This window comes from Papaver somniferum, chromosome 3 (assembly GCF_003573695.1).
Source record: "Papaver somniferum cultivar HN1 chromosome 3, ASM357369v1, whole genome shotgun sequence".
Taxonomy (NCBI): domain Eukaryota; kingdom Viridiplantae; phylum Streptophyta; class Magnoliopsida; order Ranunculales; family Papaveraceae; genus Papaver; species Papaver somniferum.
The window spans coordinates 547064-619152 of NC_039360.1; the positions used below are offsets into that span (position 1 = coordinate 547064).

The following is a 72089-nucleotide window of genomic DNA, read 5'->3' on the forward strand; positions in this document are numbered from 1 at the left end:
CTTCTAATAATGTTGTTCATTGTGAAGATTCTGGTCGGAGACTGGTCGACATGTTCAGTGACCTACAGCGATGTATTGACCTCGATAATGATATGGAAGAGTGTTCCAATGATGTTAATCAAGAGAGTGGTGCTAATGTTGAAGGTGATCAAGGTGCTGATATAAATTACAAGAAGAGGATTGAAGATTCGATGCAACCCCTATATCCTTCTTGTGATGGGCAACATACGAAGTTGTCTGCAACAATTGAATTGCTAAGTATGAAAGCAAGACATAATTGTTCTGATGGATTCTTGACTGAGTTGTTGCAATTTATGAAGACGATTCTACCTGCTGGGAATACATTACCGGCAACAGCCAATAAAGCGAAGGCTATGATTGAACCTTTTCGATTGAAGTGTGAAATTATACATGCTTGCCCGAATGATTGCATTCTTTACCGGAAGGAATATGCTGACATGGATGAACGTCCTAATTGTAAAGCAAGTATATGGAAACTAGTTGATACGAAGAAACCACATGCCAAAAGAGTTCCAATGAAAAAACTAAGATATTTCTCAGTTGCTGAAAGGTTGCAGCGCATGTTTAGTATACCATGGATAGCAGAGCTGTTGAATTGCCATGGTAATATAGAGGAAAGCAGCACACACATGCGGCATCCCGTGGACTCTCCTTGTTGGAAGTTTATAGATAGCAAGTGGCCTGAGTTTTCTGCAGAGAAGAGAAATGTGCGTTTAGGACTGGCAACCGATGGATTTAACCCTTTCGGAATGAACTATCCCCATAGTTGTTGGCCCGTTATGCTTGTACCGTTGAACCTGCCCCCATCACACTGCATGGCTAAAGAATTTACAATGTTGATACTACTGATTCCTGGTCCAACTGAACCAGGCCATAACATCGATGTTTATTTGCAGCCGTTAGTCGACGAGTTGAAAGAGTTATGGTCTGTTGGAAAGTTGACATATGATGCTCATACAAAGAGTAAATTTACGTTGAAAGCAATCTTAATGTGGTGTGTGCATGACTTTCCGGCCTATGGACATGTTTCTGGTTGTAGAACATCGGGAAGATTTGGTTGTCCTGTATGTGGTGAAAAGACATATGCAATCCGGCTAAAGAATGGACGTAAATTCAGCTACATGGGTCATAGAAGATTCTTACCAGCTGACCATCCCTTCAGAAATGCAAAAGCAAAATTTGATGGAACCGAAGAACATGGAGATGCTCCATCCCGTTTGACCGGAGCCCAATTGTTGACGAAGATGAATAGTGTGCGAACAGAATTTGGGAAGTTCACAAGTAGAATGGAAAAAACATCAAATTCTATTGGGAAAAGGCGTTTGACGGGTGTACAACTGTTGAAAACTATGAGTCGTGTACGCACTGAATCTTGTCGAGCAACAGGTAAGAGGAAACGGACGGTTGATACAAGTATTCCGCCAAATATGAAGAAGCGATCAGTTGATACAAGCACTCCGTGGTCAAAAAGATCAATCTTATTTGATTTTCCTTACTGGGAGGTAACTAATTTAACAGTCTTATTATTTAATGTTCCTACTTTGTATATTATTGCGGCACAATACACATGCTTTTTGAACTGGCATACGAACCATTCACCTTTGATATTTTTTAAGTTACTTCTTTTGATTTTGTTTTGGTGTCATTTTTTTTCTTCCAACTATTGATATATGTATGTTGTTACTAACTGTCCTAGTTTATCTAGGATCTGCTGGTTCGACACAATTTGGATGTAATGCACATTGACAAAAATTTTGCTGAGATTTTTTTTGGAACTATAATGGACAATAAGGATAAGACTAAGGATGGGATTTCGGCACGCAAGGATCTGCAAATCCTTAAGATAAAGAGGAATTTATGGTTGAAGGAGAGAGGACCCGGCAAGCCTCCAGAAATGACGCCAGCACCTTATCGTTTGTATATAGAAGAGAGGAAACTAGTGTGCATGTCTCTTAGTAACCTGAAGGTTCCTATTGGTTACTGCGGGAACTGGAAAGGAAAAGTATGTTTGCGTGACTTTCAGCTAAAAAGCGTGAAGTCTCATGACTACCACATCCTAATGCAGGGTTTGCTACCTGTTTTTCTGATGTATCATTTCAAAGGGCATCATCCATTGATTGAGGCCATTCGACAGGTGTCATTGTTTTTTAAAGTTGTTTATTCTAAGGTTATTGATATTGCTGAGCTTCGCATCATGCACCAACGTCTCGTGGATTCTATATGTGTTTTTGAAATGTATTTCCCGCCGGATTTTTTTGTTTCAATGATACATGTCGTCGTACATTTGGCAGAAGAGGCAGAAACATTGGGTCCTGTTACAACTCGATGGATGTATCCTTTTGAAAGGTAATTCAGTTGATTGAGTAATTTTTTTGGTTTAGTTTTTCATGGAGGTAAATTGACTTATTATTGTTGTTGTGATTACACTACAGGATGATAAGAACATTCAAAGTTTTTGGTCGCAACAAAAACTATATAGAGGGATCTATTACAGAACAATATGTATTAGATGACGCATTGAGACATTGTATGGAGTACATTCTGAATGGTAGGGAGAAGTGCTACAAGAAAAAGGGAAGGATATCTAATGACGATGACATTCAGGAAGGTCCATACCCGCCAAATATGTCTGAAGGAAAAAGATATCATATACCTAACCCACAGTACGAACAAGCACGCATATGGGTTTTGATGCATTCTCAAGAAAATACTGAATGGGAAAAGTAAGTAGTACTTTCAGACTTTCTTATGATTTCTTAGTAAAGTAACTTACTTCCTTGTTGAGACTTGAACTAGTTAGGGTTGAATGAACAAACAAATTTGTAGAGTATGGTGGTAATCGTATATGTTGATTACAGGAAGTATGACAAATTACATGTTAGAGGAAGAAGGAATTCAAGGAACCCTGATGAATACATGAAATGGCTAACGCAACAATTTCAGGGAAAAGACATGAAAGATTTTAAGCGGCTCGTTGATGGTCCATCTAGATATGCAGTATCACATAATGCGTATGCAGTAAATGGATATATCTTTTATACAGCTGATTGATGTATTTTCAAATGTTGTTGTAGACAGTGGTAAAAACTAGGTTCTTTCGAACTTGTGAAGGTAACTTTTTTTTAGATTTAATTAAATTGTAAAGAAAATAACAAAGTGATTGAAATATTTTTGGAGGAAACTGGGGCTAAGGATTTCACTTTTCTACCATTTAAATTGATATTTCTAATATTTATTATGTAAATTTCTCCTTTAAAATAATTTTAATTATTGCTAAAACTGATTTTTTTAAATAATAACTGTAAGTTAAAAGCATGGAATATCAAAAACTCTAAGTCAAGCATAATCCATCAATCAAGATAACAATTATTTAATAAAAATCTTTGGAAAAATCCTATAACTCAAGGCAAATAATTAAATAAATTTAATTGCATAAATAATAAAAATAGAAATTACCAATTTTTTATTGGTGGAATTGCTTCCTCCGTCGCCCCAGAGAATAAGTTAGCTCATCATGGTGTAATACATCTCAAAAGATTTTATTAATGCTCACAAGTTGATTACAAATGATGAAAGAACAAGAAAATCAATTTATGACCGTCCTTTGCAACACACAAGAAACGTCTGAAAAGAACGGCATATGAGAAGTGCAGTTGACGCTGTTGTGAAATCACGGGAAAGGAATAGGGAATTGTCGCAGTTCAGCGATACTCCTCTACGACTTTCCTGGTTGGTCTTTGTTCTTCGTGTTCTTAGCTGAGCAGCAGCAGAACTCTTCTTGCTGTCGACCCTTTCCTTCGATTCCCTCGGCTCTAACTCTCTCCCTATGACTTGCTAACCCTTCCAAACTCTTTTGCCTTGTATTTATAGTGTTTTAGGACCAAAATATCCGACCATTACTTGCGTATATTCTCCATTTAATCCGTCATTGCTCGCTTCCCTTAGTTAACGATAATTTCCAATTATAACTTTGTCACACGTAAACTTTGATCCTGCACGCTCTAGTAAGCCTTATACATGCCATATAAGTCATCCAACTCCTCCAAAACACTTCCATGCACAACCAAAACACACACAACACCGTGTACAGGCCGTGTTCACTCCGTGTAGCTCTGTTTTGAGCTCGAGAATCAAATCGATATTTCCAGACAATTCCGATCAAATTCGACACCCAAACTATCTTCCTTAGGCTAAATCACATCTTTCTACCAAAATTCAGCCATTGAATCGACCTACCACTACTTCATTTCTTCGATCGAAAATTCTCCTGTGTGTGAACATTTTTCCCGCCAATTTTGAGAATTTGAATTGTTGAAGAAGGTGCCCCTTATCCTGGACTGGGGTGCGAATAGAAGATGCCTTGGGGTGACCTGGGGGTGCCCCTTAGTAATTAGGTTACCCCTTATCCAAACTTGGGAGTCCGAATAACACGTGCCCTCCGGGTGCCAAAATCAACTTTTCGAGCCGAATTTTCTTAAAATATTTATTTCCAAAAAATACCTACAAATACATAAAATAACAAAATTAGTACAAAATCGAGTGCCAACAATATATAGTATTGAGATCAAATTAGACACAAAAATGTGTCTATCAAATACCCCCAAACTTATTATTTGCTAGTCCTCGAGCAAAATTTATTCTTGAAAAGTGACCGAGTTAATCTCGGGTGGGTTTATCAGAGGTGTACCCACAAAAACCAATACTCCAGATCCTATCTATCTACGCAGAACCTTGGAAAGCACTAAAGAACCTCCTTGGTTGGCATACAATTATTGATTCTAAGAGGAAGAACCCTGATGCGAAATTCCAATTGTTGTACACGAGTTTGCACTCAAGCATACTAAAATTCATATAAGTGACAGAGCTCTACTAAGATAGTTTCACGATGGACATCATACTCGGAGTCAGACTAATCACATGAAAAGATTAAGAAGATGGAAAAAGAAAAATGTAGATGGTTGAAAAGTGAACGGTGTTTCCCATATCTGTCTGAAGGCCTCTGCCAAGATGAACCTAACCTAAATGACTGAGATACCGGTCTGACTAATATTAACACACTGGCATATACAAGGGAACCAGTGGTCAATTACTTAAATCTAGATCAACAAACTGGCAAATACAAGGGAACCAGCAGTTGACTACACATAACCATTTTTTTTTTTTTTTTTAACTTAACGGCATGAATAGATCTTTTTGATCCAAGCGCATGCTTCTTGTCAGCAGATTACACGATAGTTCCCACGGGTCCTGCATTCCACGCTTGCTTAGGCGACGGAAACAGGGAGAACACACGCATATTGCTATCCAAGTGTTAATACTTATTCCGATTGGTCTAACTGGTCCGGTCTTTTTTTTTTTTTTTTTTTTTTTTTAAAGTAACTCAGTCACTCTATTTCACCCTAGCAAAGGTAACAATTTGAATCGTGTGCCCCACCAAATCACTTGAAACAAAAGAAAACTAAAAATAGAAAGTGAAAAGGACTCGACAAGATATGGCGAAACTATCATGTTATTTCTAACACCTGAGCTCTGTGCTTTTATGAATAGACTCTATAGATGTTTCCATCTAGTCAGATTGGTTCCTCAACTCCTAAAACAAAAATGTTTCCATCCACTTAGATTGGTTAGTGTTATCCTTAATAGGCGTAAATTTCTAGGCTCTGGAGTTTATTTATTGCAACTTAAAACTAACAAAAAATTTCTTCCCCACCCCCAAACTTAAATCTAACATTGTCCTCAATGTTTTAATGAAAAAGCAGTACCAAAAGTAACAAAACACGAGGAGAAGTTGGAAAGATAGTACCTGGGTGAAGAAAATCAAAAACTAAAATACAACATACAATCCGCCTCGATGGTCAATCAAGGGTAAACAGGGTCCTCCAGAGGGACCTCCTCAACATCACCTGTAGGAAAGGGCTCTAAAAAGGGTTTCAATCTCTGACCGTTAACCTTCGAAGAACTACTACCATCCGGTGACTTAATTTCAACAGCTCCATGAGGAAAACAGTGCGAACAAAAGGACCCGTCCACCGAGAACGCAACTTCCCAGGGAAAAGATGTAAGCGGGTATCATACAGAAGAACTTTTTGACCTGGAGAAAATGTCTTTCTTAGAATATTCCTATCATGCACAAGTTTCATTTTGTTCTTATACTCCTTCGCACTATCATACGCATCTCTACGAATCTCTTCCAACTCATTGAGCTGGAGTTTCCTATGGGCTCCTACCTTGTCGAGTGAAAAATTTAGCTGCTTAACAGCCCAATAAGCTCTATGTTCTAACTCAACAGGTAAATGACATGCCTTGCCATAAACAAGCCGATAAGGCGACATTCCAATAGGGGTCTTAAACGCAGTACGGTAAGCCCATAAGGCATCAGTAAGCCTAGACGACCAGTCTTTCCGATTAGGATTAACTGTTTTCTCTAATATACGTTTTATCTCCCTATTAGAAACCTCAACTTGACCACTAGTCTGTGGATGATACGGGGTAGCTACCTTATGTGTAATACCATATTTCTTCATTAAAAGCCTAAAAGGTCCATTACAAAAGTGCGACCCTCCATCACTAATTATAGCTCGCGGTGTACCAAAACGTGTAAGTATATTTTCTTTCAAGAACTCTATCACAACCCTATGGTCATTGGTTTTACACGCAACCGCTTCAATCCACTTAGAGACATAGTCTACAGCGACAAGGATGTATAGGTTACCAAAAGAATTAGGGAACGGACCCATAAAGTCAATACCCCACACATCAAAGACCTCAACAATCAAAATCGGGTTCAAGGGCATCATGTTCCTACGGGAAATGGTTCCTAATTTCTGGCAACGTTCACAAGTAACACAGTAACTATGGGAGTCTTTAAACAACGAAGGCCAATAGAATCCACACTGCAATATCTTAGCAGCAGTCTTCTTAGCACTAAAGTGACCCCCACAAGCATGATCATGACAAAAGGAAATAATACTAGACTGGTCACTCTCAGGTATACATCTCCTAATAATCTGGTCTGGACAATACTTAAACAAATAAGGATCATCCCAAAAGAAGTGCTTAACCTCGGCTAAAAATCTAGAACGATCTTGTTTACCCCAATGTTGGGGCATTCGACCAGTAACAAGATAGTTCACTATATTCGCATACCAAGGTAATTGGGTAACAAAGAACAATTGTTCATCAGGAAAGCTATCCCTTATAGGAAGGGAATCATCTGGGGAACTAACAACTAGCCTAGACAAGTGATCTGCTACAACATTTTCGGCACCCTTTTTGTCTCTAATGTCTGGAGAAAACTCTTGCAACAACAGAATCCACCTAATCAATCTAGGTTTAGTATCCTTCTTAGACAAAAGATATTTTAAAGCAGCATGATCAGTATATATGATGATCTTAGAACCTAAGAGATAGGGTCTAAACTTGTCTAAGGCAAACACAATGGCTAATAGTTCCTTCTCGGTAGTGGTATAGTTCAACTGGGCATCATTCAGAGTTTTGCTAGCATAGTAAATCACATGAAGTAACTTATTTTCTCGCTGACCTAGCACAACACCAATAGCATAATCTGAAGCATCACACATGATCTCAAAGGGTAGGTTCCAGTTGGGTGCCTGGACTATGGGGGCGGTAGTGAGTAATGACTTAAGCTTCTCAAAAGCCTCTAAACAAGCATCATCAAAGACAAACTTAACATCTTTTGCAAGCAAATTGCAAAGAGGTCTAGACATCAAGCTAAAATCCTTAATGAAACGACGATAAAAACCAGCATGCCCTAAGAATGACCTAATATCTCTTACGGTTTTTGGGACCGGTAAAGTTTTAATAAGATCAACTTTGGCTCTATCTACCTCTATACCCTTTGAAGATACAATATGCCCTAGAACAATTCCTGAACGAACCATAAAGTGACATTTCTCCCAATTAAGCACTAAATTCTTTTCCTTACACCTAGTCAAAACTAATGACAAATGATGCAAGCACTCATCGAAAGATGAACCAAACACTGAAAAATCATCCATAAAGACCTCTAAGAACCGTTCTACCATGTCAGAAAATATGCTCATCATGCAAGCTGAAAAGTCGCAGGGGCATTACATAGCCCGAAAGGCATGCGTCTATACGCAAAGGTACCAAAGGGACAGGTAAAAGTGGTTTTCTCCTGGTCTTCTGGGGCAATAACGATCTGATTATATCCAGAGTAGCCATCTAAAAAAGCAGTAGTGTGATGTCCAGCTAATCTCTCTAGCATTGGTCGATGAAGGGAAGGGGAAAGTGGTCCTTCCTAGTGACCTTGTTCAATTTCCTATAGTCAATACAAACACGCCAACCCGTGGTCACTCGGGTCGGGATTAACTCATTGTTATCATTCTGGACTACAGTAATACCAGATTTCTTGGGAACAACCTGAACGGGGCTGACCCACTTACTGTCTGAAATAGGGTAGATAATGCCTGCATCTAATAGCTTAAGAACCTCAGTTCGAACTACTTCTTTCATATTGGGGTTTAGTCGACGTTGCATCTCCCTAGAAGGTTTGGTGTCTTCCTCTAAATAGATCTGATGCATACAAACAGTGGGACTTATACCCTTAATGTCTGCTATGGTCCACCCTAAAGCTTCCTTGTTGTTTTGAAGGACGGTTACTAGCCTACTTTCCTGATCTGTATCAAGTCGGAAGAAACAATCACAGGTAAAGTCTCAGACGGGCCTAAAAACACATACTTCAGGGTATCTGGCAATGGTTTTAGGTCCAACTTAGGAGGCTCTTCTAAAGAAGGAACTAGGGTAGACTTAGAAACTGGTAGTGGTTCGAACTTAGGTTTCCATCCATTACTAGTATCTAACAAAGGGGTTGAATCTAACAAAGCATTCACCTCATTAATCACATTATCATCATCAAAATCAATCCCAAAGTGAGCTAGGCATTTCTCTAATGGATCTTCTAACAAAGTGTTTGGTAATGACTCCTCGACTAATGTTCCTATCATGTTCACCTCTTCTATATTCGAGTCATCTAGTTCAGAGGGTAGCTTACTAATATTAAAAATGTTCAGCTCAATAGTCATATTACCAAAAGACAAATTCATAATACCATTTCGACAGTTAATGATCGCATTGGATGTAGCTAAAAACGGGCGACCTAAAATCACTGGTATTTGGTTCTCTGGGTCAGGGACAGGTTGGGTATCTAGGATAACAAAATCCACCGGATATATAAACTTGTACCTCTATGAGAACATCCTCGATCACACCACGAGGAATTTTAATGGACCTATCAGCTAACTGAAGTGTCATCTGGGTAGGTTTCATCTCACCAAGTCCTAGCTTAAGGTACACATGTATGGCAGTAAGTTCACACTGGCTCCTAAGTCAAGCAAGCAATGCTTTCTCAACACGGTACTTACCTATTGTACAAGCAATGGTAGGGGACCCTGGGTCTTTATACTTAGGAGTAGTGGTATTCTGAATAATAGAACTCACGTGACTAGCTATGAAGGCTTTCTTCTGGACACTGAGCTTACGCTTTCGCGTACACAAGTCCTTAAGGAACTTGGCATAAGAGGGAATCTGCCTAATTGCATCTAATAATGGAAGGTTGATATTAACCTGCTTAAAAACCTCCAATATATCATTAAAGTTGGACTCCCTCTTAGTCGGAACTAGCAGCTGGGGAACGGGGCTCTGGGAACAAAGCCGGGCTCATCAGGACCCTCATTGGTCTCTTTGGAGACTCTATCAGTCTCTCATTTTCTGGCTCATAAGGGTGAACTACAGCATGTTCACTATCAGGCATGGCAACCTTGTTGTCTACTTTCTTTCCACTCCTAAGGGTTGTGACAGTTCACATGATGTACGATTTCTCCCTTTGGGATTAGGCTCAGTATGACTAGGGAACTTTCCATCTTCTCTCTCACTTATAAACTTAGCTATTTGTCCTACTTGAAGTTTTAATTCGGCAAGACTTTGGGAAGTATTCTTCAATTCTTGCCTAGTTTCTTGTTGAAAGCTCATGTGGTTCTTTGATAGCATTATGAGATTTTCCTCTAAGGCAGAGATGTTTTTCTCGGAAGTGTTCTGAAACTGAGTTTGACCTGAAGAGTTCTTAAAACCAAATCCTGGGGGAGGCTGAGAATTACTAGACTGTCCTTGATTCTGACCCTTAGACCAAGAAAAATTAGGATGGTTTCTCCAACCAGGATTGTAGGTTCTGAGTATGGGTCAATCTTCTGACGGTTCTCAAACCTAGCATTGTTATAGACAGCATGAGCTTGCTCTTCACTAACCTGACCTTCCCAAAATGAATTATCGGGCTCTATTCCACAACTAGAGACTTGAGAGGCTCTATTAGGTTCAACAAGGGACCTATTTTTAGACTGACCCATTTCCAAAGCTTCTAACCTTCTAGACAAAGCAGCAAACTTAGCATCAGACGCAAAACTCGTATCTACCACATTGGTGCTACTTCTATTGACCAAGAGTCTTTTAGGGGGTTCAACACAAGATTCCCACTGTTGGGATTTTTCAGCGATAACTTCTAAGAAGGTAAAAGCATCATCAGCACTTTTACTAGTGAACTCACCAGCGCACATAGACTCAACCATGGCTTTGGTCGAATAGTCTAAACCATCATAAATAATTTGTACGAGTTTCATCTTATCAAATCCATGGTGAGGACACTGAGATAGGAGATCATTGAATCTCTCTAAAAATCTATAAAGAGACTCTCCCTCTTGTTGCACACTAGCACTAATTGTCTGCCTAACAGCTGCAGTTTTATGCTTAGGGTAGAATTTCATATAGAAAGCGGCAATAAGTTCCTGCCATGTTTCAATGGATTCAGATGGTAGGTTGTTCAGCCAGGTCTTGGCTTTATCTCTCAAGGAAAAGGGAAACATCTTAAGTTTCAAGACTTCATCAGTAAGGTCTTTTATTCTAATTGTCCCACAAATTTCCTCAAAGTCCCTAATATGGAAATAAGGGTTCTCATCATCTTTCCTAAGAATATAGGGATCATTGAGAATACTAGGTTTTATCTCGAAATTAGCCGTAGTGGCTGGCAATTTAATGCACGAAGCTCGGTTGGTCCTAGTTGGGAACATGTAATCTTTCAAAGTTGCCATCGCTGGCACAACAGAAGTACTAGGGGTATTTTCACGAAGAGACAGATTCTCAAAACTGAAGTTTCCAAAAACAGGGCTCTCAAAAGAACAATCTTCGAGCTCCCTGCTTAAATCAGAAGAACTACTAGGTTTTTCGCTAATCAATCGACCTAGAGTATCTCTTTTCCAAGCCCTATTAACAAAATCGGGCATACACTAAAAAAATCAAAAAGAAAAAAAAAAATCCTAACAGGAAGGTTCTAGCAATCACACAGCAGGCTGACTCGACTTTACCACAGCAAACCTAGAGATTTCTAGCAAACAACAAGCATGATGGCTCACTTAGATTGTTTCTAGACCAGCTTCTATCTCTCGAAGGGGAATTCGTTACAATTTAAGCAAACCCCTCTGGAATCAATCCGAGTCAAAGTAAGTTGAATCGAGGCGAGGGAAGCTTAGTGGAGCTTTGATACCCAAGGCCTCACCGCAGTACAAGGCGGCGCAGTCACGCATTCAACTCACAGAAACCGTCATGAACTTCGAAGTATGCTAAAAGAATAACCAATATCCTTCGAAAAATTTTCCTAACAAGCTCGATACCCTATAGGTCTCTTTCTAATCAGATTTTAAAGCTTGGGTTCGCGTTAGGTTTTGTTCTCCTAAAGCGGGCAAGAAGGGAGCGGTGATGAAATCCGAACCCTTATCTTGTTTAGGCCAGGCCTTGCCCTTTACTAGGAAAATAAAGACAGTCCAAATTCGTCCTCAATCAATATCACCTTAAGGATACAGTAACTCGCTTGCAGGGGATTCGCGAGTGTTTCGATTGGACTTACCTCCCGTACCAGACGGGGGATGAACCGTTGTCGTCGACTCGGGCCACGACTCCTATGCCGTGTGCGAACCCGAGGGGCCGAGGTGATATTGTAATCACCGTCCTTCCCTGCACACAGTTTGTATTTAACTACCCTTCCGTAGGGTTTAAAAAATAATAATAATAAAGTCCAAGAGTCCAGTCCAAAGTCCAAATAAAGTAAAGTGCAAAAGAAAAAGAAAAATAACCTAAAAAAAATATTAAAAAAAATCTCTCTTTTTTTTCTCTTCTATATATAAAACAAAAAAAAAAAAATTCCTCTTTCGCTCCTTCCGCTTTAAGCTTTTCCTTCCAAGGTCCTTAGTACTCCACTTCGAACCTGCAAATCAAAGACAAAAAGAAACGTAAAAAGGAAAAAAAAATAATAAACCTAAAAAAAAATTCTACCTAAGCACAGGTCCGCGTCGGCGGCGCCAAAAACTTGATGTATTTTCAAATGTTGTTGTAGACAGTGGTAAAAACTAGGTTCTTTCGAACTTGTGAAGGTAACTTTTTTTTAGATTTAATTAAATTGTAAAGAAAATAACAAAGTGATTGAAATATTTTTGGAGGAAACTGGGGCTAAGGATTTCACTTTTCTACCATTTAAATTGATATTTCTAATATTTATTATGCAAATTTTTCCTTTAAAATAATTTTAATTATTGCTAAAACTGATTTTTTTAAATAATAAATGTAAGTTAAAAGCATGGAATATCAAAAACTCTAAGTCAAGCATAATCCATCAATCAAGATAACAATTATTTAATAAAAATCTTTGGAAAAATCCTATAACTCAAGGCAAATAATTAAATAAATTTAATTGCATAAATAATAAAAATAGAAATTACCAATTTTTTATTGGTGGAATTGCTTCCTCCGTCGCCCCAGAGAATAAGTTAGCTCATCATGGTGTAATACATCTCAAAAGATTTTATTAATGCTCACAAGTTGATTACAAATGATGAAAGAACAAGAAAATCAATTTATGACCGTCCTTTGCAACACACAAGAAACGTCTGAAAAGAACGGCATATGAGAAGTGCAGTTGACGCTGTTGTGAAATCACGGGAAAGGAATAGGGAATTGTCGCAGTTCAGCGACACTCCTATACGACTTTCCTGGTTGGTCTTTGTTCTTCGTGTTCTTAGCTGAGCAGCAGCAGAACTCTTCTTGCTGTCGACCCTTTCCTTCGATTCTCTCGGCTCTAACTCTCTCCCTATGACTTGCTAACCCTTCCAAACTCTTTTGCCTTGTATTTATAGTGTTTTAGGACCAAAATATCCGACCATTACTTGCGTATATTCTCCATTTAATCCGTCATTGCTCGCTTCCCTTAGTTAACGATAATTTCCAATTATAACTTTGTCACACGTAAACTTTGATCCTGCACGCTCTAGTAAGCCTTATACATGCCATATAAGTCATCCAACTCCTCCAAAACACTTCCATGCACAACCAAAACACACACAACACCGTGTACAGGCCGTGTTCACTCCGTGTAGCTCTGTTTTGAGCTCGAGAATCAAATCGATATTTCCAGACAATTCCGATCAAATTCGACACCCAAACTATCTTCCTTAGGCTAAATCACATCTTTCTACCAAAATTCAGCCATTGAATCGACCTACCACTACTTCATTTCTTCGATCGAAAATTCTCCTGTGTGTGAACATTTTTCCCGCCAATTTTGAGAATTTGAATTGTTGAAGAAGGTGCCCCTTATCCTGGACTGGGGTGCGAATAGCAGATGCCTTGGGGTGACCTGGGGGTGCCCCTTAGTAATTAGGTTACCCCTTATCCAAACTTGGGAGTCCGAATAACACGTGCCCTCCGGGTGCCAAAATCAACTTTTCGAGCCGAATTTTCTTAAAATATTTATTTCCAAAAAATACCTACAAATACATAAAATAACAAAATTAGTACAAAATCGAGTGCCAACAATATATAGTATTGAGATCAAATTAGACACAAAAATGTGTCTATCACTGATGCAGAAAAAGGTATGTCCACCCAGAATAGTGGAGTGTCAATGAATGCCACAACCACATTCAGAGCAAGTGCCAGAGATCAGAACACGGTGGACGAAGAAGTTCCATATTTCGGAATTGTTAAATAAATTCTAGAACTGGATTAATCCACCTTTAAGCAAACTGTTTTTTATTGTGATTGGGTTCGTGTCCAAGACAAGGTTAATGGATGGTATGTGGATCCGGTTAGAAGAAAGATTTATGTAAACTTCGAAAGGTTTATGGAAAACACAAAAGACACCGATGAGCCATTTATTCATTCTTCTCAAGCTACTTCTGTTTTTTATTGCAAGGATGAGAGTAGGCCTGATAGGAAGTGGCATATTGTTTTAGAATCTCCAAAACGACGAGGTCCTTATGTGAATGCTTTTGAGGATCCTTTTGTATTTACTGGCGTAGCTAAAGAATCTTCCCTAACGACAACAAACTTACATGACAACAGTAATTCGGAAGATGCATTTGTAAGTTTAAGTTTTTTGAATTAAACTGTTGCTTTATTTTATCGATTTGTCGTACTGATTATTAATTATGATGTTACAGGAAAATTAGGGGAGGCGAAAGTTAAACACCAGTAAGCGTCCCAACAATGGCTCGCGATAAAATTTGTCAGTACTGGATTTTGAGTGGATTTTTTCATTATGATAAAATTGTTACTTTGAATTTTGTTTGTAATGTACTTCTTGATTTTTTTACCTTGGGTCTAAGTTGAAATTAATTCTTTAGGTATTCAATCAATTATGATAAAAATATTGAGTTTAATCCTTTTTATTTGTTATATTTATTTATTATATTCAAAAAATACATATTATATCTAAATTGCAATTAATAAAGGGGTTTTTATTACAATTACACAATTCTCATGCAAATTTTCAACTCGGTCAAATTTTTAATCGAATTTTCGATTCTTGATTATGTAACTAAGTTTTGACGCAAATCTTCTGAATTCGAAATAATGAAGTTTCGATTTCTTCGGTTTTGCTCGAACTCGTTCCAACTCGGTCAAATTTTCAACCGAATTGTCGATTCTTTATTATATAACTAAGTTTTGACGCAAATCTTCTGAATTGGAAATGCTGAAGTTTCGGTTTCTTCGGTTTTGCTCAAACTCGTTCCAACTCGGTCAAATTTTCAACCGAATTGTCGATTCTTGATTATGTAACTAAGTTTTGACACAAATCTACTCAATTCGAAGGGATGAAGTTTCGATTCCTTCGGTTTTGCTCGAACTCGTTCCAACTCGGTCAAATTTTCAACCGAATTGTCGATTCTTGATTATGTAACTAAGTTTTGACGCAAATATTCTGAATTCTAAATGATGAAGTTCCGGTTTCTTCAGTGTTGCTCGAACTCGTTCTAGTACGGTCAAATTTTTAACCAAATTATCGATTCTTGATTATGTAACCAAATATTGACGCAGATCGCCTCAATTTGAAAGGATGAAGTTCTAGTTTCTTCTGTTTTGCTCGAACTCGTTCAACTCGGTCAAATTCTCAACCGAATTGTCGAGTCTTGATTATGTAACTATATTTTGACGCAAATCTACTCAATTCGAAAGGATGAAGTTCCGGTTTCTTCATTTTTGCTCGAACTCGGTCCGACTCGATTGTCAATTTTTTTTTTCCATTTTACTCAAGATTGTTACAATTGAAGTGTCGAAATTGAATAATGTTAATTAATCTTGGGTTTATCTGTCGTCATAAGTTATTTCTTCTTAGAACTGTTGATTTTCCTCGAATTCGCCAAGTTTATAATTATTATTTTTTAGTATAATTACACAACTCTGATGCAAACCGCCTCAACTCGAAACCGTCTCAATTCGGAAGGATGATGTTCCAATTTCTTCAATTTTACTTGAACTCGTCCAACGCGATCCAATTTTCTTCAAAAGATAGATATATTGTTTCCGATGTATTATGATTTACGTGTCGAATTTTGATTGTTTAATGGATTCTGATGCAAATATGCTCAGAATGTTATTGCTGGTCTAACTGGTGACGTTTAAATGATTTTAAATATTTGATGTGGATAGATTTTTTTAACTTTGATAAATAGTGAAATTTAGATTATTCTTCATCAATTTTTATTCAAATTTGCTCCATCTTGATCAACTTTTGATCAAAAATATTGAAATAATTAAATAAAAATATTGAAAAAATTTATTAAATTTAAGTAATAAGTTTTAATTATAATCATGTAATACGAGATAAATTTCAATGATAATATGTGCGAAGCTCCGCAATTATTCAACGATTGAAAAATATCATGTAATTAAAAGTCATGAGCGAGACCGAAAATTATCCCAGTGACTGAAAATATTTATGCAATTTTAATATATAATTTTAATCAATTTCATGTTGTATTATAATTTTGATATGCTTCATAATTAATTTAATAATTTTTTTGTTTTGTATTGGTAAAAGTCAACCCTAGTCAAGGATCACTAATCAAAAATAAAAGACCAAAGTCTTTACTCGTGCCGTTGACACCCAACTAAAAGTATGCCCAACTGAAAAATAAGAGAAAAAAGAAACAGACGTGTGATATTCTAAACTTAGTTTTCTCCTCCAGAGAAGAAAACATATCTAGCATATTTCATTCCCATCTCTGTCTGTACCAAAGATTTCTACTCATCTGATATTTTGGCTAAAAATTAGGGTTTATTCATTGCAGTTTTGTTCTATAATTTTGGAAATATTTCTGCATCGCCGTAGGATGATGGTGTTGATTATATTGAGAAGTAATGGAAGAAGAATATCAAGCGGTAATAATCTCGGTCAAAAAACTTTCGATTTGAGCCCAAACAATTTTTGAGCGGGATGAAAATCAAAACAAAATTCTTTTGGGCGGGGATTATTCCCGCTTGGTGTTTTTTTGGGATGGCTATAAATCTCAACCCTAAAATCAATTAAGAGATGTTCAGAGATATATCTTTTTTGGGGAATTATCAGAGATCAAAAACAGCAAGGTATATCTTTTTTATAGCTAAATAATTTTTTATTTTTTTGATTTGGAAGATGCATGAGTTCATATTAGACTCTTTGATTGAATCTGAAATTGGGGTTACATAAGATTCATCTAGTTTTGTACAATACAATCTTACTAAATTACCATGTTTGAAAAGACTCATGGGTTACATATTAGATTATCTTTGATTAAATCTGAACCTAGGTTATAGGATTGTTATAGTTTAATAATAATAATGTAATCTTATGCTTGTCTCTAGCTTAATAACTTTTGACTTTTGATTGAAAAGATTCAGAACAACTTTGATTGAATCTGAGCCTGGGTTACACAGGATTGTTATAGATTTGTAACCTTTGGATCCAAAGAATAAATCAGTATATTGGATGTTTGTGTGTTTGTAACCTTTGGGTATACTGGATTGTTATAGTGGTATTTGGATTTGATTATCGTAAATACTGGATGTTTGCGTGTTTGTAACCTTTGGGTCCAAAGAATAAATCAGTTCACTAGAACTATTACACTGTTGGTAGAGTAGTTGTTTATTTATGAATATGAAAGAGTAGTCATCCTCTGAACAAATAAAAAATCAGTCCATTATCTAACCAACTTATGAGAGTTTCATATTAGGCCAACTTTGATTGAATCAAGTGGTATTTAGTCTGTGGTGTGCAATATATCTTACGGATCTGAAGATCAGAATTTCGTGTATGTTGATCTGATTTTGGGTGTTTGTGTGTTTAAAATCTTTGGGTCCAAATGAAAAATTATTATGATATAAAGATTTAAGCTATAAACTTTGGTTTAAACTATAAACTGACTGCTACTATTCCACTAGATTGTCATGTGTTATGTTACATTCTGTTGTTCCAGCTGACTAAAATATCATCTCTTGCCAATTCAGTCTCCTTTTTATTTTCTTTTATTTCTTTGTTTTCATATAGCTCTGTCTGCCTATTCAATAGGTTTGTTGATGTTTCAGATGACTGGAGGAAGTATGACCACTCTTTATTCGGGGGAAAGCAGCCCCGCATTTAACTGGTCTCCTGATTCTTATAGACGCAACCCCATATTGTCTTCATCAAGTCATGATGAACCGCAAGAAACTGACTATGCTCTTACTTCTCAAGATAATGAAATTGAGAACATTCCCGAAAACTCTAATGGTAATGCCGGATATCTTTTCATTGATTTCCTTACTTTTTAAGTTATATCAACTACAAATTGAAAATATTCCTGAAAACTTTAAGGTTAATGTTAGATATATTTTCTTTGATGTCCCTAGTTTTGTTCCTTGAATACATTTTTTTCTAAATCACTGATGGTTTATTACTTACGGTAATTTTGGTTTTTCCAACCTAGATGAGCGTTTGCCAGTATTCTTCAATGAGCACGGGCAATGGAATGGGTCAGGACAATTTGCATCTTGGATCGGAGATATTACCAGGTCACGTATAAAATTAGGGTATAAGAACTGGAAAGAGATTCCTTATGAGTACAAAGAAGACATTTGGAACTCTGTTAAAGTGAGTCCAGTTGGCTTTATTTGTCCCAAGCTTATGTTCATATGTCATTCTATATTTTCATGGCTTTCTATAACCTTACCTAGTTCTGAAGAAGGCTTGCACTGCATTTTTTCGATATCATAGTTCTAACTGAGTGTATCCTCTTTTTTTTCAATTACAGTGTACATACCAGGTAACCGATATTCATAAGAAATATGTGTTAACCAAAGCAAACAGTGCTTGGAGAACTGAAAAATCAAATCAATGGCGAAAGGTCAATGGTGCTACAACTATTCAAGAAAAGAAAAGGAAGGTGCCAACTTACTATAACAAAGAATATTGGGAGAAGTTCATTGACAACAACACTTCGGAAAAATTTCAGGAAAAATCTGAACAAGGAGCCAAAGCACGGTCACAAGTGAAGGCTCAATATACAGGTGGTAGGAAAGGTGTAGCTAGCAGGTGGCTTGAAATGGTAAATTCTTAACACTATATTTCATTTTAAGCTATTGTTCTTATTTTATTTCATTAATTGGGATAGCATAAGAAGTTTTTTATATGCCAAAAGTCCTTGTTTTTGCTAGTTCCGTTGGGTCTTGTTCATTCCGTGCATTTTTGCTTCTTACTGAAAGGGTCACTTACTAGTTTTAATTCATTTGGTTTTTAAAGTGCATTAACTGAAGAAACCCAGCTGGTTAGATTGTAAGACGTGATGTTATAGAATAATTACTTATCTAAGCAGCTAATGGAATTTTGATGCACTTATCTTGTCAGTAAATCTCATCTTTATTATGTCTTGTAGATGTCGTCTTTTGATGCAAAATTGTGCAAGTATTTGATGAATTGTGTTGTCACAGGAAAAAGAAAGTCCTACTGGTGAGATATATAGGCCAGACGTGTTTCTGAAGACACATAAAGTCACCCCAGATGATAATCCCTCATCTTCTAAATCACTGGCAATTGCAAAATTAGTAAGTTCTCATGTTTTTGTCTAATATTATTTATTGATATTTATGATATCAGTTGACTTTAGTTGGCTTATGTTGATGTGTAGGCATTGGTGCAGGAGGAATATGATAAAGATCCTCAGCACAAAAGTGTTTGGGAACCGACGCTGTTACCAAGGTTAGTGGTGATAGTGGTTAAGTTGCTCTCTTACAGTAATGCTTACTGATTTTGTTTGCAATTGTTTTCAATCTCTTACAATCACATTGCCATACTGTAATACTGTTGCATCCGTAGAACTTGTAGAACTTTCTTATTTTATGTTTTAATAGTAATTGCTGCTTCAAGTGGCCGGCCCCAACTCCATTATGCAGATTTCATTATTTTTTATATGTTTGAAGACATAAGTGCTAGACTGTATATGAAAAATTTGTTAATAACTGAAGTTTCCCTCTATATGTATATTGTTATATCCGCCTTGTGAATTGTCGTTGACTTTCCAGCTGTACAGTAGTCTAAAAAATTCCCTTGTGTTACGTTATTTTTTTTAACTGAGTTTCATGGAATTTGAATTTTCTTCTTAAATATGGCTAGATATTTGGCGCTGATGGAAAGGGATATATACGCGGAATGGGTGCTGGTGTTTCTAAATCTCAGTTTCTTGCTGCTGAGTTTATGAAGGCCAGGTTGCAGAAAGAGAAGCACAATGTGCTGAAAGAGAAGCAGAAAACCGAAGCTTTGAAAGCACAGTTGGATGCTGAAAGACAGAAAAACGACACTGGAGTACATGATCAGATCTCTAATAGCTCTTACCAGCAGGTGACTTCTAATAGCACTTAGTAATGTGTGGTCAGATGCATACAATGTTTCTATCATGATTTCTTAAACTTACTTGGTCTTGTTTGTTAAATATACAGGATATTGGCATGCCAGTGATAACCTCGTCGTTTGGTCTTTTCTTTTTGAGGAACTTAAGGAAAAAGCCGGTTGCAGTTGCATATGTCGATACTAAGGTGCTGATTGATGACGATAACGACTGCATGCTTCAAGGAATCATTGAGCCAAATGCAATGTTGTGCGACAGAGATGATGCTGTACTTCGGGATGTTCCTATTGGTACTTTTATTAGGTGGCCAAAGGCCTATGTGATTCCCATAGCAGAGCTATCAAGTTAGAGCGGCAGTGAAAGTAGATTGATTACTTTTTTGAGTTTTAGCATGTAACTTGGAGTTGCTAGGATATGTCTTTTAATTTATGTTGGAATATTCCATTTTATTTTAAAAAATAATTAATAAAGTTTATTAATAAAGCCAACTTTTTAACGTCTATTTTGTTTTTTAATGTGGATGTATTTCTGACACACAAATATAATTATGAACAGATTTCATATTTCTGAACGAATTTCAGATTCAGAAAATCTGAATTCCGATATCTGAATCGGTATCCAGAAAAATGACAACTTTCTCGTTAGAATTAAAAAATTTATTTAATAAAAATACCTCGAATTATAACAGGTGTGAATTATTATTTTATTTAACATACATCTTCCGCGGTTTTTAAATGGCATATTTCAACCGTTATTATATTTTACATATAGTAACCGTGATTTTTTTATGATAATAATCAACCGTTATTATATGTTACATACGATAACCGTGGTACTTAATAATAGATTCTATACGTGATTTTAAATCACAAAATTTAGTCGTCGTATTTAATAACATTATCCATTTGTCATTTATGAAAAATCACACAAGATAAATAACGGTTCGAATGACAGATGAAAACTGTGATAATTCATGTTTTATAACAGACTTTGATCGTCATTTATAGCCCCTTCTGGACTAGTGCTAACGGTGAATATTGGATGCTTTGTTACCAAGGTAACTTAGATTGCAAACCCTGATTTGAGAGACTATATAAAGGATAACTCTAACAACTGGGAAACCTAATCCCCACACCTTCTGTGTGATACTAGTTGTATTTGTTAGAGTCGATTCTCCGTTAACCTACGGTTTCTAACGAGACCCTGTAGATTAACGACTTGAAGACTTCATTGAGATTGTTCCAGGTAACAAAATACCCCTGACTCATGGGACCAAACCACTGATTCACATATTTTTGAATCAGATTTGACTCAAGTCAGGTAATTTCACTCAGATGCAGATGACTATGGTGAGTCGGGAGAAAACACACAAGGGTTACTGTCCTTTACCACATTACAAACCATTGAGCTAATTGCCTCTTTGGTACTTAATTAGCATATATTTCTTAGTATTAGTAGTTAGACCACAAATTGTACATTGAAGGCCTACTTTTATCATTTAACTTACGCCAAATTTTCAATGCCGGACTCAAATATGTGAAATGAATTGTACATGGGCGCATGCAGTTCCGTATTATTGCCGAATCAGGAATTGTTAACAGGATTTTTTAAGCGAATTTCAACTTTTACGAATACTCGCCGAAATGCTAACTGGGCTCCTGAATACTCGTGCTTTTTCTTCTACAGTTTTCTTTGGTCCATAACTCGTACTTTCCGAGTCCAAAAGAATAGGTTTTACAATTATAACCCCGCCGCATGGATGAGGAACCATTAATCGTGATGTTCGTTTCTAAAATTCTCTCTAATGTTTAATAGATCCGCATTTATCGCATCATCATCCGAAGAAGGATATGTACATGCTGCTATTTATATTAGGGAACTTTGGTCTTCTTCTGCAATTTCCTCATTCATCATCAGCTTTTCCGTATAAACCCTAGGCGTCTCCTTTGGTAAGTATCGCCTTTGAGTTTCAGTTAGTATATTCTAATTTATTTTGACACCGACTTGGAGAGTTGATAATGGGTGACAAAGCTAAGAGGTACAGCAGGAGATTAAGAACTAATGTGAATCCTTTAAAATTGAGTCTAAGTAATAAAGCTTTTAATGAGAAAATAAGAAAGAGGCGTACCAGAGAGAGTAAACAGGTGAATAGTAGTAGTGGTAATGGCAATTCAGAAGTTATTATTGATGGTAGTTGCAGCAGCAATAGTGAGGAACATAAAATTATCAGACAGAGTGAGGATAATAAGAAGATGAAGATGGAGAACAATTGGAAGCCAATGGCCAAGTGTAGTGTGGAGAATATTGGTAGTAGTAGCCTCAGCAATAGAGAGGAAAATGATATTATTAAGAAGATGGAGATGAATAACAATTGGAAGCCGATGGCCAAGTGCAGTGCGGAGAATATTGGTAGTAGTAGTAGCCTCAGCAATAGCGAGGAAAACGAAATTGTTAGACATAGTGAGAATAATAAGAAGATGGAGATGAAGATGGGTAACAATTGGAAGCCAATGGCCAAGTGCAGTGTGGAGAATATTGGTAGTAGTAGTAGCCTCAGCAATAGTGAGGAAAATGAAATTATTAGACATAGTGAGAATAATAAGAAGATGAAGATGGATAACAATTGGAAGCCAATGGCCAAGTGCAGTAGTGGCAACAAGGTTCTGAGCAGCAGCAGTATTTTCGATCACTATAGAATAATGCGTGGGATATTGAGTAGGCTCCCTGTCAAATCACTCATGCGATTCAAGTGTGTAAGCAAACATTGGCAGTTCTCAATTTGCCAAGATCAAGGCTTGATTGATTTACACTTCTCTCAGTCAAAGCAACATTGTCCAGATCTCTTTCTTGTTGTTCCTCGTTATACCGTTAATCGCTCTGGAAGATACCCTGCGCGCAGGAATACAAGGGGGTATGCGGGTGCCCGGGAGTGTAAGTATCAACAGTCTTTGTTGCTAGGCAATTTATTTGAAAGTGGAACATCGCCGGCCATTAGAACTACTGTTCGAAAATCAGAGCAAAAGCCATTTCATTATACTAAGATTCTACCACCTGTTAATGGTTTGATTTGCTTTGTTAACCGTCGTTCAGCTGCCGTTTGCATATTAAATCCAAGCACTAGAGAACGAACGCCATGGATCGTTTCTTCGCTTCGTCAAAACAAAAAGTACAATTTCGTTGAAGAATATGCTCGTGCTGTATGGTTACCAACTTACTTCTTTGGATTTGATCCTGCCACCAAACAGCACAAAGTTGTATGCGCTTGGTGTCTACATGGACAAGCGACAGGTTTTTCTGGCATCGACAGTGAAGATGACAAATTTCACTGGACAGGCATTTGTGAGGTCTTGACCGTAGGGGAGAACACTTGGAGAAACATTGATGAGAAGGTTCCATTTACGCACTATCCTGTAGAAGTTTCAATTTGCTCAAATGGTTTCATTTACTGGGGTAGTGGTTTCGTGGGAATCCCTGAAAATTTAAACGCATTTGACGTTGGGCAGGAGAAATTCAAAGTGATTACGGTTCCTCAGCATATCAAAGACAAATGTAAGAATCCACCCGGAGGCCATTGTGGTCCTTATCAGAGTTTAATAGAAGTGGGTGGACATATATCTTTACTACAACGCTGGACTGATAAGGTTGTGAAGCTATGGATTTGCGGTGATGATACTTCTACTGGTAGCTACAGAAAGTGGACTGAAATTACGATGAACTTACCTTTTCAGTGGGGCGACAGGCATGGTAGATTCCCTTACTTCCATGGTGTTGCAGGAGAAGACCGGATTATTATAGAATCCTACCCAACTATGGACAGATTAGATATAAACAAAGTCTGTCTATATTCTTATGATTGGAAAAAGAAGACGTCAACAAAAAAGGCCAAAGATGGTGTGGTTTCGGAGTTAAGTTCGGTTTCCTTATATTCGGGATTAGCTTTTGTTTCCTTATTTAGATCTTTTGCAGAAAGCCTCTGGCCTGTTCGAGACCACCAATTCAGACACCGCCAAAGTGAGTAATTTTCTTATCATGTATCTTTTTTGTTCTTCTCTAGACATCATTAAATTCCCTAAATGTGCGTGATATCTGGTGAATGTTTGCATGGTGCAAATATAAAACTGCCTCAAGTTTGTACAGATCACTGCTAAGTTCGTTGTAGTATGTAGCGGTGACTTTTTAAGAGGTAAAGGAGTTCTAGAAGTGTGAATAACTGAAGCATGAAGATGAAGAACCAGTTGTCCTTTTCCGCAGGCAGTAATGGGACCATGTATGTGGTCCTTAATTACTAAACATGTTTGGTCGATGACGTTTTGTTCAATGAATCTAGTTACAGTGAATATTGATAACAATGTTGCAATTCCCTTTCTTAATATTCCCCGATAATGACCTACTGTAATCAAAACGAATTTCTAGCTAGGGAAAATTCTGCAATATAGTTCACTTATGTGATTTCTAATCTATTTTACTAGAAATTGATATGCTATATTCTTCTACAGACTGAAAAGGCTCGTTTGCGGCTAAATGTTAATGTTACTGCTGCACTGGATTCTGCTCCTGCACCTGCTCCAATTGAATCTTTACGAATATGGTAACATTGTTTTCTTTCAAGAAACTACGAACGAATCTATAACCAGGATTCACGTTGCTATAACTATGTGTAATTTGTTTTCAGTGTCTGCATGAAAGTATCATGAAAGATATATCGTTCCACAAGTACTCTACACCGACATCTATCCAGGCCCAAGCTATGCCAGTTGCTCTTAATGGAAGGGATCTTTTGTGTTGTGCAGAGACTGGGAGTGGTAAAACTGCTGCTTTCGCTATTCCAATGATTCAGGTTTTCATTTTTAGCTTCCCACCTTAGATTGAACTTTTGTCATTTTTGGCATTATTATATTGTTTTATATTGGCATTTTTACACATATATTGTTTCCACTCTGCAGCATTGCCTAGCTCAGCCTTCTGTTCGGCGAGGTGATGGTCCTCTTGCGTTAGTGTTGGCACCTACGAGAGAACATGCCCAACAGATAGAGAAAGAGGTGAGGTTACTGATTATCTACCACAAGATTAGAAATGCTTTCCCAACTGGTCCTTTTGTCTTCTGTGTATTACACAATCAGATTATTTGTATATCGTATGCAGTGTTGCTAAAGTCTGTGAGTTGTCTTTTACTCTTCGAATTGTGACCTCTGCTTGATATTGTTACTATTTTAATTTTTCAACCTATAATAACCAAATTAAGGACATTATTCTTGGGCCGGAACACAACTTCTCTGAAATTTCACTTTTGCACTTTGAAAAAGCCATACAGTTCTGTTTTTATGTTTATGGCACTAAAAAGCCATTATTTTTGTGTATGGCACTTTCTTGTCTCACTAGGTAAACGGTAATTTCTTGTCCACCAAATTTTGTTCAATTTAACTATTTGAGGTCATCTTACCTTCTTTCTAGTTACTTGTCTGATTCGTTCTTGCTCTATGGTTGTTCAATATTTTCTCAGGTTAAGGCCTTCAGTAGATCTCTGGAGTCCTTCAGAACTGCTACTGTTGTGGGTGGAACAAATATGGCAGAGCAGGTAATTTTTGTAGTTTAGGAGTTCGTGTTACATGATTGTCATCATTTGAATTTTTTGATTTAACTGAAGTATAAGGAAATCTCAAACTTAATGTAGCGTAGCATATCAGTGCTACTTATATTTTCTCCATTTTCCTTAATGGTGCATACCATGACAGAAGTCTGAGTTGCGAGCGGGAGTAAATATTGTGGTTGCCACACCTGAAAGATTTATTGACCATTGCAACAAGGGAACACCTGCCTCTCTAGGATCTCATTTGTTGTTATGGATGAGGCTGACATACTGTTGGACATGGGGTTTGAGCCGCAGATAAGAGAGGTGCTTCATGCTCGAAATCCCTTCTTTTATTGTTGCTGGGTTTCTGGTTGTCACATGTCTAGCAATTTCAGTGTTGAAACGTGCATGTGCGTGGTGTAAGCGGACATACTATTTATTGGTTATTTTATTGGCTTTCAGGTGATGCGGAATGTTCCCATAAAGCGCCAAACGTTGCTGTTTAGTGCAACAATGCCAGTAGAAATTGAAGCCCTTGCGCAGGTAAAGTTTTGGATATTACCCTTGTGATCATATCACCATGTATACAATGATTTTCTTCAGAAGTCAATCGTTTGTGCTAATGAGCTTATGCGTTACAGAAGTACCTTAGTGACCCAGTGCAAGTGAAGGTTGGAAAGGTTCAGGGAGTGAGAAGGTTGGCAACGTTGCTCATACTCACGCTCTGTTGTTAGTGCAATTTTTTTTTAATATATATTTTAGTGCATGGTGGTTTTTATAGGTTTTAAGCTGTTCTGTATTTGATTAAATTAGTCTTTTGATTCTACAGGTAATATGGAGGACTTGCATTAAATTATGATTCAGATTATACCATGGGAAAACATGAGAAGGAGACAAAATGGATGCCTGGGTTGCCAAAACAGCCAAATGGATGAATGATAATTAGGTCGATGTAATAGTGAGTTATTCAGACGATGAACATATTTATTTGTTGTGGATGATATTTTGTGTTCTCTTAATTGTATTCTTCCGGCTTTATTTTGCTAAAAAACAAATTCTCTGGAAACACTGTGCAAGTTTACTGTCTCTGTACATAGTGGGAAGAGTCATTTTGCTTTCCTGTGTTATGAAGGTTTTGCTCAAACATCTGGGAAACAATTTTTATCTGTAAATGCTCTACATATTTGGCAAGAGGGTGCTTCTAGCTCAGTGGATAGAGCGCCTGTTTTCCTAAGTTTTGATATAAAGTAATCTAATTACTGACATTATGTAAGATGATTGAGCAAGTAATTTAATTACGTGCACTATTATCACGGTTTAATTAAAAGATGCACACAGATTCAGTGGAACTTGGTAGTCTACCCACACCTAACAAAACCATCCATGAGCACTCTAATCGGTTGCACGTTCTCTTTTGCCGTACAGCAAAAAATGGACCCTCGTTCAGTTCACGTTTCAAGACCTATGTTCGAATTAGGGCCGCACAAAACCGACTCAACCCACCAACCCAACCCATATCCTCCCGAAATTACCCGTACCTGACGGAACCCATCTGGGAGCGGGTTGGTTATGGTGTTTCTAATTTAATTCTAACCCTTAGGTTACCTATCCTAGATTTTCTTTTTGAAGCATAAAATTTATTAAACTATTAAGGAACTATTACAGTAGGGTATATAATACCCCAATATTCATCAATTACAACAATTAGATTGGTAAGCCATGAATCTAAAATATCATGATACTGGAGTAGAATAGCAGTCTTCGAATCGGAGTTGCAGCGAGTGCGGGTGTTGGTGTCGAAGGTCGAAAGGCCTCCGGTCAGTGCTTTCCACACAAAAAGTTGTACTTTTGATGAACACAACAGTGTCCATAGGATTTCAGTTGGTGATAGAGTTCTTCGATACAATTGGTTGAAGTTGCTAGTCATGTTTTCGTATCTCAATGTTGCGGTGAGCTTCACAAGTGATCGTCCGCTCCTTTGATGGGTTGGAGGTGGTTTTTCATGGGTACCAGATTCCAACCCATCCATATACAATTATTAATTGTGTAGTTTTGTAACTTTAATAGATTCCTAAAGGGCAAGACTGATATGACACGACTAATTAAAAAGCAGGGTCGTAGGCCTAGGCTAATTTTTAGGCTCTATCGCTTGATGTAAGATATTTCTTAGATTTTTAAATTTATTTAAACATACCTTTTGATCAAATATGATATTCAACAACAACAAAAAAAAATTTATTGTCAGGTGACTCAAATCCATTAATTGCTCGAGTAATTAATCTCTGCATTTGTGTTGATTGTATTTCTTTTTAATATGTTTAAGTATATTATATCGAATAATATTAGAAGTTACAGAAGAATAAACGTAATTACAAATCATACAACTAAAACCATTCAAAGAGATTGATCCGCAGCTGTAGGCCGGGATGATACCCAGTCATTGTTTATGTTTATCTAAATTTAAAATACATGATCTAACCTTGATTATTAGGCATGAATTTTAGGAAAAGGGTCTTAATTACACTGACATATGAAAATTACAACAAATAAAGGTCTAAGAGTGTCCACAATCATACGAGCAAACTAAAAAAAAAAACCAAACAAAATAGTTAGGTTTAGTGGTGTTCAAACGTAACGGGTATAGAGCAAATTATACTCAAGCACAGGTTTAATATACACCTCAAAATTGAGCGAACATATAATCTCCGTCTCACCGACAGGCGAAGGTATTGGATACACCTAACTTATATAATAACTTATAATTCTAGGGTTACGGTCTCAGATTGTGCACTAAAGATGGGTAAGTCAACGTCCGGCAGTGGCGATTCATCATCTCTCCTTATGCCTGGGGTTAAATCAGATGATCGATCTAGAGAGAGGAAACCCCGCAGAATCAGATGTCCTGCTATCGCTAAAACACCAGATGAACTTGAGGCATCCTTCATACAACTATGCGCTGCTTATAGCGAAGCAGCAGCTCATAATAAGGAGGAGGGTGAATTCGTTGATTGTGAAAAGAAACTTATTAAGGTAATCAGAGGTTTTAGAAATCTCAAATTAATTTATAGTAATGTTCGTCAATTTTTTCCTCAGGTTTTAGATCTTAAGAAGGTTGTTCCATTGATGATTGATTTATTGAAATATGATAAATGCGGGAAGCATTTAGCTAGTTGTATTCTTATTACTTTCGAAGAGCTAACTCATGTGGCATTTCAAGTTCCTAGTCAAGAGATACAAGTTGGCAAATTGGTTAAATCTCTAGTTGAAATGGAAGCCTTGGAAGTATTTGTTTCTACTCTTGGTAAGTTTTCTGAAGACGATGATTTAAGAGTAGTACAAACTATTGCGCCGATGATTTTTCAAGGAAGAGCAGCTGTAGCAAAAACCGCGAGCAGTTTCAGGGAACTGATTATTTGGGTATCAGCAGCAATAAGAGGTACCAAATGGGATGCAAAAGTGTGTGCTGTGGGTTTTTTACATACTCTTTTGATGAATTATACGGAAAATAGACTTCTATTGGGAAGGGACACCCTACCTGCTGTTGTAGATGCTCTTTCATCTCTTATTATGAGTCCTGAAGAAGAAAAAACAGAAAAACAAAAAAGAAAAGAAGAAGAAGACCTGCCTTGGACTTTGTTTGGTTGTTTATTTTTTCTATTAGAATATCCGGACAACAAAGTGCATTTTGTCAATGCTGGAGGAATCGAGGCAATGATTAAAATTTTACAGGACGAGAAGAAATTGGGTGATTATATTTATGGATCTGCGATTGTGGCACTTGATATAGTGAAAGATTGTCTTGCTGCTTCTGACAAGTTTGAGAATGATGATTTGGGATTGGGCATTGCAATATTCCCTGCTTCCATGGATATGGTAAGTCTCTTAAATTTAATACATGTCTGAAGAATTCTTTTAAGTATAAATAATTAGGTTGTGAATAATTCTGCCTATTACGTTATGGTAATTAGAAGGTTCTGAACAATGTAATTGCATTGCGAAGCATGGACATTGCAAGGTTAGTAACACTAGCCAAAAATATATGGCAAATGGAATTATTATCCATCACCTTCCTTTAGTTAGAGAAAATGATTTGTGGAAGGGTTTAAACTAGCATTCTAGGATTTTGGTATGCATATGATTTTGTGGCTTATGCTGCTGGAAGTTTTATAAGTACTAACTGGAAACATGTATGATCTTGTATAAGATTGTTTTTCCTGCAACTTATGATGTAAATGTTTTTAATCTTTATAAGAAATATATCTAGTATTCACAAGATTTACTTTGGTTACTTTCTCAGATTCTGAGCACTATGCATTGTAAAGAAGAAATTGAAGAACGTCTTATATCTCTAATCGAATCATTAACTGGTAAGGCAAGCAAAATTTGTAGCTTAACTGACTTATTGATGTTTTTTTTGTCTGTTGGTTAGTCTTTGGGTGCCTAGATTTCCGAAATATAGTTGCGTGTCTTAAAGATTCTTGTTTTAGTCCATGGTCTCTTCCTTTCTGGATACCTTGTTGCCAATTTAAAGGATAAATCAGGGGTCAGACACATTGACGTCTCAGAAAAAAGATGTTATGTTTGGGCGTTTAGGCCTGGATTATGAGAGCATCCCTTTGAATCCTACATCCTTGCCATAAATCTATATGTCGCTTTCTCTAAGTTTCTAAACAATCTGTCAGGCCTTAGTAATATGAACATTGAGATGCAGGTATATAACAGATTAAGAAATTTTTGGGGAACAATGACCTAATGGCCCATCACACTTTAGCCAACTCCCCTCTCAAGATTTAATAGGCTCGTCAAACCTTTATTTTATTTTTTAATTATTAAGGTTGCTTCAGGTTTTCCGAATAAGTTGGATGAACTCCCTTGTCAAGGTGTAACTTCTGGAGAAATATATCTTTGACCAAAGCTTCTTCACATCGAAACACAAAGAAATTGGAGTCCTTAAGAAGAAAACAAGATGATTCTCAAATTATTACTGTGTACATGGACTGATTGCGGTACGCAACTGCTTTTTATCTACTCAATTCAGTCCGCAATCTGTAAGATTTTTCCATGATGGGGAGTGTCTTCTCATCTTCTCTGGAAGTCGTGTGATATTCTTGGCGGGGTATTTATAAAAAGTTAACAATAAACCCAAAGAGTTGAAGGACTTATAAATCTTTTATCTTATGAACCCACAGAATTGAAGGACTTATAAGTCTTTTTATCTTATACTAACGGTGTAAAAAAGGTGGATAACCACCGTTGGCCGTTTTTTCAATAAAACGGTCAAAATCGGCCTAGATTTGTAAATTTTAAAAAAACGGGCCTATGATTATAACCCTGGAAAAAAACAGGCCTATATCTGTTTTCACCCGATAAAAAAGGATGGTATGTAATGAGATTTCTAATCTGTCCGACGACAACAAAAATCTAGCTCTTCAGCTGACAGTCGGCACTTATGACTTGTCGTTGCTGCTTGCATAAAGAACAAAAATCCCATTACAATCCTATTTGATTTCAAGAGAACATTAAAGGAGACGCATAGGGAGGTGAAAGTGAAGAAATATCTAGTTGTGATAGACAATTTAATTAATTAAGGCACTCAACATAATTTCTGTATCATTAATCGGAACCCTGAATAGCACCATACCATCCATCATGAAATGTAGAAATTAACTTAGCCCTCTCTCATAGTTCAGGGGGTATTTACTGCAGCCTTAACCCCACGAACCCAACTAGACCAGAGCGAAATCTCCAGTCAAAACAACTAGACTAATCTCCTCCAACTCAACTGACACTCAAACGTTAACAGCTTAACATGACTGACTCACTTTGACAACAATCCACCCATAATTCTCGTTGACAAGCAAACAAAATGCTCCTCCACCTTCACCTCCTTCAGATAGCATAACCATCACCTACACAAGAATAATTTGTTTTTCTGAGATTTCAAGAAATTGCATATACAAAAATAATTAGATAAAAAAATTCAAACAAAACATGGGGGCAATTGACAAACCGTTCATACCTATGGATTGTAAAACATTGATAGATAAGGGCTGAAGTAGTCGTCAAATGACATGCCCTTTTTTGCATGCAGCTGACGCTTTAATTCAACGTAATGTAGTCGCAAACAATTGTAAGAGTGCATCACGAGGTGAGGAAATCTATCATAAAAATAACCATAGCAGTTGGGCTCACCAATTTGTTTCTACATAAGAACAAGAGATCGAATTAACAGATTTAACAACTGACCATTAACGCTAGTAATACTTTATCACCTCATAAAAAATGAAGAAGAAAATGGTATTACTCAAGTAGTATGAAGTCTAAACTTTTACCTTTTCATCATCTGAATATGTGTCATAGTGGGTGTGTGTATTGCGGCTGGTTTTTATTACAGCAATCGGACTATCCAAATCTTCTGCAAAGAACCATTGTCGGCATGCATTTGCTTGAATTGTTGGGTGAAGATAAAAAAAACCAATCACTCCCATCACGATTGCGAACATTTAGCTTCTTCAAGTCACGGATGAAGTTTCGGATTGGATTTTTGAAATTGTCCCCCTCTGCTCTTTTAGGATCGGTGTAAAGCATACAAATAAAATTGTCTAAAGTTGATAAAAACCTCAAACATTTTTCAGAATTCCAGAATTTTGGGTGATCCAAAATCAAATGCGGGGACAAAAAATAAATATCCTGAGTCGATCCGACAATTTCACCCACTGCTCCTCTGTTAGATATGCTATCTCAAGTCCCCTAATAACAATAAAACACATAAAGTAATTAGTTTTAAATTAATTTAAAAACAGAGAATTATAACAAGAATCAAAAAAAAATGGAGTTAACCGATAATCATTCCGGATTTTATGAATTAGATCTTCCGCTTCCACGCATTTGAAGCTGCCATCCCTTTTTAAATACTCTTCAACAATATTCGCATAAGATCTCAAATCAGTAATGAGATTGTCTCTATCAGCTGTAAGAAATAATATGAAATAACAACTTAGTTTAACTGCCAATGCAAGGATAGTGAAAGTGCAAATCATGATGAAAGGACATAACTATCATACAAAATAGACATTTCTTTGTTCAATCTTCTGTTTCTTTTATCTCTCAAATCTTTACCATATGATGAGTAAATCTGCATATCCATAGTTTGCATTGGAACAAAAGCTAGAATTATTCAAAGGTTAAAGTGCAAATCATGATGAAAGGAAATCATCAAACATAATTATATTAACAGTACGCAAGCTATTTATCATTAACAGACAACTAATGTGTAATAGGCCGAGCTCTTTGATCCAAAATATCATTTCGTCGATATGTTCAGGATGTACTATATTTGCAAATTTTACTTTATCGCTAATTAAGTTAACATTTTTGTAAAATCTTTCTAGTATATAAATTCCTTTGTCAATTGTCATCAATTTTCGGAGTAAAGAAGGGTACGATGATAGTAATTTAAGGAACGCACACTTAAGGATAATTACGAAAAGACAGCTAAAATCTGCTTCAACAAATCCATTAAGAGTTGACGTATAAGTATGCGCACAGTCCCCATCGTAGCCGGACGTGACAATGTGAGTATCAATAATATATATAAAAAAAATCGAATAAAAATGGCTAGCACTTTAAGAAACAGAAAATTACCCATTCTTCTTGTGTTTCCCTTTAACTTCACAATGAGTTGATGAGGTGATTTTGAAAGTTGTCTTCTATTAATAGCGAGATCTCTATTATAGAGAGGATCTAGATTGTACCGGAAGTTGTTCCCATGTCCATGTTAATGACCATATACGTTAGGTTGTTGATTTTGGGGAAGGGCATGGGCTGGAGGGTTATGAGGATTCAGTTGGATTCCAATATTCTCTAAAATCAAATTTCCATGAGCTTCATCGCGATGCCTAACGCAGTTAAACCTTCTAGAAATTGTCTACAAAAAAAAAAAAGATCAATAAGAATAAACCTTATAGTATTAGAGTAATCAGAAGTAAAAGATTTAGGGAAAGATAAATAAAGAACGAGAACTTACATTAAGATCTCAATTAGCACAGAGGATGGAAGATTCCCCTGAACCAAAGCTACATTACTCTCTAACTCAAAAAGATTTATGTCATAGCATTCATAGACCCTGTTATCTTCTACATCATAACCTAAGAATAACAAAATGTTGGGATGAACAATTACGCTACTACTTCTATCATCTTCTCTTGGATTTTTCACTGTTTTATCATTACAACTACACAAGTTCTTCCTCCCAAATTAGCTCTGTATCAGGTTTCATCTCCAACTATGTGCATTCTATGTTGATCTCTTGTTAGTATCTCGTTAAGTATGTTCATGGTGTAATAAGAAGATTTTGATGAGGAGGAAAGTTGATAACAAGATTTTGTTTGATGAAGAAGATTTTGATGAGGAGGAAAGTTGATGAGAAGATTTTGTTCAGGAATGGTGTTTTGAGAAGAAGATTTTCATGAGGAGGTACGATGAACTGTGTCTGGGTACAAGGAAAGAGAATTGTTGTTGTGAATTAAATAAAGAAGAGGAGAGGTAATGGCACGGCCAGTGAACATTGCTGGGTCGAATCTACTCTAATTGTCCGAGTCACAGTACACCAGTGAAGCACGGACACACCGGTATTGGCATCGTGTTCGTGTCAGACGCGCGACGGACGCACGACACACTGGGACACCGACACAACACACGTGAAAAAATCTATACTCCATTTTAGTAGTTTGGTGACCTAGTTTGTCAAGAAAATCAGTATAATAGTTAATTTTTCTATATGTGAACTAACCTAACGGCATAAAATTGAGTTTTTTTCATGTACTTGCATGATTAATGTATTTGATATACTATAACACTATGATCTTAGTATATATAAACCATTTTATTAATATATATATATATATATATAGAGACGTGTCTGTGTCCCGATGATTTTGGATTTTTGTTAATCCCTGTATCCGTGCCGTATCCGTGTCCCGTATCAGTATCCGTGCTTCCCAGCAGTACACTTTCTTTACTTTGTTTCAAAAATTTCTTGTGTGGGTCTAACCACAGATCCAAGCGTCCTTTGGATTTAAACCTTTAAACCACGAAGCATTAACAAATCTTTTTGTATAACGAATTTTCTATGCGGCATCTATATATTAATATTTTTGTGTATGATAATATATTTTACTAGTTATTTTTGTTCATTATGATTTTTTGGGTGCCAAATTTTCATTTTATTTACTGCTTGTGATGTTTGTTTTTATAGTTTGGATTTTTGTCTAAATTTTAGATATTTGGTAACTTTTCCGGTGCGATACATGACCAGTTTGATAACACATAGAATGCTAGAAGAGGAATGGGTTTGATAAGAAAATTTTATGTGGGAATAAACATAATTGCATAGAGGATTTAAGATAGTCAGAGAATTTTCAACTACTTTCACCTTAATAAAGTAGAGACAGTATTTTCTCCTTCTCAAAAAACTTGTTGTAAACCTCAACGCCGTCCTTGAGTAAAATGATGTGCTACTTTCACCTTAATAAAGCAGAGAAATATTTTCATCTTCTCAAATAACTTGTTATAACCTCAAGGCTGGCCTTGAGTAAAATGATGATCAAAAAAAAATCAAATATGTTACCTCGTGTAACATTAATTTTTGAATGTTGACAACGAGCAAGAAGTTAAGAGAAAACTTTTGTTCTCCGTGATTATAAAGAAACTACATAGAAATTGATTATAACAAATTACAGATACTTCTAATCCTATTGAGATTTATTTATTGGTTATCAGCCAAATCATTTATTGATTGATATATTATGATTTTATTATTGATTGGTATTTATTGTTATAGCTAGTTACTTCTAAGGCCAAGGAATATGTTCCGCCATTTTGCTTGGCTATTGCTTAATTATATCCCGATAAAAAAATAAGATTATTGCAACCACTACAACTCTCATGTTTTTTGCTTAAAAAAACAGAAACTGAGTCTCTGTCTAAACCGTGGAATACTGAAACTCGTATAGAAACAGAGTTTCCTTTCAAACAATTTCTCTATAGGTCAAAGGTTGACCTTGACCACATGGAAACTGAGTTTTTGTATTCTATGTGAAAACCAGGAGAAATACGATTCTTTTATTTCACCTTCACTTCTTATTTCTTTCACTCCCAACCTTCTTTATTCCCTATCCCCCTCAGATTTGTCGATGGATTATGAAACTTATTTTGCTTCCACATGAGGTCAGGCATCTTTAATGATTTGAGTCATTTTTCACCGGTTGTTGAACTTTTGTTGTCAATAATCTTCAAATGTTCGTGGTTTCTGAATCTTGTTTTTAGGAGTATTTTTAATGTCTACAGCCAACATAAGATAACCGAGCGAAGAAGGTTTTGATTCATGGCCGACGGGTCGATTAATTGGATGAATCACAAAGACTGAAAGGAAGGGGTACATAACATGATACATGTGTCTATTCAACAGTTGTAGTTCGTAACCAAACAGAAAAGTACCATATCTTTAAAACAACATGGACATCGTGGTTAAACCAACGATGAGAGAATACGGAAGAGGTGGCATATGTAAAAGACATCCTCGAAATATGCAGATTATTTTTTGATCCATTTGGAGAAAACGCCCTGTATTTGGAGAATAGTATCTCAAACAAGTTGCTGAAATCACAGTTATACCTAGAGATCCGCCTGACACACTGGTAGACATCGAAACCGTGTACTTGTACACCACTCAACGTATACCTTAACTTACAGAGAGGTATATGATTGAGAGTATATGGAATGGTGGAAATGAATGTATGTTGGAAATTTTTCCGACATTGTTGAGCATTAAGGAAATAGAGATATTTATGGTGCGCAAGATCTCAACCTTTTTTTTTACTAAATAGTCAAGATCCCCATCAAAGCATGATAACATATGAACATAGTTCTGCTTAGATCTTATCCAATGGTTGATGTTCTTATTTTATATATGTCAATATTATCTTAACTTTCTTTTAGTCTAAGTTCCCCCTATATAGATATAAATTCCTAAATATTGGGAACTAAAAAAATTCATCTCCAACCCAAATCACTTTTAATCATTTTGTTTCTTAAGTGTCATTTAATAAGTGGTTAATAATCATTCTATTTTTATTTCATAACTTATTTCACTAACATAAAAATGACTAGGATAGGAATACATCGTAAATGTGGATGTCTAAAACTAGACATTCACCTAGACAATCTCTTCCCAAATTTAAGCCACGTCACTCCACATTCATTTAACAAGTTAGGGTTGGAGAAGGATTTTAAAGGAAATTAATGTGTATTCTATGTGGATATAGATATTTATCCCCACAAACATTCAATTGGAGAAGCTCTTATGAAACATCAGATCCAAGTCATCAAAGAAAAAACCAAATGGAATATAATCTTATTTTTATCACAATATATTGTTCCATATCGTAGATTTTAAATTTTATAATGTAGATACTTCAAACAACCTACTGTTTTTATTTGGTTTTGATATTTAGAAGGAATCAAAAAATTCTATTATTTTAAATCGACTACTTTTACCGTGTAATTACTATTTTCTGGATTCGACTATTTTTACTGTGTAACAACTAGTTTTTAAATTCGAGAAATTTTTTTAATTACTCATTATATATATTGAATAATTCTCTAAATTTTCTAAATATTATATTTCATTTGTTCTTAAAAAAAATGCAGTGATTCACCAATAAAATAGATGCTAGTCTTGTGTAAGCATGGATAACGGTTACAACTGATCCATCTTCTCCCGATAACCATGCAACCTTTTTTGGATCAATGTTTTTGAAAATTTTAATACGATAACCAATAACGAAATGGGTGGAACTAAATAATATCTTAAAAAAATGTTCAGTTACGTTAACACGGGGATGGATATTTTATCGCACTTCAGGTTGAAGTCAATGTTAACATTATTTGGATGGCGATGAGTAACGGGTGAGTTTCGGAACGAATCGGATGATTAGCGTTTTACTTAGAAGTTTGAGCTAAACATATCTAACTTGTTTTCCAGAAAATTGTAGTTGGATTAGAATATCATGAAGGGACAGACAAGGAATTTAAGCAAGATGGATGCTATGAACTTCGGAAATCAAGTCTTATACACTAATATCCCAATGGATAATTATATTTGAATGTAATATATGTCTTTATGTACTCTTAAAATGTTAATTAAGAGATGATACATTGTTTGAAAAGGTATTAAAATCTAAGCAAATTACATAATTCTAACCCATCAGTTGTGTTAATCGCTGGATCTATCTTTGGAGTATTACCGAGTGTATGTTCTTGGGTAAGCTCAACGAAATGCGTCCTTCATGATTAAGTGGCATTAATAATGTCTGAATGCTTTACTAGTTTTCCGGATGAAATATATTCTTCTAAATTCCTCTTGAGTAAGATAAAAATATGAATTAGTTTTGATTAGGTGGAAGAACAATAACTTAAGATCAAGTAAAGAAAAATAAGAACACGCACACTGGTTCAACTGACATTTATAAACCTCGACTTAAATAAAATTATTTTTGGTTACCAACATAAACTTACCGCCTTTTCAATGACACCAACACCGTTTAGTATGACATCCATAATTCTTCGATGAACATTAACAAACTATTGAGTTGTATAATTATTGCACACCTACTTCAAGAAGAAGTAACATCCAGAACATTGTGGTGTACTTCATCATGTTGAAGTGCAACATTAACCTAAGAAATGGTAATTTCTACATCTTCTCCTTGTAAATACAAGTCCCTACCTATAAATATATATTCTCAGAAATCTTAAGAGGAGATATAAATAATAAATGTTGTAATTTTGGTGTGTGTAGTTTGGTGTAGAGCAACTCGATTTATAGTATGCTAATTTTAAAGTAATGGTTACAAAATAGTTGTTGGAGAGTCGTTGTATTCAAAATGAAATTCAAGTCTTCGGAACACCAAATATATATATAAATTATTATTACTTGAAATATGGAAGTTGCGTTAGGACTACACTTAAATAAAAAAATAAAAAAAAGTACAACATTACTTAAATAAAAACAGAAACTAAAGCACAAAATTAAACAAATACTTGGATTTTAATAAACTGCCACATTTTCAATTTCATATCAAAGAAAGTACCACCGCTATAATGGTTTTAGAACTCAACAAAAATTTCGAATCATCTTAAGAAATGTAGGGATTGTTAAGAACCCAATACAGTAGGAGGGATTTTTCTATATAAGGAGGTGCAGAGCTTTAGAGTTATATTTGTAAGGATAATAAAGTAATTTCAACTATTTTTAACCTCTTCTACTGAGATATTGACCGGTTCCAACGAGATTGACTAATTCATGTGGGCCTTAATGAAATTTATAACAATTGTGGTACTTTCTATATTTCGAAAAAAAATCGGTGGCACTTTATTAAACCGGAAAACCAAAGTGTGACATTTTGTTAAGATTCCCATAAATATTCAAAACTGACTTACTTAACAAGTAAAATCTAGAAAGAACGATTGGGGGATATAAAAAACAATCGGGGGATATAGGAAAAAGAAAAAAACAGGATCCAAATATCAAATCAGGGTCACCCCTTATTTAAGTATTTTATGTAATTTCTAATCTACCCCTCACTAATCAGGATTAGTGATTAATAATAATTAGTAAAATCTTAAGATTTTTGATAAATGATTAGCGTGTGTTTTTATTTGTGTTTGGGTGAGAGTAGAAGGAGGGAAAGAAAATTTGAGAGGGAAATTATTTTGGTGAAAATGGAGGATGATTGTGAAGAGAGAATTGTTGATACTGAATCTTTAGTTCAACTACAACAAGGAGCATATCTTGAATCTTCAGCCAATGACAACAACTCACAATTGCAAGTTTTTGTGGAACCAACACCTTTGGAACATGAATTTTATGAGCATGAAGTGTTTCGTGAAGAACCAACCCAAGAGAGTAAACTAGCTCAACATATAAGCACTCCAAATACTCAGGTAAAGCTGCGAATAGGTTGAAAATTTGATTTTTTTTCTTAGAATCCACAATTGCTGCTGTTGTAACAGCTCGGTACCGGCATGGTTCAAAGTATGAATACCATGTCGGAACCTTGATATTCCCCATTTTGAAACTAAAACCGGCATACACAACCAAATTACTATGCCGGTAGAAAACTTATTTTTTACCTACCACAGAATATTCTACGGAATATGCTACCGGCATGGTTGAATTGTAAGGTTACCATGTCGTTACTGCATGAAAAACGTACAGGAAGCAGTGTATTCCGAAGCTAAATACTGGCATGTAAAATTATCTATAGTTCCACGCCGGAACTGTGTACCGGCGTGGAACCATAGATAACGAGCATGCCAGAACACCTGCCGACGCAGTTCAGTTTTAACGTTACCATGAGTGTTTTCATCCAAATACCGGCATGGTACATTAAGTATGTGCCACGCCGGAACCTCCTACCGGCGTGGTCAATTAGATTACGAGCATGCCGGAACCAGTATTTCCGACGTTGATTTGAAATATATTGAGAATGTCGGAAGCGTCTCAAAATTGGTTTTCAGTTCCGGTGCAGTTCGACTATGCCGGGACTATTATCGAGCATTCCAGAACTGCATACTAGCATAGTATTAAATTTTTCTTTTTTGGAACTAATGTATTTTCTTTTCCTTCGATCCTTAGGTTGTGAGATATATTGATCCAAAAAATGAAAAACTGCTCGGTCGGGATACGTCAGAATACTATAAAATGCCTCTGGTATGTTACCAAAGATTTCTTTTCACCTAGTATCTTGAATATAACCAATGGATTGCTTGTAATGAACCTTATAATCTCCCATTGTTGTCCTTATGTGGGGAATAAAAGATCCAAAGGAAGCAATTTCTTGGGATAAATAGATTGCTCTTAAGAATATGTGTGTGTTTATGAGGAATACCAAAGGTTCAAAAAGCCGTTTTGAGATGGTTTGCGAGAGAAGTGGGCAATAAAAGGAGAAGAATAGACACAAGAGAAAGGATTATGTATATCCAACGAAGACAAATAGAGTATGCAAGACTCATACGAGGAAGGATAATTTCCCCTTTAAGCTTGTATTCCGTTTAAATTACAAGAACAACGAATGGGATTGTGAGGTTTCGTTCGGCCATCATAACCACTGGGATCCGAAAGATTTTGTTTGTCACTCCCTAGTGCAAAGCTAAAACTTCATGAAATGGAGGATGTAAAGAGATTGACCAAAGCATTTATCGATCCGGTGTTTCATTTTTAGATACTCAACCACCGCATTTAGGTTGATGTCGTGTCGTTGCTCGATTTTTTGAGCAGTTCTTCCATTCGGGTTACCGTAATCGGGAATAAATTTGTTAAAAATCTTCAACCACATGGAATCCCGCGTGCTGTTATCTATAGTTGAAGGACGAGTTTAGGCATACCATGCTTGGGTGATTGCTAAATCTTCCTCGGAGTCGAACGATGCCATTTGTTGTACGTGGGATTAGGTACTATACTAATCTATTTATGAATGATTAGGGTTTCTAAGTTAATGCATATCCCCCAATTGTTTTTTTTGACCCCCAATCGTGCGTTCAAAATCTAACCTCCATAACTTAAAGCTAAGAACATACATAATTAGTATTTGTACCAGGGATGTTGTGTGATAGAGAAGGTTTGTTTGCACCCAACTTCAACGAAATGGTTTGTTGTTTAATGGGTCGGAATGCCTTGACAAACGATTTTGACAAAATCTTTTAACAAAATTTGTTAACCGTGTGATCCAATACATCTAATGGCCTATCTTATGAATGATGTGGCACTTAATAACTTGTTTGGCTTGAATAAAGAAAAATGTAAACATTGTTACGGGATTATGGGAAAGAAAATAAGTTGGGATTAAAACATGAGATCTCTCCAGAGGATTTAAATTATTGTGTTCTGGATATCAAATCTTGCATAATTTCGTTTTGTTGTAGTTAATGAGGTGTACTTGATATTCGAGATTCTTCAAGATATTCAAAAAGTTTAATTCCCACATAACTCGTTCGGAATTATTTCCATGATGGCAGTATACTTGTTTGAGAATTTTTTTATTGGTTGTGGTCTTTCTAAGTTGAGCTTTCGATTTCTGTTTATCTGGGACATTACCGATATTGGTTCCTCCACCAAAATACGATCCATGCACACTAAATTCTTTGGCAGTGGTTGGATTTACTTGTTTAAGAGGAATATCAAAAGGGATGCTAAACGAGTTTGTAAATTGATTTGCAAAAAGGAGTTTGAAGAAGTTGGTTTTAAGATGGAAATTGAGTATTTGGAGATTAAATTGAAAATATATTTGGTGTATTACTAGGATATTGGATGGACAAAGGACACGCATCTTCCTACGTATCTTCTTGACCCTATATTACGTTTTGAATGGCTTTAAGCATCTCGAATTCTTCTAATCTACCAATGTTTCTTGTTTTCCTTCCAAAATCCAGTTTGCGCCATTATGATATTAATGTAAACGACGCATAAGATATAAAAATGTATGTAAAAAAAAGGAGAAGATAACAGGTGTTGTGAACAAGTTTAGATAACATACTCGGTTATTAATCTAACTTCAGATTTGATTCTACAATTGCAAGACACTTACAAAATTTATCCACTCCTATCTTGACAATGCTAAATCTACCCTGAATTCCGGTTACAATATGATTATTTGGAACTTGACCACAAGCTTGTAAAAAGCTTTCAAAAAAAAGAAAGATCCTAAGTATACTCCACACAATTTTCTTTTTTCGCTATAACAAAATACGTAGTAACAAGATGCTTGTCTTCCAAAATGGTGTATTTCTTTCACTATTGAGTTTGCAACATTGTAGGTTGCGAAACTTTTTGTCTACAAAAAAGATGGACAAGAAAAACTGACTAAACTTATAAGTTGTGAAGATGATTAATTTGATGAGATTTGAGTGGAAGAAAAAAGGTTATAGGAAGTTGATTTGAAGTAATTTGAGAAGAAAAATTAGTTTTTTCTTATAGTCATTTTTGTCAACTTTTTAACATAAATATGTTGGGGTTCGATAATAGAGAAATTAGGACCATTAGTTATGATAATTTTTCTTTTATTAGAAGACTCATGTCGTCGAAATCTCATTTATGTTATTATTTTTCGTAGGCTTATCCAACCTTTTCTTAATATAACTTTTTCCTTCCAAAAAGAATTACAATAGTTGACGGTTACGAAACTAAGTTCTCATTGGGAGACACTTAGCTACGATGAGGAACAAATGCGTTCCACTTGCTTGGTTACTTGCCAAACCAAGTAATTTCGCCGCATTATAGCTATGCAAAGCACTACCATAATGTTTTTCGTGATAATCAAGATTTAGTCAAGCCAAAATCCTACCTAAGTATAATATAATTGTAATTATAAACATTACTTGTGCCTTTTGACAGTCAGTAGAATTAGTTTTGCGTGGGGCAACGTATTGAATACAGTCACCTGCTGTTTTTTATCTAAGATATTGAATATGCATTGCTGTTCCTTCAGCCATTGCTTTAAAGCTCCATGCGTTAGGGCCGGTCCTGGTAAACTTGTAGTGGTAAACCTAACTTTACAACAAAGAAGCATTCAAAGAAAGCAAGACTTAAGCCCTGTTTGGGATTGTTTTTTTTTATCAAAATCACTTTGTAACATACACTTTTTTTCAAGATTTATGTATTATGTTTGGCAAATTTTTTTCAAAGTGCTTTTAAAGAGAAGCACTTCCCTTTTAGGCATGCTTTTAAAAGATACTCACCACTAGCTTTCACAAGCTAGAAAAGCACAAGGACCAATTTGATTTAATTGGTTATCTATTTTAACCTTGCATTATAGTATAAAGACAAATTATACCCTAGAATTTTGTAAAATTATCGATAAATTTCTTACTTTTTATTCTTCTATTTTTTAATTTTTATTTTGAAATAATACTCTTTATCCAATAAAAATCAATTGTAATAATAATAATAATAATAATAATAATATTTTTAAGGAAACAATAATCGTAATTTTTTATCAAATTATAAAAATAACAATAAATAAAACTTCTTGTTTGTTAATAAATTTATAATAACAAATAAAATAATAAATAAATATTACTTATATTTTATTAAATATATTAAAATTTAGAAATTATAATTATATTGTATTTATAAAAACGTGTCTATTTTCGTCATTACTTACATTAATAGCACTTTGAAATACCAATTTACCAAACAGAATTAACAGTTTGTTAATTTCACAACCCATTTTAAATTATAGTTTACTGAACGTCATGACGCTTTATTTTCATAGCAACATAGCAACGCACAACATCGCATAATAAAAAAACATTTTTTATAGAACTCACCGCAATACCAAATTAGGTTTTAATTAACTGTTCATTTCTTACAAACCATTTCTTACAAACCATTAATGATACTTCTTTTTATAATCACCATCACCTCGGTTATGCATCGAATGTTCAACCATCCTTACATAGGCGCGAGAAAGGACCCAAGGAATGACTTCCCATTAATTTTGGACATCATCAGCACACGCTGGCGATAAGTTATGGATCATGTGGATTTAGAAGGAGGTAACCAAGTATCGTTGGGGCAATACACCACAACATATGGATGTATTCGTATGACTACAACCTTCGATCAACTACATCGAAACCTTCTACCACCATCAAAATTTCCCCGGACACTACCGTCTCCATCAAAAATGCAGTTTTTTTTGTGGAAAACATTGACCGAAAATCTTTTGACCTTCGCACCCAAAACCGTAGCCGCTCTTGCTCGACTACAACATCACCACTCGATGCTTCTCTGATTTGAAGAATGTTGTTTACATTTTACTCCAATGTATTGTCGATATAGATTCATGGTCTATCGATCCAAATGTAATGTCTGATTAATAGTTTAATACAATTCATGCTTGAAAAAAGAAGACTACGAATATAGGTCTATAGATATAGGTGGGAGGGACACATGTCCCTTCCTCTCATCATCTAGCTTTAACTGATCTAATGTGAACGTACAAGCTATTACTCGAGAATCGTGAACGCTTTCTCGTATTACTACTGCCATATATCCATATCTAAGTAATGTACTCTCGTGCACAGATTTGATTCATTTTTTCCAAGCATGATGTTACAGGGAGTACAGTTGACAGGTCTTGTCACGTCTGCTTCCATAAGAGATATACTAGGTTTATAAGGGCTAGAAAATAATTACAGTTCGTGGTTCATTTAGAATCACCCTTACTTATACAAATTTTTTTAGTAGGCCGAGACTTTAAACTTCCTTAAAATCGTTATTCACATCAGCTTTTAATGGGACCTCCTATTTCTTTCCCAGAGATGGGATCCACCGATTTTATGTGTGTGACGGTTTTGTCGTTGTTCAAAATTGTGGTTCATTTAGAATCACCCTTATACAAAAATTCTTAACAAATCGAAAATTTAACTCCATTAAAGCATTCATATTGGGCGAGTATAACCAAATTTTTGGTAAAAAAACCTGTTGGAACAATTGCTAAAGTATACCTCCAAAACAATCACAAAAAAACAAATAAAATTTGTTATGGCTGAGTCGCGGATTAGGTCGTTTTTTTTAAGACGTTTCGCGGCTCTGCCCAAGATTTTGCAAGCAGTTCTTCCATGTCACGTCGTCCCCAGGATAAAACAGCCGAGTTAAATATCTCTTTCACAATCACTCTTGCACCGTGAGGATTGTGATACTACTACACTTCATTCTTGCTCAGAAACTCTTTTAGAAAAATCAAGGATGCTCACACACTTATTTTTCTTTCTAGCCAAAATTCATTTTCTAATAAAACTCAAGAGACATAAAAATGAAAAACTCTCTCTATGAAAAAAGGTTTCAACAACTCTCAAAATTCTTTTCATCAAAATCTGATTTATAATAGTCAAAGAATTAAATAAGATTAAATGAAATGCATTATTAAGTTTGTAATTAGCATCATTAACCAATTCAAAAAAAAAAACGGTTTTTGACATTCAAAACAGAATTAATTTATTCTTTAAAGGAAGAATAAATGTCACAATAAAACCATTTAAATGAGACACTAATTTATTGGAAATTAATAATGTTTTTAAAACATATATTCCCAACAATCCCCCACTTGTATTTTTCAAAACATTGAGCAAGAACGTACAGAGTTGTGCATAAGAAAAGGTGTCTCGCGACTTGAACCTTTACGTAGTGTTAATAGACTCTCTTAAAATATGAACAATGAGTGAACATAAGTCTTGAACTCTAGGAGATAAAAAGATTGCTTAACACACACGACTATACTAGTGTAAAGTCTAAAGCCAGCACATTACGGCCATGTGCTTGTATCCCAGTTTTAATGAATGATTTAAAGAACTGCCCATATTCTCATAGAAAGCGGCCACACTTTCACATTCATATAGGTGAGTTTATCAAGAGCTCTCCTGAAAGTACCCCACTCAAAATAGAGATATAAACATCATTAAGAATTTAAAATTTAAGAAATTAAAAATTAAACTCAACCTCTACTTGCTTCAGGATATCATGCCATGGGATGAATTCTTCAAAAGCATGATTGTCGCATCTACATATCATCCATGACTTCGTCTAGCCCTTTTGAACCTATTTCTAGGTTGGTTATCCATCATAGATGACTCAATTTCAATGGGCATCAACCTCATCCCATAAGATGTATTCACACCTTCTTATTAATCCTTTCGTCAAAGGATTAACGAATACTCTTTTCAGAGACTATATAATCCATTCTCATAATATCAACTCTTATAGTTGTCGTCACATTCTCAATTCTTGCAATAGCCGCGGTACTATCACATTGGATTAATATGTACGTTCCTCTATCTATTAGAGGATCGAATCGCTCCATCCCTTAAAGGATTCATCTGAAAGGATGTCCAATCAGCTTCGCAATATCCTTAAAGGATTACGGTAACCATTTAGATGATATATTTCTAGGCGTAAGATGTATTTGAAACACCTCATAACCTTCTTAATATTTTACCAATTTTCCATACTAGGATTGGTAAATCTGAATATAAAACCCCCACTATGGAAGCAATATATTACACCCCCACTACGAAAAATACTTACATATATACATAGTCAATCACGTAGCAAAGAAGCATACTGATCTATCATACTCATATCTAGTGCACTCACACACAATATCAAAAGCATTGGCACTGAACCAAATGAGTGAAAACTAATTTACAGTCAGATTATATATATTTCTATCTCTTTTAAAATTCTATTTTCATTAAAATGAAATAGATTCAAATAAAGAAAAATTTCATTTCAGAAACATGCACATGTTCACTCAAGTTCTTCATGTGAAATAGTAAACTAAGCATGTTCCCAATTTCATTTTCATTCTATCTTTCTATAAGTTAAAACACAGATTCACCAAACCATTTATGCATACAAAACAAAAAGTATTGTGCATTTCACTTTCATCAATTCTGAAATCATTCAAACTAATCAAGTAAACAATTTTTTTTTAATTGCTTCAAAGTTGTTTCAGAATATATATGATGATCACTTATATATCCAACTTATGTGCATCCTATTCTGGTAGAAACTTCAAAGTTTTTCATTCTTGGTCTACATAGATTTTCATCTTTAACTTGCGCAAAAGTATATATTTTTACTTATGACTATAACAAATCATACATCGTAAAAACAATATCAAAAGAACTAGCATGAATGCAAGTATCAACGATTTTCTGTTTTCTTGTCTAAAGATAATAGGTTCACGAACTTATTTTTCCAAAGATTAAATTTTTAAAGAACAAAGTTACTTTCTATGAGAAGTTATCTTTCAAATTATAAGCAACAAAATATTCATAACTAAAATTTAGTCTCACTATGTATGCTTTTCTAGGTTCATTCTTAATGAATTACTTGTCACCTTCATTTTTTTAGTTCCTCTAATTCAAATCAAATATGTTAAAACATAGGATATGGAACCCCCACTATTTTTTTGACTCAAACAAGAATTTCAAAACAATATCAAAAGACTCCAAGAGTTGTGAAAACTAATGAACCAATGATTTAAACCCAAAATATTTTGCACAAAATAGTGAATCAAAATTCAAACAATTTTTGTGAAAACAACATTGCCTAATTAACTACTCAAAAGATCATATTTGATATCAAGAAAAGTTACTCGAAGCATCTTTATAAAATTCTCAAATATTTTTTTTTTCACCCAATATCATGGCAAGTTACGTAAGATTTCAAAGTGTACATGCTTTTATGAGTTAGGTAAGATTACATACATGTTACTCAAAAAATTCACCAAGTTTATAAGAAAATATAACATGCTCACATTCGTTACTAACTCATTGATTTCTTAAAAGCATGACAAAATCTCAAATTTCAAATATTCAAAATTCAATTCATGTTATGATAAAATTGTAATATAATATTCAAACATTTTATCCATAACATATTATTTGTAGTAGTGCAATGATCAAATTCAACAAATTTCTAATATCAATCTTGTTTATAACAATATATGCGGAAACTAAATTTTTTCTCATTTCGGAAGTATGAAATATTTAACAAGATTGTTCTACCCAAAGTAAACTTTGAGATCGTACCAAGACCGAAAATCCTAGTGATGTGAGTATATCTCACCACCACTTCTTTCAAACAATTTGGTTCAAATATTGAACCATAACCTATCAAAATGGATATGGTGTAAACCAACATATATCAACCTCTCACCGTATCCATAATTCACATTAACTTAGCTTGAAAAGCGTTGTTAATAATATTTGATATCCTTGCAAATTTTTGCAAGAATAGCAAATAAACTCATAATCAATATTATGTTCATTTCATGGTGAGAGTTGATATTCACATTAGTTTTGACTAGGTTTCTAATTATTCCGGTTTTTGGTTCGTATAAAATTCCATCTCATAAGTTCCAAACTTACATGAGTCACATGTTTATTGTCATACACAATAATTCTCAATAACTTGTTTCCTTAAAATTTATTCTAAGATTGAACATCAATTCATTCAATTTAGAATACCATTATTTGATCACTACAATAACTACAAATAGTTCAACAAACATACCTCAATTTCTTTTAAAGCTCAATTGGTTATAACCCATTGTCCATTCTTTGCACCAACAAAGGAATCAGCAAATCCGTTGCTCCAAGCATCGATTAATCTTCCGCAATTTTTATTTCATTGGAAAACAAAAACTTGTTCAAGTAAGTGAATTTGCACCTGTCACAACCACTTACATATGAGCATTTGAAATCAAAAAATAAGTAATTTATGCACTTACATAATTACTTAAAAATCGATCAAAATATAGTACTCCAAGTTTCTCTTTAGTGTCAAACAAAGATTTAAAGTTATCTAGTTATAAAATCGTACATATAATTATAACTTTCTACTAAGCAATTATCAAACATATATGGTGCATTAGTTTGATTTCTAACAATAATCTTTCTTTTCATTGCCAAAACGATAACATAAAGAAATAAAAATCCAAACATATTTTTAATGTAATTTATTACATTTCTCCAATCTCAAATATCATATCTCCTATTTTAGATAGACATACACAACGATTTTGAAATGACCACATTTCTCAATCTAAAAATCCAAATGGAAAACTTCAAATTGGGTTTCGAAGCTTAGTTCCTGATCTATGAGTTTCATGTTACACTATTTCAAAATATCCACACAAAGATTAGCAAAAACGGATTTAATTAGCAATAAATTTCTTCCCGGCAGAATTTTTCATATACGTTTTTTTAGTATTCTAAAATACTTTAAAATTACTTTTAGTTCTTCAAAAATTCTGAATTTCGGCGTGGGTAATCCTCATGATGTATAGTTTATCTAGTAAAAATTTCTAGAACCAATTCATTGTCATGTAGGAGATAAAAATTCATTTTCGTGGGTTATCATCAACAACATTTTCAATGCTAAAAATTCATGAATAGAGATATCAAACATTTTACAATCCTAGTCCATAACATAAAATTAACTTTAGGTATCAGGTTATCTAAAATCTCAATCATCATTTACAATCGTCAAATAAAAATTATACTGATTATAATTCTATAAAACGAAATAAAACAATGATACTTATCGCGTTAAAGCAATTGTTTTCCTTTGATTCGAATGGCAGAATAAAACGTCTTAAAACTGTTGGAACAATTGCTGAAGTATGCCTGCAAAACAATCACAAAAAAACAAATAAAATTTGTTATGGCTGAGTCGCGGACTAGGTTGCTTTCTTTAAGACGTTTCGCGGTTCTGCCCAAGATTATGCAAGCAGTTCTTCCATGTCGCGTCGTCCCCAGGATAAAACAGCCGAGTTAAATATCTCTTTCACAATCACTCTTGCACCGTGAGGATTGTGATACTACTACACTTCATTCTTGCTCAGAAACTCTTTTAGAAAAATCAAGGATGCTCACACACTTATTTTTCTTTCTAGCCAAAATTCATTTTCTAATAAAACTCAAGAGACATAAAAATGAAAAACTCTCTCTATGAAAAAAGGTTTCAACAACTCTCAAAATTCTTTTCATCAAAATCTGATTTATAATAGTCAAAGAATTAAATAAGATTAAATGAAATGCATTAATAAGTTTGTAATTAGCATCATTAACCAATTCAAAAAAAAAACGGTTTTTGACATTCAAAACAGAATTAATTTATTCTTTAAAGGAAGAATAAATGTCACAATAAAACCACTTAAATGAGACACTAATTTATTGGAAATTAATAATGTTTTTAAAACATATATTCTCAACAAAACCAGACACAATGGGACGGAGCATCGACTAAATCCAGACCATCGATTAAATCCCAGATTATATTTGGTCCGGAACCAAAACTAAACCCAAATATAGTCGAGCGATGGTATAGTTCGCGCCCCACCACCAGGCGATTATATAATCTACGTCCCATACCAGGCGTATGTATAGTCCCCGCCCCACGCCAGGCGTACGTAAAGTCCCCGCTCCATGATGTAGTTTTGAAAGTGGTAGTAAAGTTCGTTCAACTCGGATTGTGTAAAGGTTTGAGTTAAGAACTAAGAATAAAAATACTAAAAATATATTCACAAGGTTGTCACGAATATCGAGAGAGACTGAGACTCAGGATTCCACCAAATTTCATTCATGCGACTCAAATAATAATTCCAATCAATTATAGTTCAAATAATAAAAATATGGACTCTTGTTCTTTGCCAAAAATAGATTTTTGAAAAGAAATGACTGTAAATCAAAAGCATGATGTATCAAAAATACATAGACCAAGCATACACCATCAAACGAAATCACACCCATTCAATAAAAATCATAAATCGATTAAAAATCAATGCAAATAGTCATAAAAGAATTATTAGAATTACCACATGCGTAAAATAGGGCTTCCTCCATCATCCCAGTGTTGGGGTTTAGCTCATCATATTAATCACTTGCTCAAAATACATGTTTATAGCTCAAAAGTTGATTAAAAGAGAGTAAATCAATTGAACAGAGAAATCGCAACAGAAATAACTGTTGCAAAGGCGCTGTTAAACTGTTACAAAAACATCAATATCTGATAAGTGTTGTTCAAACCGCTGCTGCGACCGACTTCTGTTCGTCCAAAACACTGTTGAAGAACGACTGTGGTTGTGAGTCTGTTCTTCACGTTCTTCAGCTCCTTCTCCTGAAACAGCAGCAGCAGAACCCGTGGTTGGAAGTTGATTGTTCTTGCTTCTCTGAGGTTCTAAACTTCTCCTAACTCTTCGTCCCCCTTCTCGGGACCCTAAGCAACATATTTATACACAAAAGGGTCATCGAATCTCTCCCAAATCGCATCGAAATCTCCTCTTTCCTTCCTTGGTAGTCACGGCAATAATTCCTTCCCAAATTTGTTTCACGCGTTTCTGAGCTCTCCCGATTATACCAAACTCTTCCTTAGTTAGAATATGTATCTTTGGAACGAATTTCTTGCCTTTAATCCCTCTGAATTTCCAAATTCGAACCCATGAAGCCGTGTTTCCTTATTTGACTTTGATTCCAATTTCCGGCCATTCCAGCCCAATTCGATTGATCCAATTGCTTCTAGTTAACTTGTATAACCATGATAAGTCCAGCCCAATCAATTTCCGGTGTTTAATCTCCCTAAAACAGCTCCAACAATCGGATCAAAATTCAACAGCGATATGCATGGCCTTTCCCGCCAATTTTCTAATTCAAACGTGAAGAAGAGGATGTCCCCTTATCCTGTGTTGTTCTCCCTTTAGCAGATGCCTGGAAATAGGTCACCCCTTAGTAATTAGGTTGCCCCTTATCCAAAATCGAGGGTCCGTATAGTGATTTTTCTAGGACATTTTCCGCACTTTTTCGGGGTTTCTCCGAGGTATTTCTGGGGTACTTCCGGTACACTTCTGGGGCGCTTCCGGTACACTTTCAACGGAGGTCCAAACGCCGAATTTTCAGCTAATTTCGCCGCAAAACCTTATTCTTCTAAAAACACCTACAAATAAATAAAATAACCAAATAAGTACAAAATTGAGCACTAACACTATATACAATTGAGCTATATTAGACACATAAATGCGTCTATCACTCCACATCAGACGTACGTAAAGTCTCCGCCCCAAATATTTTTTTTATTTTTTTTTGATTTTGTATGGGGCGGGCATTATACCTCCACCCCATTATATGTTTTTGAACTCTTTGTAGTGGGGCGCGGGCTTTATACCTCCGCCCCACTTTTTTTTTTCTTTTTTTTTTTCAAAATCTCCCCCCATCGGGCGAACGTATAACCCACGCCTCAACCAGGCGAATGTATAGTGTACGCTCGATCAAATTTAGTCTTCCACCCGTAGCGTCATACACCAGACTAAACTCAAATTTGGTTGTTTTTTTTTGTCTTTGATCTTTGGTTACACTCGCACCACTGGAGTTCCTCTTAAGACCCCTACTCACATCAATTTTTAATGGGATCTATAGATTTTATGTGTGGGACGGGTTTGTCGTTGTTCCAATTCATGGTTCATTTAGAATCACCTTACTTATATAACACACTAGGGATTTAATAAGAGATAGACTGGGTAATAAGAGATAGACTGGGTAATGTCAGTTAAAGCAAATATAGATCTCCAATTAATTCTTAACAGGGAGGATATCTTGTTTTATCTTGTGATTATGTGGATTCTCGAGATTTCACTGCAGGCATTGTTTATGCTGTACGTATGGAAAGGACATTTCCGTTTAGTCCTTAGCTGCATTCTGCGGCCTTGGTTGAATTGTTAAATCAAAGCTACATCAGCTCATGAACAAATAGAATCGCAACAACAACTCCATGGTTATTATAGGTGACCGTATTTAAGTAACTTGGCTTTTGTTTTACCTTCACGTCTTTTCATGAAAACCATTTTTTTGCGAAAATATGTGAAAAGTATTGCGAAAATATGTGAAAAGTAAAGCTAGCTAAGGTCTGCCTACTTCTTTGTATTTGGTATGGATGTATTCATTACCATGCCAGTAGTAGTAACCTACTCCTTTTGCAGGTGTGGATGTATTCATGTAAGGAAAATGCCGTTGGCATCATACGAATCAGAAGCAACTGAATTGTAGTTGGGAAAAAAATCGGTTTCATTAAATGTAAATTACTCTCATGAGTCTCGTCATCAATAATTTGAACAGAAGTGGAACAATAGTGATAAGGTTCGTTTTGGTTGGGTCAATGGTTGGAACCAATCCAATGTTATTCGGAATTTTGATTAACATCTTGTTTGTTTGCAGTTGACTCACCTGAGTCATCTGGATATGAGTTATCTAGAACTTACTGAAATCATCATCTGGATCCGAGTCACCAAGGTCTGACTCAAAAAATATGTTTGTTTTGTGAGTCAGATCCGACTCAGCTGACTGCCCTTCTGCATATTTTTAACCATAAACATTTACTAATACCCAAACATCACAAGTTGTTACATTGTATTCAACAACCTTCTTTTGATGCAATTACACATGTTATGCATCATAAAACAATAAAATCCAAATATTGGAGTCCTAAAAACATAAAAGAAACAATAAAAATCTAAAGGAGACTAGCTACCTCATCGCGTAAATTGTTTGTATGTAATTGCTCTTGTCTTCCAAAGAGATGACGTGCATTTTCTTCCGTTTCGTCTTCCTCATCTACCTGTATTTCATTCATCTCAAATGCCTCGTTCTCATATTGTTTGAACAACCAATCATCTAATGCATTGCGGCATAGAAAGTTATGTATTGACATGCAAGCAATGACGATATCTCTTTGCGTCTCAAATGAGTAGGAAGTACTTAAGACTGGAAATCATGCTTTCAATACCCCGATTTTTTTCTCAATTACATTCCTCAGTCGAGCATGGGCTTAACATTAACCCTAATACTAACCCTAATGAAAAAAAAAAAACAAAAAAAAAAACGCACCAACTTACTCGTCTCCTTCTCTTCCTCTCTTCTTCTTCTTCTTCATTGCAAACTCGTCTCCATCATCGATTCATCGTCGATTAATCAACGTAGTATAAGAATGCCTCGTCGAAAGCAAACCAAGCGAATACCAGGAACATGTCCATCATTAGGACGTTTAGCGAATCAACCACATGAAATTGAGGAAGTAGTTGAACTGGAGCAACAACTCATGAAAATAGGCTTGAAATGGTAGTTACAGTGTTGGGTTCAGTTAGATCGTGTTTTCTATTTGTCCTAGGTTCCTAACCGAACTCACTGAATTGAAGAACACGAAGAACAGTTCGGTTCTATGTGATTCAGACTTTGTCACCGAACTCTACATTTCGGTTGTTTCGCAAAGAAATTGTAAAATTTCCATGTAACCGAACTGTAGGGTTAATAGCATGGAAAGAAATTTTTTTATGTAACCGAACCTTACTCTTATTCCCATTATTTTGAGTATTGTAAGAACCGAACTCTGACCTATGAGTTCGGTTTGTTCGCAAAATTTCCATGTAACTGAACTCTAGTGTACCAACAAACATGACAACATGCTAAAACATCCAGGAGAAGGTTCGGCTAACTATCAAAAAATGGCAGGTAACCGAACTCAAGCCTTGAACTTCTGATTTTTTTTAAAGGATGAGTTTGGTTACCTACAAAATTTTACAAGTAACCGAACCTATGAGTTCGGTTTGTTCGCAAAACATGATCTGGTAACCGAACCTTACCCTGAATCACCAATAATTTGTTTTAGTTCGCTTTTTTTGTGAGTTATTCCTAATATATTTTGTTTTCTTTATTAGTGTCAAAGGTAATAAATCCAACCAACAATTACCTGAAGATATGATAACTCCTCCGCCTAGAGGGGGGGGGGGTACACTTAGGTGCCTCTAAGCGTGGAACCAAATACGTTGTCAACCGAGACGATGTCAATAGAGATAATGTTGACGATGTCATTCAACAAGTCTATGAGGAGATTATGGAAGAAACAGGTGATCAACATGAAGAGGAGATTGTGGAAGAAAGGGGTGATCAAGAACATCAAGAGGTGATTATGGAACACGTAGAACATAATCAAAGAGAAGGTAAGGAAGTTGTTGAAGAAGAAGAAGGAAATGAGGTTGAGGATGATAATGAAGGTGAAGAAGATGAGGATGAGGAAGAAGAAGGAAATGAGGATGATGAAGATGATGATGAAGAAGAAGAGGAATCGGTTGAAATTGCTCAAAAGACGCCTAAACCGCCTTGTGCTAGATATGCATACATTCCTGAAGATGCACTGTGCTTGCCGCCGAAGAACCCAACCTATGGTACTCCTAAAGATGGAGGGATGAAATTGATTGGCTACAAAAACTCATGGGCTGCCAAGATTTTTGCGACCAAGGTATTGAATCTTATCCATGAAGATTTGTTAATTTGGTTCTATTTTTCTATATATATTTTTATATAAGATACGATCTTGTTATTGTAGAACCATAATAATGTTGTCTGTGTTTTAAAACGTCAAAAGAACAAGAAATGGAGTATAGAGCATGAGTGTGATGAGTTCAAGAATGCGGTATATGATTGTGTACTTTAGAAAGCATAGAACAAGCGCACCATAAATTTGATGCTTTCACTGTTACTGCGTTTGCCGAGAGAGCTTATCCAGAGACGGATACTTTCCTTCTACCCTTTGGCGAGATGGCAATAACTCCAAATGATTGTTATAGAATCACAGGCCTACCAATTACTGGAACAAGTGTTCGAGCTGGCTACGATCCTAATATGATTTTTGGAGCTATTGAAAATTTGGTTGAAAAGTGTCTAGGATGGGAATCTACAAAGGCACAATGTGAGTTTAGAAAAGCTGCAAAAAAGCCTAAGAGAGGTGATGAGCATAATCCGTTCAATGCAGACCGCACTTCCAAGAAGATGTTGAAAAAGATCAAGTTGAACACCTTGTTTGATGAGTTCTCAGGGACTAGAGATAAAGTTCTTGGAGGAAAGTTGGTGATGACGGAGGGGAAGCTTACACACCATGTGACTTCTTATTTGTTGTACCAAATGGTAACCATTTTCTTCCCTGACACTTCAGGTGCTGCGGTAAACGCCCATTACATCCAATTATTGGACCCACTTGGTGAGGTGAACAACTACTGTTGGGGAATTGCGGTTCTTTCATTTGTTCAAGCGGAGCTTAGAAAATCTTCGAGGCTAGAGAGTCTCTACTTTTGAGGGTTATACACCCTTGTTCAGGTACGACGTTAAGTTTTCCTTTGTTTTCTATAATTGAATTAACGTGTATTGTACTAATCATAATTGTATCTTTTCTTGGTTTTTATCATAGGTTTGGGTGTACGACCACTTCCCTGAACTGAAATTGTCCCATTCTCACGATCCTTGGCCTTATGGGAAGCCTACAACTGGTAAATATGAATTTTTGAACTCACAGGACAAGAAGAAGGAAATAAGGTGTTGAGGTTGAGGGATAAATTAGATGATTTGACGCTTGAAGATGTGGTTTTCCATCCATACGTTTATGATGAAAATCAAGAAGATAGTGATGTTGAGTTTATTGATTTCTCTCATGTCACAGCTTACAACGGACCGTTGTTTCATCCTGGAGGTTGTACAATGTATAATCCTCGGAGAGTATTGAGAAAATTTTACTGCATTCAAACTATCCCAGATGAAGACAAATTCAACTTCAAGGTGACGAAGCGGGGAACCATAACGCCGAAAAGAATTTTGTTCCCAAATGCGACCCAAATCCATCTGTGGACCATTGGAACAACATGGTGCAGTATATGGTTCCTAGTGAAGATTTACCGGATATCACTGGTGATCCAAATGCTTGTGAAGAGAGTTACATCTAATGGTATCAAAACTGGTCTCATCCTTTGGTAATAAACCATGTCCAACAAGCTCGTGCTGAGAAGGAGAAAACGAAGATGGTTGAGAAAGAGGCTCAGAGAATTTTGAAGAATACTCCTAAATGTGGTGATGAGGCTTTGATGTTATGGAATGCGGCGGTAAGATATTTCTCTCGTCTTTTATTTCTAGTCAATTATTTATGCTTTTGATTGAAAATAGAAATAATAGTCGTTTATTTATGCTTTTGTTCTTTAAATAGAAAAAGGCTAGTGCTAAAATGTTGAAGAAACTTATGGAAAAGATCAAGAGTGGAGACCCGATGAAGACTAATGAACTGAAAGACCTCTACGGTGAACTGAGTCATGGTTTTGCACCCCCCACTGTTGATCCAATGTCGGCGAAGAGGACTCGCAAAGAAGGTGAAGGTACAAGTCATATGGTTGAACAACAAAGAAGTGGAGAGGATACTCGTAGTGATGAGGGAATTGCTAGAGCTCCAAGTCGCAAGAAAGGAAAAGTTTCTCGTAGTGGTCGTGGTAAATGAGTGATTGGAGTTCTTTGGTTTCTTATGTTTTGAACACTATTTTCTTTGGGATTTCGTAGTTTGTTTCTTATGTTGGGATGACTTGTGTTAAAAAAATTAGGTAGTTATTCACTTATTATGGTGAAAAATACTTATGTTGACTTTTTAACGGCGGATTTAGTTGCCTTATGTTCTAATGTTTGGAAGACTTATGTTATGGTTTTCTTATGTTGTTGTTGTTATAGTCATGGTTACATTAAAAGTTTGCAATATTTAGTTTTTTTTTGAATTCATGACTAGTAGTTCGGTTTGATAGCAATTTTGGAGTGTAACTGAACTGTGCGTTCGGTTACACTTCAAATGTCCATTATAACCGAAATGAGCTGTTGAACTAAAATGAAAACATGCTAAAACATCCAGGAGAAGGTTCGGTTAACTGTTAAAAAATGGCAGGTAACCGAACTCCCTAGTTCGGTTATCTGCAGAAAAATGTCTTGTAACCGAACTCTAATGTTCCAAAAAACATGACATTGTTCGGTTTCCTGCAGAAATTTACCAGGAACCGAACTCAAGCCTTGAACTTATGATTTTTTTTTAAAGGTTGAGTTCGGTTACCTACACAATTTTACAAGTAACCGAACTCAATCCTTGAAATTCTTATTTTTTACTATGACCACTGAGTTCGGTTCGACCGCAAACATTTTTAAACCTCAATGTAACCGAACTGTAGGGTTAAAAACATAGAAATAATTTTTTTTATGTAACCGAACCTTACTGTTATTCCCATTATTTTGAGTACTGTAAGCACCGAACTATGACCACTAAGTTCGGTTCGATCGCAAACTTTTTAAAACCTCTATGTAACCGAACTGTAGGGTTAAAAACATAGAAAGAATTTTTTTTATGTAACCGAACCTTACTGTTATTCCCATTATTTTGAGTACTGTAAGCACCGAACTATGACCACTGAGTTCGGTTCGATTGCAAAAATTTTAAAACCTCCATGTAACTGAATTGTAGGGTTAAAAACATAGAAAGAATTTTTTTATGTAACCGGACCTTACTGTTTTTCACATTATTTTGAGTACTGTAAGAACCAAACTCTGACATATGAGTTCGGTTTGTTCGCAAACTTTTTAAAACCTCCGTGTAACCGAACTGAAGGGTTAAAAACATAGAAAGAATTTTTTTTATGTAACCGAACCTTACTGTTATTCCCATTATTTTGAGTACTGTAAGCACCGAATTATGACCACTGAGTTCGGTTCGATCACAAACTTTTTAAAACCTCCATGTAACCGAACTGTAGGGTTAAAAACATAGAAAGAATTTTTTTATGTAACCGAACCTTACTGTTTTTCACATTATTTTGAGTACTGTAAGAACCGAACTCTGACATACGAGTTCGGTTTGTTCGCAAACTTTTTAAAACCTCCATGTAACCGAACTGAAGGGTTAAAAACATAGAAATAATTTTTTTTATGTAACGCCCAAGTGAAACTTGGTTCTTGCTCGTCCTTTAGAAAACAAAAAGCAACGATAAAGGGTGACTTCGTCGACGTACGACCAAAAATGTTCAACACTGACATCTCGTATTTGTTTGTCTTGTAAGTGCAATCCATTATAAGAACTTCATGGAAGGATTGAGCCAATTGAACACTCTTTGGATGGGCAATGAAGAGATGAGTTATTTCTTCTTCCGGACCTACCTTCTTTTGAACCGCGTAGCCTTTCTCTTGAGCCGAAAAAAACAATTGTTGGATAACTTTTTTATTGTTCCATTCATTCCTTTTAATCGTCTAAATTGAATTGTAAATGGTGGACAAAGATGATACGTTGCCCGAGTTATCTTGCTTTAATAAGCGAAGCATTGTGGAAGGTGGAACACACAATTTCCTATACTCGCCTATTTTTTCCATTTCTCGAGGAGTGAGCCTTGCGGCCATTGCATGGCCTTCAAGATCATCCGGACGAGAGTGGTTATAACTACCTACAACCTTATCCTTAGCTAGAAACCATTTCTTCGTGGATTTCCTCTTGCTAAATACAAGCTTGAACGGACATTTGATTTTCTTTGAGCAAGTTGTGTTCTTCCTCTTCGTCTTTCATTTATACTCATAACCCTTACTCTTGTGACTAGCTTCGGTATCTCCACTTTTCTCACAAACTATTTCTAAACGAGTGTTGCTTTCTTTCCCATTAAAAACTAAGACGCAATTGACTCTCTTGGCATGTTCTCTAGCCCAATTCTTCACATCAATAGGTAAGTCAAATTCTAACTCATTAGCATAGTGATGAGATGTATCTTCGAATAAGATACCAATCGGATAAGGTTGATCATGCATTGGTATAGGTGGGGATTCCATCTACAAGAAATCACAAATAAGTTCTGTTACATGAAAGTTTTATCGGGGAAACCGAAATACACGTTCAGTTTGTTAAGTAATTTGGCAAGTAACCGAACAAACAAAAGGAAGAGAATTCGGTAACATGTAAATTTTATCGCAACAACCGAACTAGACATTGGAACTTCAGATTTTTTTTTGCTTTGGAGGTTCAGTTGTCTATGCTCTAAGTTCAAGTTTAAGAAACAACCGAACTTTCTAATCTGAGTTCGTTTGGATCGCAGAAGCATGCATTTTGCGATCCAACCGAACATTATACACTCATATCAGATTAATTTGTACGTAAAGTTCGGTTAGTTGTGAACCAAACGAACATAAAGCTACATGCCAGAACTTCATTTGATATAGAGTTCGGTAACCTGCATGTTTGGATCAACTAATCGAACTACATCTTCAAACTAGTTCAGTTACTTGTTCAACTCACAAGGAAACCGAACAACACCTTCAGGTGAGTTCGGTTACTTTTTCATCCTCACAAGGAAACCGAACTACACCTACAGATGAGTTCGATTACTTGTTCTTCATATATACTAACCGAACTGTTCTAAATCGAGTTCCAAATCATACATTTTTGGGGAATTTTTACCAATTTAACAAACATTATCTACGTTTGCATCATACCTGTTCAACCAAATACTCATCCTCCGATTGTAGTTGATAAAATCCATCTTTTTCATCTTGAGTTTCTTCTTGAATAATACAATCACCATATAAGAAATAAGCCAAATCGGGATCATTTTGAAGATTGACAAATATATTATGAGAGGATGGACATGAAGAATCAGATTCATCACTTGAATTCTCAAATGGGGTGAATTGGAAATATTTTTTATTTTCCATGTTTTTCTCCTTCATCTTCTCTAACTCTAATCTCACAAAAATTCTACTCATAATAATTTACTATCTAATAAAAACTCATCTTTTAATATAATCTCACTAATTATTTTTAACTAAATCATTTCACTAACCATAACCTAAAATTAATTATGAGGGTAGTTTAGGTATTAATATAAATATCAGATACGGGGTGACCTAGAATTACTTCCAATGTCTTTACCCAAAATAGAACCATGGTCCCCCCAAAAAATATAAAGAAGACTAGCTACCTCATCGCGTAAATTGTTTATATGTAATTGCTCTTGTCTTCCAAAGAGATGAGGTGCATGTTCTTCCGTTTCGGCTTCCTCATCTACATGTATTTCATTCATCTCAAATGCCTCGTTCTCATTGTTTGAACAACCAATCATCTAATGCATTGCGGCGTAGAAAGTTATGTATTGACATGCAAGCAATGACGATATCTCTTTGCGTCTCAAATGAGTAGGAAGTACTTAAGACTGGAAATCATGCTTTCAATACCCCGATTTTTTTTCTCAATTACATTCCTCAGTCGAGCATGGGCTTTATTGAACTTCTCTTCTTTTGTTGCTGCAGATATTCTTCGGTAATCACCTAACCAATACCTTATGTTGTGATATGGACACATAAACCCCTTTGTGTGGGAGTACGCAGCATCACATAGATAGTATTTGTCCGTTAACTTTTAATATTTTAGAAATATTAAGAAGTCATGCTAATGAAACTGCGTCTAGAGGAAACATATATACTAATCCAAGGTAAGTAAAGAAAAATGAAACTGAAAAGTTCAATGCGAATGACTAAAGTGTAAAACAATAATCCCTTTCAACTACATTGAGCAATATTTTGTGGCAAAAGATAAAGGGAAGAATGAATAACAATGTCATACATAAGATTTTACTGAGCCCTGTAAAACGTAATTCATAGAGACTTCATTTGATGTCAGAGCTTTGGGAAATTTTCCAGGCAAACAAATAAGTGGATGAAATCTCATGTATTTATCTCATTCATGGCCTATAACGCTGAGTATAAATTTTTTGCAAGTACTAATATAGTTGTGTCCAGAAACAATTAGTACTATATTATATCCATAATGGGGAAAGATAAAGAATGAATGGCAGAAGACAACAATACCCCACCACTACACTTATTGAGTTTTTATCTAGTTTCCAAAATTCCAATGTATTCTTCCTGTTCATTGTTCTTTTCAACACTAATTTCTCTTTATGCAGATAACAAGTAGAAACTAACAAACAAATGGAAAGAATCTGAAACTTGAAATAGTGATATTACCTGGAGGAGGTAAATGAAAGATGAAATATGGATCACGCACTACCTCGGTCAACACTCTCGAGTCATGAGAAGTGCCTTCCCATCCAACCACTACATATAATAAGTACATATCCCAATCACATATCGCAAGCACATTTTGGGAACATTCCCATCTTCCACTTCCTCTATCCCAATCACATAACTTATTTCACTAACATAAAAATGACTAGGATAGGAATACATCGTAAAGGTGGATGTCTAAAACTAGACATTCATCTAGACAATCTCTTCCCAAATTTAAGCCACGTCACTCCACATTCATTTAACAAGTTAGGGTTGGAGAAGGATTTTAGAGGAAATTAATGTGTATTATATGTGGATGTAGATATTTATCCCCGCCGACATTCCATTGGAGAAGCTCTTATGAAACATCAGATCCAAGTCATCAAAAAAAAAACAAATGGAAGATAATCTTTTTTTATCACAATATATTGTTCCATATTGTAGATTTTAAATTCTATAATGTAGATACTTCAAACAACCTACTGTTTTATTTGGTTTTGATATTTAGAAGGAATCAAAAAATTCTAGTATTTTAAATCGACTACTTTTACCGTGTAATTACTATTTTCTGGATTCGACTATTTTTACTGTGTAACGACTAGTTTTTAAATTCGAGAAACTTTGTTAATTACTCATTATATATATTGAATGATTCTCAAAAATTTTCTAAATATTATATTTCATTTGTTCTTAAAAAAATACAGTGATTCACCAATAAAGTAGATGCTAGTCTTGTGTAAGCATGGATAACGGTTACAACTGATCCATCTTCTCCCGATCAACCATGCAACCTTTTTTGGATCAATGTTTTTGAAAATTTTAATACGATAACCAATAACGAAATGGGTGGAACTAAATAATATCATAAAAAAATGTTCAGTTACGTTAACACGGCGATGGATATTTTACCGCACTTCAGGTTGAAGTCAACATTAACATTATTTGGATGGCGATGAGTAACGGGTGAGTTTCGGAACGGATCGGATGATTAGCGTTTTACTTAGAAGTTTGAGATAAACATATCTAACTTGTTTTCCAGAAAATTGTAGTTGGATTAGAATATCATGAAGGGACAGACAAGGAATTTAAGCATGATGGATGCTATGAACTTCGGAAATCAAGTCTTCTGCACTAAAATCCCAATGGATAATTATATTTGAATGTAATATATTTATTTATGTACTCTTAAATTGTTAATTAAGAGATGATACATTGTTTGAAAAGGTGTTAAAATCTAAGCAAATTACATAATTCTAACCCATCAGTTGTGTTAACCGCTGGATCTATCTTTGGAGTATTACCGAGTGTATTCTGGGATAAGTTCAGCGAAATGCGTCCTTCATGATTAAGTAGCATTAATAATGTCTGAATGCTTTACTAGTTTTTCAAATGAAATATATTCTTCTAAATTCCTCTTGAGTAAGATAAAAATATGAATTAGTTTTGATTAGGTGGAAGAACAATAACCTAAGAGCAAGTAAAGAAAAATAAGAACACGTACACTGGTTGAACTGACATTAATAAACCTCGACTTATATAAAATTATTTTTGGTTACGAACATAAATCTTTACCGCCTTTTCAATGACACCAACTCCGTTTAGTATGACATCCATAATTCTTCGATGAACATTAATACTGATTCATTCAATAACTTCAATAAATTCTGATTCAATCATTCAACATTCAACACAAATTGAAACTCGAGTAAAGTAATTAAAAACACGAATGGTTTTTTCCTACTGTTTTGCAACTCTTAACATCTGACTATTTCCTAATTCATGATTTTCAACGTTCTTTTAAAAGTTTGTGTGCGAAGGAAACACGACACTCATCTCTTTTCAAACTGACAAACAATTTTTTCCAACCAGACATCTCTGAAGCTTTTAGACTTATGCTCAAATATTGATCCATTGTGATGCAATCATCCTCAAGTAAATTATCCAAATCTTTTATGAATTCGACCGCATTATCCTTTTCTAGAGCAAGTTTTTTATGTTGCAGATGAGTTTTCATCGATGTTACAATACAACAAACGTTTTCGGTTAGGAGATCATTCGAGGATTCTTCCATTTCCTTCTTCCGTTTCCTTCCACTCCCCTTAGCATTGAGACTAGAATCAACCTCGTTACATTCCTCACGATTTTGTTCTTTCCCAAGACTTGTTCGAGACTCTGAACCATTATTTAAAACCCCTGTATTTGTAGAATTCCCAGCTGAACAAGGAGGTTCCACTCTTCCAGGCGTATCTCTATTAGCTCCAGTGGAGAACTTGCGATCAAATAAGTTCTGCAACTTCTCTGCATCTTCTAGTCCCTTGTTCTTGATTTGACTGGCGTTTTGATGGTCTGCATCAATTAGAAAGTAAAATCAATAAATATTCTCAGCTGATTACAACATAATAATACTGGTACGCAGTGGTTCTTTTGAATCTACTACGAGGGATACCAGTACACTAATGGGAAATGAACTAGCCAATGTCATGGATTTCTACAATCCGTTTATCATTAGTAAGGTTCTTGTGGTATCTGCACTTGCACTAGAGATTAACAAAGATAATTTAACTTCGATAATTTTCAAATAAAAATGAACTGAAAGGATCTTACCCTGTCTAATTCAACCCATTGCTCTTTGATCCAATCAAAAGTGTGCGTCTCACCGTTGTACCCATGACCAGTTCTCGCTAAGAGACGTGACCAAGTGACATATTAATTATGCAAGTAATCCCAGTGGTTTCTTAACTTATTCTGTGTGATAGTGCAGTCATACTTCTCAGAAAAGAATTTGCACAAATTTCCCCATGAAGTTTGCTTCAAAGAAGTTCTAGAAAACCCATACTCAGAAGCTTCTGCCAAACATTGGTCAATAAATAACCCTCTAAATGTTGGGACGTTCCTAAAAATTATCTTATTTGCTTTAGCATCTTCTTTTTTCTCCATAGATAACTAGCATAAAGTAAAACAATTACAAGACGTGGGTAATTTGAAACAGAAGAGTATGCTAAAAACTGAGAAAGTAAATAGAGGAGAAAGGTTCAAAAGATAAATCGATAAACAAAAGATAAATCTATATTACTAACAGTTATAAAGGTTCAAAACCAAAATAATATATCCAAATCGAAACACAAAATGCATCTTCAGGGGAAACTAAAACACTTGCTAGATGATATTCTGAACTACTTATACCACTAGGTGTTCATAGCATTACATCTTCTTAGATACAACTGCCAAAACCATTCAATACAAGGTAATCATAGCGATTGTTCATCGTATCTACACATTCCCTCCTATAATTTCAGTTGATAAAATCATTTTTGTTTCAGAAGGCTACCCCTTCTTACAACACATTTTACTGAATGATACTGAATGATAGAATTGGAACCTCGTAAAGGTGGGAACAGTATATAGGGTAAAAAGTTCAATGACGAGATACGAGATTCACTTAAGGTATTTTAGTTTCCTCTGCTATCAAGAATGTGTAGTTATTTTCAAACTTATTTTATAAAGAGGAATATAAGTGCAATGTTAAAAAACGGATACTCCACAGAAAGAAAAAGAATAGGCAGTGTTAATCATGGTTTCAAACCACCAACACTACACTACCCCTCAATTCACCACTAAAACAACATAATTTTAGATTTACAATAAAACCCAAAAAGGATTTATCATTAACCCTTAAAAATGTAACAATTCAAACATTAAAATCAATAAAAATCAAAAATCTATATTCTATCATGCTTAATGATCATACTTCTCTCCTTGGCATTTTCACAAACATCATCTAGAAGCTAAAAAGACACCCATCACCAACCATCAATAACTCAAATCAGAATATACAGAAAAACCCATCTTCCTAAATCATCCAAAACCCAAATGAAAATGATACAAAACATAGGGACGAAGAATTATGGATGTTGAAATTATACCTGATGTTGATGAGTCTTTTAAAACAAGCTGATGAGTTGAAAGAATGAAGAGATTAGTTAAGATTGGTAAAGGAGATTATCAATAAAAGATATTGGTAGATTTGTTGAGAGGGGGATGAAGGAGACATCAGATATAGGGTTTTTCCCATCTTCCATCTCTGCTCTGGATGTTAAAACCCGATGGAAGAAACGAGAAAAAGAAAGGAAATGAAATTTAAAGGATCGAGGGTATATTCGTGAATTGACACAAGTCAGGGGTTTGAGCGATTGATTCAGGGGTATCTTTGCACCTGAGTTCATGGGATCCGACTCATAGGTTGGTACCGAGTCAGCTCGCGAGTTAGAGGTTATAAAAAGCGGGAACCAAACAGTCTAACTGCTGACTCGGTGCAAGTCAGGGGTTGACTTAGACCCAGACGCCGAGTCAGCTGCAAACAAACAAGATGTAAGCCAATCTCATTAGCTCCATGGACTGTCAAGATACCTACATCCACCAACTTGCATATAGAATAATTAACGAATATGTATATAAAGTATTTGATTAAGATATGAATTACAAGAAACTAAAAGAAATGGAAATTTTGAGGTAACTATGAACAGGGAAGGTTCATATTTCTGTACCTAAAATTACTATCTTAATGTGGAGTTTAATTCATGGTAAGTTGAATGCAATAGATGTAATTCTACATGAAGGTATGAACCTGTATAATTCTTGTGCATTATGTGGAATTAGTGTTGAGTCACAAAACCACTTATTTCTCCACTATAAAATTGCATACAAGATATGGTATAATCTGATACCTAATACAGGTTGGGTGTGGATTCTACCTGGTTCTATGAGGATTTTGGCAGAAATATGGCATCACCATTTATTCTCTAGTCCTGTAAATTGCATATGGGATTTGATTCCGATAGCAATTGTTAATACGATTTGGCGAGAGCAAAACTGTAGACGTTTGGAAATTCAATATCTTTATAGGACAGATGATGACTTGGTTCACGAAGCTAAATCTTCAGTGCTAGCTTGGGAAGCTGCAGCAGGACATCATGTTCACTTGAATTTCTCAAGTTCAGTGATTAATACTTGGGATTCTATTTTCATGTAATCTGTAGCTGCTTTTTTTTTCTTCTACCTCTGGTAGAACTTTCTACATTCTTATCATTCTTAATAAAACTTCTCTTTTGATAAAAAAAAGTAACACTCACATATTCTGCCGCTATGTGATGAATCCTTAGTTTTCTTTCATATATTAGTGTTTCATCATTGCCTCGTGATGAAAGCAAGCTAATCGACCGAAAGATTTGTGTTGATGTATTAAATTGTTAGAACATTTAATTATACTTGATCATTTTTTTTGGTACCAACACGAAATTCTATAGCGTTTTTCACCAAACTAATGCCTGCAGTGAAGTTCTAGAAATTAATCCTTTGAAGAAAAAATATCTTATCCAAACCTAAATTGTAGTTTGGCATTGAGCCTCGGTAAATGGTGTGGTAGTATAGGAAAAGTTGGCCTTTTTTTTTCTTGGTTAATGCATGCATCTAAAGTTTCACTATGCTGATCGTAGTTTTGCGAAAAAAAGGTCATTTTGCTATCTCAAAGTCATGTGCCAGAGGACATTTTGTAGTATTCTTAATTTTGGTTTGCAAGTTTCATTGTGTTTATAAGGTTCAAAAAGACAAGATTGCTAACAAGGGGGACCGGTTTGTTTGGGGGTGTACCAAAATATGAATAAGACAAAATAGCATTTGCCTTGGAGGTTGGCACACCCCAAAGTAAATTAGTACCCCTCATTAGCAGCCTTGTAAAAAAATGGGTTTTATACTGTTGATCTTCTTTGTGTGCTTAGAAATTTGTTTGTTTAGTTTCAACTTTGTCTTTTATCGTTTTTTTGATTTTTTTTGCTCATCTCTGGTTGTATACGCGTGCACACGGTTTATGTGTTTTTTAATATATTCTCTTTGATCGATCAAAAAAAAGGAGAAGGATTTAGCACTTTGTTTCAGGGATTTCTCTCTTATTTTCAGGTAGTTTTCAATTTCTCTTTGTGGGTTTTCATTTTTTTGCCCCGATTCTTCTTAAACATCTTCAATTTTATTAGCCAAATCTCTGGTTTTTTACACTGTTTTATCATGTAATTAACTGAAGGATTTTGTGTCTTTTGAGTCAGTGATTTAGTATAATACAGATACTTTGGACTTTGGGTTTGTGAACTCAGGGATTATGTTTTATAAGAAACTGAACTGAAGTAATATGGTACTAATATGACATGAATTGTTTGTGCTGATTTTTATAGTTTGGGAGAGATGTCTTTGGAAACTTTCCTGTTGACCTCCGAATCTGTTAACGAGGGACACCCCGACAGGCTGTGCCACCAGGTCTCCGATGCGGTTCTCTCTTTTTTCGAGGAAAAGAAAACATACAGGAAAACAAAAGCACTTAACAGTACAAACAAGAGCTAAAGGCTAAGCTCAAACAACAACAAAGAGGGAAACAATATCAGGACACTAAGGAAAAAAAAGTATTTCTTCTTAGCAGATTTCCTTTGGCCCCTTCTAAGCTGTTCATTACTAGGATCACCTTTGTAACCTAATTTCTCCATTTCCCTCTCCTTGTTCGTCTTTTGATATTTTTCATCTAACTCACAAAAGATTTTTCTTTTTTCCTCTTGCGAACACCTGCCGGGTGCTCCTAAAAGAGTAGAAAACTTGCAAATATTTCCACTTGTTGAGAACTAGTTAACGGTATTCGATTCCTGTCTTGAACAAGACCGTGATGGTAAGGTGGCTTGCGAAACTTGGACAAAAACAAACATGGTCATGGTTTCCGAAGAGTTTACTACAAAAGCTGACATTAATTATGAGAAGATTTTGCAACTTTAAATGCTCTGATCTCCATTCAAACAAACCTTTAATGAAGATACTATATAAAAATACAACCTAAAGATCTTAAAGAAGTAATTCTTTAGGCTAAGGATTATGGGATAGATTTGGCTGAATATATCAACAATCCAACATTCCAACCCCTATCACAATATCAGTACAAGACAAAACACTGAAATTGGTTCTTAGTAAATTCACTAATATACGTCGACCAAAATGAACAATATTAGACATATTCCTATGCATATGTCAAAAACTGATATTTGACATATTTGCACCCACGGTGGGTATACCAAACTGCCAAACTCATATGTCTATATGTCAGGAATAACATATAAGCATACACGATAGAATTAGAGAGCGATAGAGTGTCCATATCTCGATGTCCAACCCGGCACTCGATGGTCTTTAAAGCGCCAGTGATAGTCAAGCTGTCGCTCGCTGGTCTGACCAACGCTTATCAGATCTTCATCCAACGGATACCATTTTTTCCCTATATAAATACCTAAATTCATTCTCTTTTCAACTCACACTAGAATTTCAAAATCTCTCTAGAATTTCTAAATCTCCAATTCTTTTCATCACTCTTCTAATTCGTCAGATAGCATGGTTGATAATGTGAACATGGCTGAGTTCGTAGCAAATGAACGTGCTGCCGAAAATCATAGAGATGTTGATCATGCCAATTTGGAAAGTGAAATTAGGAGATGTCAAATTAGGATAAGGAAATTTAGGAGGCGAAACCAAAATTCACTATTGTGGAAGATGAATGTATTTGCAGGAATTATGTTCATTGTATTGAGACTTTATTCTCAGAAGAATCCCGTCTCCAAATTTATTTGGCATAGAGTTTTCATGAGATTTAGTGCATAAACAATGAACCTAAACAATCGTGATGTTGCAGGGTTGATTGATCGCTTCACTATAATCTATCGTCATGTTACTAGGTATGTCGTTTTACTTCATCAAGAAGGTCCAAATCTGAGGAGCGGTGAAACCTATTTGGAACTTAAACAAAGGTTTCGTGCGGAATATCGTCGCATTCACGAACAAGACTTCGAATTTGGAAGTTGTTACGAGATTTTAAGTTGCTTGCCCAAATATTGTCCAATATATATGTTGTAATTTCTTAATTGTCCACTTGAGATTTTAATATATAGGTTATATTATAGTCTAAGTTTTAATTTTTATATTTGTTTAAATGTATCTCTAACTAAAATATAAGATTGGATTAAGAATATAATTAAGCTTAATTTTCAATAATGAGGAAAATTATCTCTAGCCCAATTCTATTTTTTCTTATTTGAGAAACCCACCATTTAATATCTCTATATTAACAACCCATAATTAGTTAAAAGATAATTCAATTACAAGAGTAACCTTTTATCTCAATTTTTTTGTTTTTTTGTTTTTGACTTTAAAAAACGGTTAATAAATTAGGCTAGGAGTGGTCATTCAAAAAGGGGTTGGAGCTCATCTTGTTGTTAGGCTTCCGACTAATTTTTTACCAGATGATGATCCTTGTGAGTCTTTGTAAAAAGTGAGTATTGTTCTATTTTAATCTAAAAACTAAATTAGTAAAATCTCATAAAAATATCTCCCTAAAATAACTCCTTCAAAATACTCCCTAATTAGTTAAACATTACTTTAATTAAGATAAATATTAATCCTAAAAAATCTCCCAAAAATAATTCATCCTTTTAACTATGGAAATTTTATTTTTCATATTTTAATGACAATTGCAATTTTCACGTATTGTAATTTTTGGAAATTATAGTTATCACATCGGATACGAAACTCTCCTTTTCACAAGTGATAATATCAATTTTTACATGTTATATAGTTATATTTTTGGAATATTGTAATTATCACGTTAAGCCAGATAAAATTCTAGTTTTCACCATGGATTTGATAATATGAAACTAGTACAGATTATTTATGATGGTTTAGACTATTCAACCAAAGTCATGGTTGAGTCTATGTGCGCTGGTGAGTTCACTAGTAAAAATGCTGATGATGCTTTTACCTTCTTATGAGCTATCGCTGAAAAATCCCAACAGTGGGAATCTTGTGTTGAACCCCTAAAAGACTCTTGGTCAATAGAAGTAGCACCAATATGGTAGATACGAGTTTTGCGTCAGATGCTAAGTTCGTTGCTTTGTCTAGAAGGTTAGAAGCTTTGGAAATGGGTCAGTCTAAAAATAGGTCCCTTGTTGAACCTAATAGAGCCTCTCAAGTCTCTAGTTGTGGAATAGATCCCGATAATTCATTTTGGGAAGGTCAGGTTAGTGAAGAACAGGCCCATGCTGTCTATAACAATGCTAGGTTTGAAAATCGTCAGAAGTTCGACCCATACTCAGAAACCTACAACCCTGGTTGGAGAAACCATCCTAATTTCTCTTGGTCTAAGGGCCAGAGTCAAGGCCAGTCTAGCAATTCTCAGCCTCCCCCAGGTTTTGGTTTTAAGAACTCTTCAGGTCAAACCCAGTTTCAGAACACTTCCGAGAAAAAGATCTCTACCTTAGAAGAAACTCTCACTATGTTAGCAAATAACCATGACATGCTATCAAAAAACCACCTTAGCTTTCAACAAGAAACTAGGCAGGAGTTGAAGAATAATTCCCAGAGTCTTGCCAAATTAGAACTTCAAGTAGGACAAATAGCTAAGTTCATAAGTGAGAGAAAAGATGGAAGGTTCCCTAGTCGTACTGATCCGAACCCCAAAGGAGATAAATCGTACAATCATGTGAATGTTGTCACAACCCTTAGGAGTGGAAAGAAAGTTGATAACAAGGTTGCCATGCCTGATAGTGAACATGCTGTAGTTCACCCGTCTGAGCCAGAGAATGAAGAGACTGATAGAGTCTCTAAAGAGACCAATGAGGGTCTTGTTGAGCCCGGCTTTGTTCCCAGAGCCCCATTCCCACAACTGCTAGTTCCCACTAAGAGGCATTCCAATTTTAATGATATAT

At 35.4% G+C, this 72089-nt stretch overlaps 3 protein-coding genes and 2 long non-coding RNA genes across 6 annotated transcripts in view; 4 read left to right on the forward strand and 1 right to left on the reverse strand.

Annotated features, from left to right (window-relative positions):
- The window catches only part of LOC113358890, a 3367-nt gene extending 295 nt beyond the window's left edge, over window positions 1-3072 (forward strand). Inside the window, exons 1-4 of the mRNA XM_026602608.1 lie at window positions 1-1523; window positions 1727-2367; window positions 2454-2744; window positions 2880-3072. The exon at window positions 1-1523 is cut by the window's left edge and continues 295 nt beyond it. Of these exons, the coding sequence (XP_026458393.1) occupies window positions 1-1523; window positions 1727-2367; window positions 2454-2744; window positions 2880-3072 (2648 nt within the window). The remainder of the gene's footprint in view (window positions 1524-1726; window positions 2368-2453; window positions 2745-2879) is intronic.
- An 18990-nt stretch (window positions 3073-22062) lies between these two features.
- On the forward strand, window positions 22063-26033 carry LOC113355115. Of its 2 annotated transcripts, XM_026597896.1 has the most exons (8): window positions 22063-22717; window positions 22841-24248; window positions 24436-24437; window positions 24734-24825; window positions 24910-25074; window positions 25181-25276; window positions 25738-25812; window positions 25970-26033. In XM_026597896.1, the coding sequence occupies exons 1-5, from the start codon at window positions 22256-22258 to the stop codon at window positions 24929-24931; spliced, it is 1986 nt and encodes a 661-aa protein (XP_026453681.1). In that variant the 5' UTR covers window positions 22063-22255; the 3' UTR covers window positions 24932-25074; window positions 25181-25276; window positions 25738-25812; window positions 25970-26033. The 2 variants fall into 2 exon arrangements, with proteins under 2 accessions (XP_026453681.1, XP_026453680.1); XM_026597895.1 differs by having other exon boundaries at window positions 22063-24248.
- LOC113355116 lies at window positions 26032-26496 on the forward strand. Its single transcript, XR_003362128.1, has 3 exons — window positions 26032-26130; window positions 26269-26349; window positions 26448-26496. It is a non-coding gene; the product is annotated as an uncharacterized LOC113355116 (long non-coding RNA).
- A 2106-nt stretch (window positions 26497-28602) lies between these two features.
- LOC113358891 lies at window positions 28603-30739 on the forward strand. Its single transcript, XM_026602609.1, has 3 exons — window positions 28603-29679; window positions 30104-30173; window positions 30687-30739. Exons 1-3 carry the CDS (start codon window positions 28603-28605, stop codon window positions 30713-30715), a joined length of 1176 nt encoding a protein of 391 aa, XP_026458394.1. The 3' UTR covers window positions 30716-30739.
- A 661-nt stretch (window positions 30740-31400) lies between these two features.
- Window positions 31401-33581, reverse strand: LOC113360828. The gene is made up of 5 exons (XR_003364815.1): window positions 33451-33581; window positions 32647-32776; window positions 32139-32556; window positions 31826-32008; window positions 31401-31715 (listed from the first exon to the last, which is right to left on the reverse strand). It is a non-coding gene; the product is annotated as an uncharacterized LOC113360828 (long non-coding RNA).
- Between the last annotated feature and the right edge of the window lie 38508 nt (window positions 33582-72089).

Coding starts and splice junctions, on each gene's coding strand:
- LOC113355115 (XM_026597895.1), top strand. CDS start 22,256: ATGGGTGACAAAGCTAAGAGGTACAGCAGGAGATTAAGAACTAATGTG. Junction 24,826..24,909: donor ATTGAATCTTTACGAATATG/GTAACATTGTTT, acceptor ATTTGTTTTCAG/TGTCTGCATGAAAGTATCAT.
- LOC113358891 (XM_026602609.1), top strand. CDS start 28,603: ATGGGTAAGTCAACGTCCGGCAGTGGCGATTCATCATCTCTCCTTATG. Junction 29,680..30,103: donor TCCCTGCTTCCATGGATATG/GTAAGTCTCTTA, acceptor TTACTTTCTCAG/ATTCTGAGCACTATGCATTG. Junction 30,174..30,686: donor TCTAATCGAATCATTAACTG/GTAAGGCAAGCA, acceptor TCCCTTGTCAAG/GTGTAACTTCTGGAGAAATA.